The sequence below is a fragment of the Morus notabilis genome, unplaced genomic scaffold, assembly GCF_000414095.1.
Source record: "Morus notabilis unplaced genomic scaffold, ASM41409v2 Scaffold825, whole genome shotgun sequence".
Lineage (NCBI taxonomy): Eukaryota > Viridiplantae > Streptophyta > Magnoliopsida > Rosales > Moraceae > Morus > Morus notabilis.
The window spans coordinates 612,362-675,659 of NW_010358062.1; the positions used below are offsets into that span (position 1 = coordinate 612,362).

The window sequence follows — 63,298 nt, forward strand, 5'->3', positions numbered from 1 at the left end:
TTGAGAAAAAAAGGTTTGTGAACTGCAAAAGTCCATTTATGGACTAAAGCAGGCATCCAGATCATGAAATATCATATTTGATAAGACTGTTAAAACTTATGGTTTTATACAGTCGTTGGATGAGCCTTGTGTATATAAGTTGACACAAGAAGGCAAAGTGATTTTCTTAGTCTTATATGTGGATGACATACTGCTCATTGGGAATGATGCAAGAAGACTGACTAAAATTAAGCTCTGGTTTGTAAAGCAGTTTGATATGAAAGATCTAAGAGAAGTTGCCTATGTTCTGGGAATTCAAATCTTTCGAGATCGGAAGAACAGACAATTGACACTGTCTCAAGCATCATATATCGATAAGGTAATGGACCGATTCGCCATGCAGAACTCCAAGAAATGCTATTTACCCTTCAGACATGGAGTATCCCTCTCAAAAGACCAGCCTCCCAAAACTCCTCAGGAAGAGGAAGACATGAGCCGAGTTCCTTACGCTTCAGCCGTAGGAAGCCTCATGTATGCGATGCTTTGCACCAGACTTGATATATGCTACGTGGTAGGTGTGGTGAGTAGATTCCAGTCTAACCCTGGACCCGAGCACTGGGCTGCTGTCAAGCATATCCTCAAGTATCTTAGGAGAACGAGGAACTACATGCTTGTATACTCAGGTACTGACCTGACTATGACGGGTTACACCAACTCTGATTTCCAATCGGATAAGGATTCCAGGAAATCCATTTCAGGATCTGTGTTTGTCCTGAATAGAGGTTCAATGGTATGGAGGAGTATTAAGCAAACCTGCACAGCTGACTCCACCATGGAGGCTGAATATGTGGCGGCTTGTGAAGCTGCATAAGACGCCGTATGGCTTAAGAAGTTCCTTGTATCACTAGAAGTTGTTCCGGATGCTAATAGGCACATGCTACTGTATTGCGATAACAGTGGGGCTGTAGCAAACTCTAAGGAGCCTAGAAGCCACAAGAGGTCCAAGCACATAGAGCGAAAGTACCACCTCATTCGGGAGATTATGCAAAGAGGCGATGTTGAAGTGACAAAGATATTAACACATGACAACTTGGCTGATCCATTCACAAAGGCTTTATCTGGTAAAGTCTTCGACAGTCATCTGGAGGGCTTAGGGATGCGAGATTGTACACACCTACTTTAAGTTCAAGTGGGAGTTTGTTGGAAATGTGTCTATAAAGTAGGGTGTAATTTGTTATTTATGAAATGGTAAATATCAGACATCATTATTTTGCTGATGTTTATAAATAAAATAAAGTTATGTTTTGATTCATATTCAAGAGTGTTAGTAATATTGCTTAGTCCATAAACTGTTATCAACGAAAGAAGAGTCAGGGGATCCCTGCCGAACAAGCTCTTCTGATAAAGTTTAAAAATTGATATTCGCAGTCTTAGGATCGATTGGGCAATCGAATCCGATTATGACTGTTAGATCGAACCATGTGATGTTGGTCTCGGGGCATGGGATTTGGACTCTGTGGTTGATCTAGACATGTTCACAACTGTTGAATAGACCGCGTAACTAATTAGATTAGAGCAAAAACCGTTTACAGAGCTCTGAATCTAATTATTACAACTTAAGTGTATTTGCGTAATTATCTTAATCCTGAAGTGAATACATAACTCGACTTAATTTCTCATGGTCTTTGATTCACCAATGAGATTAGTTCATAATTTTTTGAACAACATCTTGGCTATTGGGATCATGACATAATTGTTTTGGAGTTATGTGATTCACAGATATGAAATTCGTAAGCGATAATATCACCTTATGCTTTATTGATGGGTGTGTGAATAAACAAACCAGGCCTGGTATTCAATGATGGAATTCATTGTTTAAGACGTCGTGACATGTGCGAGACATCTTACGAACATATGTCTTTCTTATTCACAATCATATAAAGGAGTTGAGGAAATAATGACTAGAATGGTAAAACGGTAATTTTCTATACCATTCTAGTCACTGATATTCACGAAGGATAATATCGTACTTATTCTGTGGACCATGTGATAAATTGTATTAACACCATCAGAAAAATAGCGCATATGAATCGAGAGATTAGTCGGCATCAAACCTTTAGTGGAGTCGTACGATGTCAGAATTAAATACGTCGATAACTTATCGGGATAAATTAGTCGAGTATTGTAATTCCATAGCTTTGTTCATATGGGTCCATTCGGTCTCAAGGCTAGCTCTAATAAGTGAGAAAATTAAAACTGATGTTTTGTTACACAATTATGTTTAAATAAATTCATTATGTTATTTTTCATTTATTTGATAATTGAAAAATAAAAGGAATGAATTTGGAATTTTAAAATTAATGATGATTAATTTAAAATTCATAAATAAAGTTTGAACATAATATTATTTGGCAACTAAAGGAGGGAGAGATTTGATTTTATTTTTTAGAAAAATTCAGAAATCCTTTTGGAAGGGAGAGTTCGGATTTTGTTCCAAAAATTGAGGGAAAAATTCAGAAAAACCCATCTAGGGTTAGGTTTCGAATTTAGAGAAATTATTGAAAACCCGAGGAGGGTGGCTAGAAAAAGAAATATCTCACTCATTTCTCTCCTCTAGGGTGACCGGATTTTGGTATTGAAAAATATAAAGAAAATTTGTTTCCTTAGGTTTTTTAAAAAAAGAGCCCACTCTCTTCTCCTAAAAATTAAGAGTCATAGCCTTGAATCAACGAGTGGTTGTTGGTGTGTTCGTGTTCATAAATCAACGGTCTTGTTTCATGGCAATTCTCCATCTCGGAACATGAGATAGTGAGACAAGATCCTTGCGGCCATATTTGATCTAATCGTCTTAAAGGTATGATTGTCATCCTATTCTTTTCTCCATAAACACATCATGCATGAATCTATCGTTGTGATTTGTGTTTAATTCGGAATTAAAATGATATGTGAAAATTTTTGAAATTTTTGCCTACAAGTTTGTTGTTGTTTAAATGATTTTTCACTTAAAAATCACAACGTGATCCTTCAAGGGGTTTGTCTCCGATTGATCTAGGCTGAGTATCCGCCCGTTTTTTCCCAAATCAACCAAGGTATGGCCATTAATCTTCTGAATCTGCTCACGATTTTGCTGATTTACGTGCTTAACTCTCAATTTTTTTTCATGTGATTTCTTCTTCATTTAGTGTTATTGGTATACCAAAAAAAATTATTTGTTATAAAAATGTAAAAAAAAAAAATTGTTTATTAGGTGTACAAGTATTGCTTCTCAACGGCAACGTGCTTTGGAACTCCGCTCCAAATCTGGTCCCAAGAAAAGCAGAAGCATAAGATCAAGAACACGAAGAAGGAGGTTGGTACTGATTCAAAAACAGATCATATCTCACTCATTTCTTTAGGATTCAGATTTCAAATCCATTTTTCTCATTATCGCATTTTCTTTCTTTTCGTTAACGTAAGCATATCGCTTTTCTTAGCCGGGTATTCTGATTTGAATTTCTGTATTTTCCTTTTCCAATGCCATATGATTTCAATGCCTGTAACTCTTTCTGAATCTTAAGCAAATCTTTTTCCTTTCAAAAAAAAAGAATATGCAGAACTTATTGATATATAAAAATATTCGATGAGAATCTGTGTGATCCAATGCTGCAGGGTAATTTATTTTCATTTCTTGAATATGAATGAAATATATTGTAGATTTAGACATCAAATCAGAGATATTTCCATCTTGCTTCTCACGTTTTCCATTTCTCCTTGTTATTTCCTTTGCAAAGTTTGGTGGCTATTTTCCATCATATTCGGGATTTTGGGTTTAACTCTGATTGATCTACGCCGAGTGTCTGATTTTGGCCGGTTCGTCTCCGATTGATCTTGGCCAAGTATCCGTCTGTCTTTCCCCAAACCAACCAAGGTATGGCCATTAATCACTCTTATTTAAGTGTTTTACTTGTTCTGTTCGTGATTTTGTGATCATTTGGTGGATTTTCTGTGGGTCTCAAATATGTTAACCTTGTTTGTCTGAGATGGCCGTGTTCGATTTGTCTTTCATGATTGTGTTTATTTAAGCAAGAAAGGACATTTGTTTTCTGTATTCGTCCATGATTCTGAATCATGATTCATGATTCTTTACAATGTTTTTTCTCTCACAAAAAATACACGTAAAATGAGAATGGTTCTAAATTATGATTCTGAATCCATGAACCAAACGTCCACGTGATTTAGACATTCATCTGATTTAATGCTTTTGCATATGATGCTCTGTATTTAGTGGTTTTGCTTCGGTTTTATGACTAGACAATTTCATCAATTTGATCATTTAGACATTCAGTTGATGTGTTTGGTTGCTGAGAAATCATTCAAGCACTTGAGATATTTCATAATAATAGTTCATAATAATAATAATTCATACAGAAGCTTGAGCTACTACTATAACTTCATTCTTATCTTATTATCACTTATTTTCATCTATGCTTTATTTGTCATGCCCTTTTTTCTGAAGCATTTCTATGTATATAACATATATTCTAGATCAGTGTGTAGTTGTATATGGTAGACAAGTAAAGTTGTTGTTTTCTTCTAATATCTCCTTTCTCTTAAACATATGCCAACAAAGTTTAACCTAGCATACGCATTTCTATGGAAAAAAGAGAAAAAAAGGGGGTTTGGGTTTAGTTGGCATGTTTGCTCAAGAACTTTTCACGGTTTGGGTTTAGTTGGCATGTTTGCTCTAGAACTTTTCATGATTAGTAGGTTATCCCTTAAACCATTACTTTTCGTAAATTACCCATAAATTTAATAAAGTGTTGCAGAGTGCCACCAAATCAATACAACAACAACAACAACAAGCCTTAATCCCAACTAATTAGGGCCGGCTATATGGATTTCACTTTTCCACACAACTTTGTTCGAAATTAAACTTTCTTGAAGGTCTAGATCTAGAATGTCTTTCCTAACGACTTCGGTCCATGTAATTCTCGGTCTACCCGTCCCTCTCCTAGTATTAGGTATAAGAATGTCCTCCTAAGCATGAACTGGTGCTTCTAGCGATCTACGTTGGACATGCCCATACCACCTCAAGTGGTCTTCGCGCACCTTATTTTCTATTGGTGCTACACCTACTTTATTACGAATAACTTCATTCCTTATGCGATCCATTCTTGTATGGCCACTCATCCATCTTAACATACGCATTTCTGTCACACTCATATTAGATATATGTTCTTTTAATGGCCCAACATTCACTACCATATAACATAGTTGGGCGGATTACAACCCTATAAAACTTTTCTTTCAACTTAATAGGCATCTTGCTATCACATAAAACTCATGTAGCATTCTTCCACTTAACCCACCCTGCCTTAATCCTATGTTAAATATCCTCTTCTATATCTCCTTCGTACTGCACTATAGACCCAAGGTACCTAAATTTCCTGAAACCCCAATCTCCACACCATCTAAGAAAATTTCATCACTCTGATTACTTAAGTTACTAAACCTATGATGCATATATTTAGTTTTCATCCTACTTAACTTAAATCCTTTCGTCTCAAGAGTTTGTCTCCACAGTTCTAACTTACGGTTAACTCATTCCCTATGTTCGTCTACTAAAACTATATCGTCCGTAAAAAGCATACACCAAGGAACTCTATCTTGGATTTCTCTTATCAGCTCATCCATTACGACGGTGAAAAGATAAGGTCTAAGAGTAGATCCTTGATGAAGGCCGATCAGAATGGGGAACTCTGCCGTGTAGCCTCCAGCGGTTCTCACACTCGTGACCACCCCATCGTACATGTCCTTAATTACCTTAATATACCTCACATGCACTCCTCTCATTTCTAGCACCCACCATAAAACTTCTCTCGGCACCCTATCATATGCCTTTTCTAAATCCATAAAGACCATATGTAGGTCCGTCTTGGCTTCTCTGTACCTTTCTATTAGCATCCTAAGAAGAAAAATAGCTTTCGTGGTTGATTTACCTGGCATGAAGCCAAATTGGTTACCTGAGATGGTAGTTGTGGCCCTTAATCTCCTTTCGATAACTCTCTCCTAAAATTTCATAGTGTGACTTATTAACTTTATGCCCCTATAATTGTTACAATTCAGCACATTTCCTTTATTCTTAATGATGGGGACAAGAATATTTTTCCTCAATACATTAGGCATATGCTTCTTCTTTAGTATCTCATTAAAAAGCTTAGTGAGCCACACAATTCCAGCATCTCCTAACACCATCCAAACCTCTATTGGAATATCATCTGGCCCACATGCCTTCCCATTTTTCATCTTTTGTAGTGCAGTTTTAATTTCTGAGACTTTGATTGCTCTTGCATACATCACATTAGGTTCTCCTTGTGACCTAAGATTGTCAAACTCTATCGCATGATCATCATTATAAAGCTTCTCAAAGTAACTCCTCCACCTTTCCTTAATGTCTTATCTTTTGTCAGAACCTAATCTGTATCATCCTTAACACACCTCACTTGATTTAGGTCCTGACACGTCCTTTCTCTTATCTTAGCTAGTTTATGTATATCCTTCTTTCCTTCTCTAGTCCTAAATTTCCTATATACCTCATCTAAGTAAGTAGAACGAGCCTTACCAACTGCTCGCTTAGCTTCTTTCTTCGCTTCTTTGTACTTATTAAAAGTTTCAACATCTTTACGCTTTGATAAATCTCTATATAAATCCCTCTTGGTCCTAATAGCCTTTTGAACTTCCTCACTCCACCACCAGGTTTCTTTCCTAAGGGGGCCTTTACCTCTAGATTCCCCTAGTACCTCCTTTGCCACTTTTCTAATGCAGCTGGCCATGGCATCCCACATAGTATTTGCATCACCTATATATGACAAAGTAGCCTCCTCTAACAATTTCTCTTTAAAGGTCAATTGCTTTATTCCCTTCAAATGCCACCAACGAGTTCGTGGGAGGTGGTTTATCTTAGTCCTTCTATAGCAAAGCTTAATGCTCACATCTAAGATCACTAATCTATGTTGGGTGGCTAGTACTTCTCCAGGAATTACTTTACAATTCTTACATAGAGAACGTTTTCTATACCTTGTGAGAAAATAATCTATCTGGCTCAAGTTCCTCCCATTCTTAAAAGTTATCTAGTGAGAATCTCTTTTTTTGAAAAATGTGTTTGTTAGGATAAAATCATGTCCCAACGCAAATTCCAAAATAGATTTCCCTTCTTCGTTTCGAGCTCCAAAACCAAAACCACCGTGGATCCTTTCAAAGTTTTTCCTATCTTTACCAACATGCCCATTGAAATGTCCTCCAATGAAAATGTTATCCTCATTGCCTATACGACACACTAAGTCATCCATGTTTTTCCAGAACTTGACTTTAGTTTCCGCATCCAATCCTATTTGTGGAGCATAAGCACTAATTACATAGATGAACTTATTTCCTAGTACCGATTTGAGCATAATAATTCTATCACCTATTCGCTTAATCTTCACTACGTCATCCTTCATAGTTTTGTCCAGTAGAATAGCCCATGCAGGCCCAACGAGTCTACAGCACAACGGGAACAACGGAGTGCATCATTCTGATATATATAACATAGGCAATTTACCCAACCATAGAAACAACAAAAGGAGTGCATCATTCTGCATCTCCTTCCATGGCATACGAGTAACAATGTCATGATAACCATATATAGTTTATGCTTCTACCATGTATCGAAATCCAAAGTGAAAGACCAATAGAGGAAATCTGAAGTACTTACAGCACAACGGGAACAACGGTGAGAAACTTTCTGTTCCGAGTGAGTTGCTTGCTGTTGTCAATCTGTTCCCACCAAGTCAACCTATTGTAGATGCCCTGATCATCGGCAAACGGGGTTACTTTTTTCCAATGAAAGAACTGGTATGTAACCTGAAGGAAAGAACAAAAAGAAAGAAATCAACCACACTATCTGCCAATATAACACAGAACTAGATTGAATGAGAAGCCACAGAAGGAAAAAAACAAAGAAGAACTAACACGAACTTCATTTTCTAGCTTGATGATGCTGGAGAACATTAATTTTAAAAGAGTCCCTTTTTTGTTTTGACGGAAATTTTGTGGTCATTAAGATTATTGGGTAAATAGGACCAATAGTGGAATTTTACTTGCTTCAAAATGAGAGTTTAAATTGGAGTCTGTTAGAAACTGTAAAATTAAAGGAATTAAATGGTGAAATCTGTTGGAAAAGGGAAATTTTATTGAAGAACAAAGTATGAGAATCTCATTACAATGGCATAAGACACCAAGACTACAAACATAAGTTCTTGCAATTCCATCCAAAAAAATAGTTCTTGCAAGCAACACACACGGATTAATGCCTACTACGGATTAAAAACCGAAACCCTAACGAGCACATTTTCTATTTTTCTACACATTCAGTAAATGATGTAACACAAAAAACCCAAAAATTTGGGGACAAATCAGAAGCAAATTTCGAAATACTAAGATTAATGGAGTACTTACAGCAAAACGTGCTTAAGAGGGCTGAGGTTGACCGGCGAAACTCGGGAGAGGAGACCGAAAGAACAGGGAGACCGGCGAACGGAGGAGATCAGAATGGAGCGCAGACTGGGAGACCAACGAATGGTGAACGGAGAACGGAGCGTAGACTGGCGAGAGAGATGAGCGAGAAAGGAGAGAGAGAGGAGCGAGAAAGGAGAGAGAGAGAACGGGGAGTGATGGACCTTGCAAGAGGTTCAGTCACGAGAGAGGAGAGCGGGGAGTGATGGAGATGAGATGGGTAAATGGGGATTATTTCGTTTCAACGGGGATAAAATGGGAATAAAAATTTTTCATTAATGTGAAATGAGGGGATTCCCGCATAAGTTAGAATCCAAAGCACCCAGCTTGCTGTTTCGTGAAAACAACTTAAAATTATTGAAGCACTTATTTTGATTCTTACCAAACAGCTTAAGCTGGAGAAAAAAGTGCTTTTAAGGGTCCAAAATCAATACCAAACTAAGCCTATAACTACCATGGTGATTGTCATTTCATTAAAGTTGCTGATGGATGAATGAATATTAAGATTTTTCTGTTTTTTTTTTTTCCCTTAAATTACTAAATTTTCTCTTTTCTCACCGTTGTTTTATTTTCATCTCTTTAGTGATTATATATTTCTCTTCATAATTCTGTTTCGGAATATTTCCTAGTTATATTTTGTGTTGTTATAAGCACCCCATCGGGCGGAGGCTTCTCTCTATAGGAGATTTTTTATTTTTTATTTTTCTCCCTGAAACTATTAGATAGGCGATTGCTAACTATTCTATACATTATTTAATTCTCTTTCGCAAATTCTTGTTTATCATTAATATCCCATTCCTCTAAAGTAAAAAAATTTCTTGTTACTAACTTGAGCGTCAAAGGTTTCTCTTCACCTCATGTTTTTTAAGTCTATCCCCTTATCTATTGTAAGTCTGTCCTTTTATATATCAAAAAAAGGAATCGATTCTAGTGACCCTTTATTTAAAGGACGTGACATAATTTTATTCAGAGGACACAGAAAAAGACATAAATAAAGGCATATATGAACTCATTCCATCAAACAGTGATCAACGACCCTGCAAATTCAATTGCAAAATTCAGCCTTTAAAATAAAATTGTTACTCATCAAAACCAATCCTCGCCAAAAGTGGTAGCACCAGGACACAATTATTTATGTATGCATCAACACTTCATTTCTTTTTGTTTTTTTGATTCTTTTGTTATTTCGTCATCAAGATTTAAGTTCAGAAAGGAGCGACGAAAACAGAGAAAATCATCCTTAAAAAAAAAAAATCCTTCATTTTAATTAAAATATTGATTTGCTGATTTATTTATCAATAGATTGTTATTTAAATTAAATGTAGTTTCTTTATGAGACCTAAAATTCTAATGCTTATTTTGGTCTAATGAAATTACCTCTTTGTTCAGAAAAGCTTTTAGATAAATGTATAAAAATAGAATGATATTCCAACTTTGCAATTTCTTATCAGCAATCACGCAAGGAAATCTATGTCTAGAATCACTATCCTTTGTTTTTCTGGTATCGTAATCTGTGTAACTGGACTAGATTTACCACAACCATGATTGCCGGTGATAAGAAAACATCGCATTAAAACATCCAAATATCCTGTCAACTTCAGATTCTCATCCACAATTAAGCTTCAAAACAAACTCAGAAACAGTCCTTTACATGATCAGAACAATTTCAGGATAGAAAATTCATTTTAACAGCGCTATAAAGAAAAAACCACCCTTTATCAACAGAGCTATAATAAGGCCATATGATTATATGAAGTCATGGCAATTCTTTTGCGGGATGTTGACCGAGACAATCTACAACAGCTCTATTACCTTTCAAGTTACTCAATGGATGACTGGTTTTAGGGGATGAGCTCTCATTTTCGACCAGTCGAGACTGGAATCAAGATCTTCATCTAGTTCCCCAACAATGCTTCTGCAAAATAAAATGAATCAAAGGTTATACAACAGCACGAAGGAACTAAATATAGTAGATAAAATCATGCTAAAGAAATATTACATGTTGTCGCCTCTGATTATATACAACCCCAACACAAGTTGCTGAACACCTTCCTGCAAAACATGATAAGGAGACGTTATAATAGCGGGACGGCAACACTATTCCTGTGTAAATCCCGTAAAAACTCCTGCTAGTTTATTAGCTGTCTCGACTTTGAAACTCGAGCTCCAACCAAAAAGCCTGCAATATTTGAAAACCAGAAATACACTATTCTTTTATACTGAAACGTTCCTAACTGAGAGGGCAAACTTAAAAACAACTAGGAAATAATTCATCTAGCCCTGCCCCGAGTAATAGAATTCCTAAAAATCCCTTTCTTCTCCAATATGTTCAATCACTCGTACAAAAGCTTATCATTGTATGCGTCTTGTGCAAACCTTTGTGGAGAAAACACGTTCGTGAGATTCGTCAAGAATGATATTTGTGGCCTGGTCAAACCCTTTCAAGATTCCCTAAGAGAAGAAACAAAGATTAGATCAAATTTACCAAAATGTAGATTCGGTGGAGTTCAAATAGCACGCAGCTTACCACAATATTGCGCCCATCATTTGTTATGACTGATATTGTATCTGCACAAATAGGAAATGGTCAAAGTTAGATAAAGAGAGCATATGTCTGTGCGTCTGTGTTTGCAGCTGACAAAAGAAGACATGATCCAAGAGACCTTTTAGCACATGTCAAAGAATGCTAAGAAGTGCATCCTGTGTGAAAATTCCGTTTCCCCCCAAAAGTCCACACAAAAACATAAAATGGGGAAACAAAATAGTTGCAATACAATTGTGAGCGCAGAAATAAAGCATTGCACCATTTTTCCTTCTATCTACTACAAAATTCCCGTTATCTTTCTCTCTTTTCCTATTCAGGGCCAATTAGGTATTGATTTTAGAGGCCCCAAAATTCCCTTGCAGACAACACAAAGCAAGTTGTGTCTTTGCCTCTTTGATAAAAGTGTTCAAAAGTATTTTGCACGGACACAGGCCACCAACACAGTTTTACCATTATTTGTAGAATCATGTTGTTTTAACTCTTGCTTTATGTTTCTGCTTCTCCTTTTACTATAATAAAAGTAGAACATCTTTCAAAAAGCGCAAAAACCCCCCCAACTAAGCCTCAATAAATTACTTAAGCAAGTATAGCACAGCTCATAAATGGTCCAAGGACCAAGTCCAAGAAACTACAACATCATCTGTGCATATTCACAAGAATGCAACAATTGATATATGAATACAAATTTCGAAATGCTAAAACCTTAATCCCTCAAGCTCATCCCCTGCCTCGATTGAGGGTGAAATTATCAACTTTCAGGCTTCGCAAATTGTACACATCCAAAACTGAAGTCAACAGTCAATACGAAGGAGTTATTGGGAGTTTACTTACGATCTACAAGAGACTCAAGTCCCGGACCACCAGACATATCGCAAGTTTCAAAATGGTTTGAGTAGAGATTTCTTTGTCAGACCGGTGACAAAATAGCTCCTGCAAAAGACAATAGTATAACAAATTGTAGGACACAAATATCAAACTAATTTCAAAAATCTCAAAGAAATCTGACAAATATGAACTTCTAACAGTACCCAACTAATCACACAACCCCATTTACAAATTACAAAGAACATCAGACTGATCAAACGAATATCAATCTTCCAAAAATAGCAAAATAGTCAACAAAAATTCACAAATAGCAAAAACACCCAAATTAATTAAAAAAAAAAAAAGAAGCAATTTTCACCAATATCAAACAAAAATCATAGTAGCAAATTCCAACAACCAAACAAACTTCAAAATCAATTATCAACAAATTCCACAATAAAACGAATTCCTAAACAAATTTCTACTTCACAAAATTTGTTAAAATATCAAATACGAAACTTCGATAATCTTTAAAACCCAACTTCAACTTCAAACACGAGTGACGAACACAACTGAAGCTCTTTTCATTCTTATAGTCAACAACCTGTCATTGCAGTAGGTGATAGACAGTATATCTGGTCGAATGCTCAATGCAACCGATTACATAAATATATATATATATATATATATACATACATATATGTATATATGTATAACAGAAACGTTCGCATCTCCTACTCAAAGACCACAATATTACAAAAGTGAAAAACAGAAAACCAACCGTGGAGGAGCTTGGCTTGGGCTGACGCGACGGCGCTCGCACACTCCTGCTGCGGATGGGGACCGGGAAGGGGTCACTGATGAACTCTAGGGTTTTTTTTTTTTTTTTTTTTTTCAAAATGTAGTTAAACCAAGTGCTGATATTTTACGTATCCAAATTATTAGAATTTTAGTTTTATTTTTATTTTTTAATAATAGTTTGTTACTTTATTTTGACGGTATTATACACATTTGTTCCCTAAACTTGTATAACTTTAGTAACTTACCTCTTAAATTTTTAATTTTTATAAGTTACTCTTTTAATATATAAAATTGTTCTAATATATCTTAATTTAACAATAATTATGTTAAATAAGTGTCGAGATAACACGTTTAACAAAAATTTCTAACTTTTTAATCTAAATATAAATAATATTGTTAATTTCTCAACTTTTAATTCTTTAGTGCCAAATCATCTTTCTCGTTCTTCAAATGAAGAAAGGGTTTTTCTATCATTTTGAAGGTCGAGAATTAAATGAGAGTTGGACGTTTAGTTTATAGATTTAGAATTATGATTCATAATTATTTTCAATTTACGTGTATTTTTTATAAAAAAAAATATTATAACGAACTATGAACTATAATTTAAATCAGTACAGAAATCCACTAACCAATCACACGTCTCAAGAAAAAGTAAAAAAAAAAAAGTAACTAAGTTTAGGGGATTATAATAATTCATTGTATCACTTTCAACTTTTCCGTTCACTTAAGTAACAGAATGACAAATTTATTTACATTTTGAAGTTTGAATAAAGCAAATTAAAATTTTCAATAAAGTGTGGCTTTTCCAGCAACTACCAACTGAAGGTTGCCACGAAGGGGCGATGGGGTTAGGGATTAGGGTTTTCAAATTAGCGATTTAGACATTTAAAATATGGGGAGTCTTTTAAGGTTTCCATAAAATTATTTTCTCCACAACCTACCTAAAATAATTTTTCCTAATAAAAAATAGTAAATATATTTTATAATGAATTTTTAAAATATTTAGATACTTCGTAATGTATTTGCTAGGTAAATATTAGCTAAATAATGAATTCACCATATAAATAATCTATTTACTATGTACAAAAATTGGTAAGCATTAGATGAGTAATATAAATAAATAAATAGGCAAATATAAAAAAAAAATAATGTATGTACTAAGTAAATAAATTGGTAAAAGAAATTGATTTATTGAGTGAATATTAGATGAATAATGTATTTATTGGGTAAAAAATGGATTCATCAAAGAAATAAATTTGTAAAATATTATGTAAGTATTGAATTTACTGGGTATAAAAAAAAAATAACTTTGTTTACCTTGTTTTTTAAACTTAAGTAGTAAAACTGATATTTACAAGGTATAACGGTGACGGTATGTATAAGATTTTTGTTATTTTTGCAAACGTACTTATCAGATTTTGTATAATAAAAGTTAAAAAAAAAAAACCAAATTAGAAAGAAAACACCTTAAATTAAAATCCTAACCCTCAATCAAACTCTAAATCGGCCCCAATCCTTAAATCATCCCTAAAATTAGAAACTTTACCCAAATCTTTGTCGAGCCATCACCGTCCCATCAGAGACACGGTAAACCGCATTGTCACGAAGAAAATTGAAGGTGGTGAGGGTTGCCTCCCGACAACAAATGACGCCACAAAATCATTGAACTTTGAATGGACTACCTACTCATGTTAAGATGGACTTGTTGGGTAAGTGCCTTAAATTGGTATTGGAAAAGTTACTGTATCATGTTTTTTGGTAAGTTAATGTTTTTTTTTTTTTTTGGCAAGGGTTATTTTATAGTTTATTAGGAGTCTATAAATAAGTATTTTGTATAAAGTTTTATGTGTGCTCAAAGAAAAGTGCAGAGAAAGAGTGCATTATTTTAAGAGCGAGAGAAAGTGAGGAGAGAGAAAGACAAAGGGTGTAAGGGACTTTGGATAGAGAGAGAAAGTGAGAAAGTTTATTGAGTGTGTAATTCTTAAAACTGTCAGTGAATTTTTCTCCCTCTTCCGTGGACGTAGGAAATTTTTCCGAACCACCTAAATCTTTGTCTTCTCTATTTTTCTGTTATTTTTATTTTAATTTATTTTTTACTGCATGGGTGTAGGGGTATGTTTTTTCCAACAACTGGTATCCGAGTTGTGGTGAAGATTAAAAAAAAGTAAAGATGATGTCTGGGATAAAATTTGAGCAGATTGAGCGGTTTGATGGAAAAAGTACTTTCAACATCTAACAGAGTACGGTCAAAGATGTTCTGATTCGATAGGGATTACTGAAAGCGTTGCAAGGAAAAAAGCCAGAAAATATGAATGATGATGATTTGGAAGAATTAGAAGTGAAAGCGATAAGTACTATTCGTTTAAGTTTGGCTCCTAAACTAGTGTTATAAATGAGACATCTCCTTCTGAGTTATGAAAAAAATTAGAAAAAAATTTATATGTTGAAATCCCTAACAAATAGATTATATTTGAAGAAGCAATTGTATGAGTTGAAGATGGATGAGAAAAGTGATGTTAGGGATCATATAAATAATTTTAATAAGTGCATAACTCAATTGTTAAGTATAGAGGTCTAAATTGATGAGGAAGATAAAGCGGTAATTTTGTTCGCCTCCCAACCCAAATCATATGAAACTTTAGTGACTATAATGTTAGTTAGAAAGACGACGTTGACTGTGGATGAAGTGTTGACTACTCTGTTAGAAACTGCAAATATGAAGAAACCAAATAGTACGTCTCATACTGAACAAGTTTTAGTGGCTAAGTCAAATTCAAATAGGGATAGGAATAAGTCACGAGGGAAGTGTTATGATAAGATAGATGATCGTTCTCAATCTCGACCAAAGAAGGATATTGAGTGCTGCTATTGTCATAAGAATGAGCATATTAGGATAAATTATGAAGAACTGACAAAGCACCTTGAAGAAAAGAGAAAACAAGAAACCCAAGAGACTTCAGATTTTACAAATGTTGTTGGCGACAGGTATGATAGTGAAGATAATGTTTATTATGTTATTACTGATGAAAATATTTTTGACTCTTGGATCTTAGATTCTGGATGTTCGTTTCATATGTGTTCATATAATGAGTGGTTTGATTTTTATAAGTCCTGTGATGCTGGTACTTTGTTGATAACTAATGATTCTAGTGCTAATGTTGTTGGAATAGGTACTATTAATGTGAGGATGTTTGATGGAGTTGTGAGGACATTGACAAATGTAAGGCATGTTTCTCAACTAAGAAGAAGTTTGATTTCTTTGGGAGCTTTGGACACTTTGAGTTATGAGTACTATGCGAATAGTGGTTTTATGTAAGTCAAGAGATGTGATTTAGTAGCCATGAAGGGTGTAAAAGTAAAATACTTGTATAAGCTTATTGGGACTACAGTTGTAGGTGGAGCCTAGCCACAAAGAATCTTCTTCTGTTGTTAAAGAAGTTGCAGGAGTAAAAGAGTGCAATAAGATGATAACAGTTGAAGATGATAAAGACAAGATGGTGAAGACTTGTAGCAGTGAAGATACTTTGAAAAAGAAGAAGACAATTTCTCGTGTCAAGTTTGATGAGAGTTTGAACTTGATACATGTTTATTCTTGTTAAAGTTTGCATTGTCAGTGTGATGACAGGTTTCAAGATTGGACACTCAAACGAGTGAGTTGAGAGAATTTGAGTCAAGCTGGAGATTGTTGGGAAAGTGCCTCAAATTGAATTTAAGAAAGTTACTATTTTGTGATTTTTGGTCAGTTACTTTTTGTTAGGCATGAGTTATTTTATGGTTTATAGGAGTCTATAAATAAGTGTTTCATATAAGGTTTTATGTATGCTCAGAGAAAGAGTGTCTCCTTTTAAGAGCGAGAGAAAGTGAGGAGAGAGATAGATAAATGGTGTAAGGAGTTTTGGATAGAGAGAAAAAAGTGAGAAAGTTTTCCGAACCACCTAAATCTTTATCTTCTCTATTTTTTTGTTATTTTTGTTTTAGTTTATTTTCTTACTCGTGGGTGTATGGGTGTATTTTTCCCCAACAGGACCTACCCGCAATGACCAATAATAGAATCTATCGCAATGATTAGAGAAATCATTAGGGCATTGCTACTTGCAACGGTCCTTTTCGCGACAATGTGAAGTCAAGATCTGCTTGCCATGGAGAGAGCAAGAGTTATAGAGAAGAAATCAAGCAATTGAGAGAAGAAATTCTGAGAATGAGAAATTTGCTAGAGATAGAAGAAATTTAAAAAGGCTAAGGCCTCGTTTATTTTGTTAGTCCGAGTTATAACTTGAGTTCTTACTATTATGTTTTCTCTCAAAAATTCATATTCAACTTGTTTTACTACTCACTTTTTAACTCAAATTTTAACTCGAGCAAGCGAAACAAACGAAACCTACAAGGCAAACTCTAGTCCCTCCAAAGACCTCAAGTGGCGACAACGCAACCACAAGTAAATTCGGGAATTTCAAAATGTTTTGTAATCGACTGTACCTATTACTTTCAAATTATTATTTCTACAATGGACTGCAAAATTGTTATTTACTCCTATTACTTTCAAAATTGCTATTTGTTTGAATTATTATAAGAAAGTAAGTTTATTTCCTACGATTTCTGTTTAAGAAAAGATGGGCCCATTTAGAATGTGGGTTCAAACTAGGTGGTTTGAACGCAAAATTCAAACTTTTAAAATTTTTGTGAAAAAAAATACTGCAGTAAAACTTTTTAAATTTAAATTTTTATAAAAATAAATACTGTTTGAACCAAAACTGCAGTGATTTGAACCCATTCTTCAAACACACTTTTGTGTTATAATCAAAACTGGTAGAAACTTTTACCATCGCACGAAACAAGCCAACAATTTTTGACAAGGAATGTCCTCCCTTTTTGCTAAGAGAAGGTGAGGAGGTAATGCTAATAACAAAGATTTACGCTCATCCATGGAAAAGCCACCTTGGGGCCTAATGTAAATAGAGACATAATTTCCTTACGCAAATAATAGAGTCCCAGTAATAAATTTAGAGCTGTAAATTTAGATCGGACCAACAGACCAACCTACTCCAAGCCAAGGTTTTAAGCCAATTTATAATTGGATTGGGGCGCAAGAAGTGTTATATTTTAATATAATATATTTTTAAAATTTCCGTTACAAAACCGGGCCAAACCGACCCACTCAAGCTTTACCGACCTTCCTTGCTTCAGGGTCAATATGGCTCGACCTAGCCATATAAATAATAGACCAGGCCGGGCAATACAAACTTTCAGCTCTAGGTAACATTCTAAAATTTTTAATATTCTACAGTAACAGGAAAAGGAAAATATCTCAAGATTTAATACTCAAGTCTAAAACATATTAGTGGGGACTCTAGATGAGTATTTGCGTCAAATATATACATGCAAATAAATATACAAAAAACGTCGACACACATGTATTTGTATCTACTTATTATGTGAAGTACATGCACATTCTATAGAGAAGATCTAGGAGTAGAATGCAAATTTTCAGGTGGACAAACCCGTTTTTTTCACAACTCAAATCACAAGTCAAAATTTTGTTAAAGTGTTTTCTCTCACAAAAATTTAAATTTAACTTTTTTACTACAGTATTTTCTGTCACATAAATTCACTTTTCAACTCAAGTTGTGAAAAGAATTGAATTGTGAGAACAAATTAATGAAGTGATAAAGGTAAAGTTCTAGTGTGCTACTACCCAAATGCACGTTATACAATATAGAAAACTACAAAAATGATTTGAAAATGAAAAGAATTGCATAACAAACCTTGAACTCGTGGAAACTAAGGGGTTGTTCTTTTAGGGCCCGTTTAGTTCGCTAATTCGAGTTTTTAATTCGAGTTGAGATGTGATTTTATGTAAGAGCTTTTTACTGTAGCAAAAAAATTAAATGTGATTGTTTGTGAGAGCTTTTTACTGTAGCAAAACTCGAATTCTAAACTCAAATCAGCGAAATAAACGGGGCCTTAGAGTATAACTTGAGTGTAGTTTTTAAGTTGAATTTGAGTTATAACTTGAGTTGAAGTTGTAACTTGAATAAAGTTGAGTAAAGTCGAATAAAGTTGAAACTTAAAAGAACGTGAACTTGAATAAAATTGAAACTCGAGTTATCTTTTTTTGAGTTTTTTGGACAAAAAAACATGCCCTAAAAATCTGTCATCGACTCCGGGAGTTGGGAGAATTTTCTAGTTTCTTTTACGGGAAAAATACAGCGACAAAAGTAATTTCACCTGAAAGATTAGTTACTTGGAAGTACGGTGCTATCTAACACCTACAATATATGCATTCCAAGCATCTTGTTGTTCAAAGTGTTTCATCTCTTCATATTTTATGTCTCTCCCAGCACCAAAACCAACGGTACTTCTGTTTTCTCCCGTATCGGGCATCTGCCGGAGCCAAAAATGGACAGATCGAAACCCAGCCTCTTGTAAGCAGTCTTTGATCTCGGGCAACGACCACCTGTGATTTGGAACCATGAACAATGGATGTTTGAATCACTCCACAAATATCCGATATATATACAAAAACCAATGTCCGTAAAAACAGTAAGTGATAAAAGCTTAATAGACCATTTGAATAAACAACTTACAGTCTCCAGCTGTATGAAAATGCGTGCCGTAGTTTCTTCTGTTGCTTTTGGAGATGAAAGTGGAGACTGATCTTTGTCTTGCGCTCAATGATATCGAATTCGGCTTGCTCCCAAACATACTGCATATGTCCAAACAATTTATGATGTTATTATTACAAGGGAAACAATGAGCACAACCGAAAGAATCTAATGGGAATTTTTCCATAAAATTCAGTCAGTTCTGAATCTGATAGCAGAGATGACAAACTACTGGAGAAGTCATTAGAATGTTCTATTTCAAGCTTTTGTTTATTTTTCTCTCATGCAATTTTTGAACTTCTATATCGTTCTACTAGTTTTTTCAAAAAAGATCTTTCTGCACCCTACTATCCACGAGCACCGAGTAACAAGTGTCAGTGGTTGAACCCTGGACTTAAACAAGTACTTGAGAAGGAATACAATACCGTAAAATTGGCAAATTTCCTCTGAAGCCTTAACTTCTGTTCTGATGATGTCCCACCATATAAATCCATCACAAATATACCACCTTTCTTGGACAAGGCCTCAAGAGCATGCTTGAAATACGAAACCAGTTCCACACGTGTGTGAAGACAACAACAGCTATAGTTAAAAGCACAAACGATGTCTCTAGCAGGCAGCAATAAATCCCTCATGTTTTTATCACTAGCTGCGGATGTAGACCCCTCTGAAACAGAAGATTCCGGTGCAACTTTCTTGGAGCCAACTTTGTTCTCTTTCAATGAAATGTTCCTTATCACCTCATGAGGCTTAAATTCAACCAATTTGGCCTCAAGTGGATCCAGAACATTTCCATGAAAAAGGGTTATTCTGGAATACCCATCAGCCCCAACTTTATTTATGTTGTTCTCCATGCACCATTGCAGTGCCTCTAGGTCCAAATCCAATCCTACAGCGGTCCTTCTAGGGTCACTACGGAGCCATTCTGTACTGTCAAACGCAGAATCAATATTAGGTATTTCGTGTGAGATTGGCAAAGCAACTGAGAAAGCAACTTAAGAACTGTTGACAAAAGAAGTTTCAATTCGAGCGCTACCCAACAACACATTTGCACACATACAATAGCACAAAAATTGACTCAGTACCATAATTTCACGGCATTTTTACCAGCTTAAGCAATGACAGTTCAAAATAAACACAAGTTGAACCCGGAAGTAATGTCCACAGGAAATCAGGTTGCAAAGCATCTTTTTGTGTGAGGTTGATGACTTATTAGAAATGGGCAGTTCTTCTCAAGACCTGGAGGATAATTTCCTCATAAATAAGGCAAGACTACTTGATGTAGGACCAATATAGAGAGATGGAATCTGGATAGAAAAAAATAACCAAGAAGAGAAATATAACCAAAAAAGAGAAAACAAAGGATTCAAAGGAAGAGCTCATGAGGAGGAAAACCAAAAATCTCAATATTCATTCATCAACATTAACTCTCTGACTAATGTAGATTTAAACTGACAAAAAGATTTAGCTTAACTAAATTTTAAATAGTCATAAAAAAAATTAATAAGGAAAAGCTCATTATCATTGATAAAATGATAAGATAAAAAGAAGATACAGAAAAACAACAGAGGAGAGGCATCCTCAGGGCAGAACAAATAACGAAGACAAAACAAAACTAAAAAATGTAGGAAACTAGAACAACAGCCACTTAAACAAACAGAATAAATCAGAAATTCCCCAAACTATTCCTAGTGCTCAATTACGTCCTTCCAGCTGAGGACTGTCAAAGAAAACAGAAATGATTTAAAGACTATCTGTCGAAGCCCACAAAAAAGCCAAGAATTTAAGCCTTATTCAAAAGTGTCTAAAAGCTGTAACTTCTTATCCTCAAGAATCCTTGCGTTCCTCTCCATTCAAATTGTCCACATCTTAAATTCAAAATCAAATGCTAAAAATAAACATCATCCTAATAGGTAAATTTGAAATTTAAATTCCAAATATCCTAATCTTGTTCTTCATCTCTACACTCTCCAACTACCAACTAGGCCACCACACTACAAGCACAAGTGCTTCTTTAACATGACAACTGGTGAAAAAAAACAATTTCTATGCTGTAACTAGTTTGAAGACTATTCATGTCCTCAAGCAGCAAAAAGAATAAATAAATAAATAATAAAATAAAATGGATAATAAATAAATAAACACACACCCAAATGGCCATTAGTGAAGTTAAGACTTATAGTTGTATGATATGCTAGTTGTCTACTTAATAAATTATGCATTTTCATGTGCCAATGAAAAAAAAAAAGAATAAATAAATAAGAGCATTGATATGTAATGTACCTAAGAAGTGCGGTACCGCAAAAATCTTCTTGGAAGTGGAGGGGCAATCTCCCACCCACATACACCAGAAAGAACTTCTGCAAATAGCTGATATCTCCTTTTGGCGACTGTTCTCCATAAAGAAAGAGAAAATCACACATGCGTTTCAGTTAAAGCACAAAGCCCATTTTGATTCTGACAAAACTATGGAAAAAAAAAAAAAGATTCAGATTCTTGGTTTTTTTTTTCCTTCCCCAATTAGCAGACAGAAATAGAAAGTGAAAGGGTGAAACCTGCACGGATTGTTGGTAAAGAAGAAATTTTGAGGGCGTTTCCGTTAATGGGTATCCTTCAGTTTCGTCTTTTCCCTCAACTTCATCATCATTTTCTGTTTCTTGCTCATCGTTGTCTTCGTCATCGGAGTTAGTCATCTTGGAAGAGAAGGCTGAGGAAGGGAGGCTATAGTCACCTTCGTCTTCTTCAGGGTCGTGAAAGACTGATCGACGATGGTGTTTTTGTTGGTGTCTCTGCTTCTTCTCTCGTTTCCCCATTTCCCTTTCCTTTACTCTCTCCGCGATCGCCGCTATCTATAGTCTATACTGCCAAAACAAACCTCTTCGCCTCTTCCGTGTGCGGTATAAAGAAAGTAAAATGACACCAACAAAGTAAAACGACATCAATGAATTAATGAACTTCGACTTCCTTTCCAAAAATAGACAAAAGTAAAACGACATAGGGATGACATTTTTTGGCTTTTTTTTTATGGACAACTCCTCGACTTTTTAAATTTCATAATTTGATGCTTATTCTTTTTTCCTGACAATCCCTTTTAACTTTTAAAGTTTTACAATTAAGTTCCAATCGTCTATTTTTTTTTCTTTTGACGATTTTGATCACTTAACACACACGTGAACATTTTTTAGGGCAATGAAGATTATTTCTCAACTTATTTACTCGATTATATTGATTTCAGAATCATTTATATGACGTTTAGTTTATGGATTCAAACTATGTGATTAGAATCATTTTTGATTTACGTGTATTTTTATGAGAGAAAATACTGTAGCGAATTACGAATCATGATTCAAATCAGGGAACGAATTTAAGTACCAAACGGACTTTTAATGTATCCGAATATAATTAACTGTAATAAATAATTCTTGATTTCCAAGAGTTATTGTCCTCAACTTACGTTCCAAGGATGAGACATGACTTTTATTGCTCTCAATAGACACTCACATGTGCGTCACGTGTTTAAAATTGTCAAAAAACTAAACGTCAATTTTAATTTGGGCCTTAATTATAAAGATTTTTAAGTCGAAGGGGTCAATTGCTAAGGAAAAAGAATAATAATTAAATTGTCAAATTTAAAAGGGTGGGAAAATGTTCGTAAAAAAATGCCCTTCCCTATAGGGCATGTATAGAGTTATTATATAAGAGTGGGAGATGGATTCCTATTAATGTACTTTTATATATGTTTGAGTTTGAATTTAGTGCTTAAACCTTGATTTATTCTTGTTAGAGTTTCACTTTGACATTAAGATTTTTAATTTATTTTTATGAGCTATTTATTAGTAGTTATGTTGTTGAATTTTGTAATTACTTGAATGGAATTTTTTTTTAGGTTTGCTAATATTGTAAGCATTTTTTAAATTCTTAATGAAAAATGAATAATGTATGGAGGTAGTTTTTCTAATAGGAATTTCTCGAACCAACCTTGTATTTAATAAGGTAGGTATAAAGATCGGTATGAGAAATAAAATGAGATTAAGATATGGAGTGAGGGAAACATGCGCGTTCTAATTCCATCTCGTCATATTGACATCTGTAAGTAATAAGGACATAAGTAGTATTTTTTAATTAAACAGATAATATTTAGGGTATTTTCTTAAAGTAATAATAACAAGCTAAATTATTTGTTTTTTAATTTTTTTCTAAAAAGACCATCATGGTCAAGGCTATGAGGGAAAAATTGGTTATTTATTGGAGGGAAGGAAAAGCATATTTTACTTCTGTTTTTTTTTTTTTTTTTTTTAACAAGGAAATAAAGCAAAAATATCCTAAAGGAATAATACAGCAGAAACAAATTTCAAGAAGTTTTTCATTATTAACTTCTTTGCACCTTCTGTAATTATCATTGTTAATCTATCTTTTTCTTTTATATTAAGGTTTTTAGTTTCTCTCACTGATGTCATTCAAAAAAATCAAAAAAGGGAGGAAGAAAAAAAAAGGAAAAACGCATTATTTACACAAAATGTTTCATGTTAAGATTTTATTTCACTTTACCATAAAATTCCAAACTTCTTAACTTTCTAATTATAAGGATGGAATAAAAGAAAAAGAAAAAAAGAAACAACCCATTATTAAGCGAATTGTTTCCCAAACGCGTCTCTAGACCAAAACACAATACTCGCTTTCTTTCTTTTCTTCTTCTTTTAACTCTCTCTCTGTTCAATTTACGACCAAATCAATTTTCCCTAGGAAAAAAATCCGAATTTTCTCGGCCAGGATTTAACTGAACGAAACTTGAATCAGAGGTCGTCTTACCTGAAATCAACTTCCGATCCAATCGAACATGAGGCGATTCAAATCCTAGGGTTTATCTTTACCGTTCTTCGCGGTCTTCGATTTTTTGATTTCCATTTCGATTTCGATTTCAGATTTCTAGGGTTTGGATTTGGTTTCTGTATGTGAGATTTGTTCTCTAAGATGTATAGCAATTTCAAGGAGCAAGCGATAGAGTACGTGAAGCAGGCTGTACAGGAAGATAATGCCGGGAATTACGCTAAAGCCTTTCCGTTGTACATGAACGCGTTGGAGTACTTTCGAACTCATTTGAAGTACGAGAAGAACCCTAAGATCAAGGAGGCGATTACGCAGAAATTCACAGAGTATCTGCGCCGAGCCGAGGAGATCCGCGCGGTTTTGGACGACGGCGGACCCGGGCCTGCGTCGAACGGGGATGCGGCTGTGGCGACGAGGTCTAAGACGAAGCCCAAGGACGGTGGGGAAGGCGGCGACGGGGACGATCCCGAGAAGGAGAAGCTGAGAGCTGGGCTTAACTCGGCGATTATCAGGGAAAAGCCGAATGTGAAGTGGAACGACGTTGCGGGGTTGGAGAGCGCGAAACAGGCTTTGCAGGAGGCTGTAATTTTGCCGGTGAAGTTCCCGCAGTTCTTTACTGGTTCGTTTTCAGCTTTGTTTCCTTATTTGGTCGTGATTATTAGATTTCTCCTTTTTTTTTGCGCTTAATATATTTTGATTTGTGTTATGCATGGTAGAAATTTACGCATTTGTTAAGTGTTGTAAGTATAGATGTCAAATTTGACAAAAGGCTTAAATTTTACAGGGGTTTAACTTCGTTTTTGGATGTGTCATGCTTTGATTCTGTGGTATGCATGTTTGCTTCCAGTATTGTTAGAGATTTCATCAAATTTGATGAAAAACATTAGAAAGAGATTTTAATTATATCCTATAATACGTTCTAATGGAACAAAACTAAAAGGGGAATCTATAATCCCCACTTTTATTGCTTTATTTTCTTTTCCAAACCGATTAGTTTTCCTAGTGCATTCCATTACGGTTTGGTAAACATGCCCCTTATTGTTGTCGATAAGATGTGCTTGGTTCGTTGTCAAGGAATAATTGTTGGATTAACCTTTTCCATTATGTTCCATTATGGCTTTGTAAACGTGCCCTGTAGACTAGAGTGAAATCTATCATTTTCAATAAGATGCGCTTGGTTTGTTGCTGAGAAATTATTGTTGGATTAATCCTCGTTTTTGGAGTTGATATGCTTTAGTCTTGCGGTGTGCATGTTTGCTTTCTGGTAGAAATGTATGCATCTGTTGATTCTATGAGACTTTGAGTTGTTAAATTTGAGGAAGACATAAGTTTGCAGGATTTTGGCGTCTACTGCAATTTATTGCATTGTTTTCAATAGAGCAAGATATGGTTGCCTTAATGCTGATTAGTAGAAAACACAAGCAATTTGTTCGTGGCTATATTATTTTGTTGACTAGATGCAACGTACTTTAGGCAACTACGATTCTCAAAAAAGGGGGAAAAAAGTGTAGGACTCGTATCAACTTGGAAAATGGTGTCTAAATGTCTAGCCTTTCCGAATCTTTATGATTTATGGTGCAACCTTTACCAATCCTTCCAATAGTTGTAGTGGCAAGATAGGGGAAAATGCTTTTCTGAGTACTATCACCTCTTCCATCACTCAGTATCTTGCGAAGTAATCAATGATAAGTTTCTACACAAGTGTTTAGTATACAAAAAGCGTGCTGCATCTATTTGTACTTAATACATTTATTGTGTTTTTTTTCGTGCCCTGCGTGATTCTTGTCAGTAGGTCTGAAAATTGAAAATATGAGCTGTTGGATATGCTAATCTAGGCACTCTAATCAGAAGTTTAAGTTTTCTCCTTGTTTTTTCTATTATTATTTACTAAGAAATTGCAAGAAGCGATACTTCATTTTTCCTGCTTTAGTAAGTATAAGAAGGTATATTGGTTTAGTATTGTCTGTTGGGAAAGTGTTGCCATTGCCAGGCTGTTTAACAGCATTATTTTGATTTGGTATTGCATTGGGGTTAGATGCTTAGAGCAGAAGAACAAATAAGCTCCGAAGTTTATTATTGATATAAATCACACTTTTAGAACAAGGTTTTTGACTTAACAGGAGATTTCAGTCATTTGACGAGAGGAAGTATTTTCATATATCATTTTGTTTTTCTAGTTGAACAGGAAACTAAGCAGAACCTCCTGGTTCTCAACTAATAGTTGCTAAATTTTGAGAAGTGTTGTCTTGAAATTTAAGGAATAATTTCCTCTAATCTTCTAGTTGTGATTTTGAATGGATGCTCATTTTATGAGGAGAAATTTCACTGTGTTATATGCTGGTTGTTGGGCAAAAGAAGTTTAGCACTTTCCATTTTGTTATATCATTTGTATATATGTTACTTCATCTATCAGGTTGTAGGTATGCATATTACTAAGATGGATCATAGTTCAACCGCCTATTTTATTGCTGTTTTTAGGAAAGAGACGTCCGTGGAGAGCTTTCCTATTGTATGGGCCACCTGGAACTGGGAAGTCATACTTGGCGAAGGCTGTTGCAACTGAAGCAGATTCTACATTTTACAGGTAGTATATATTATTCTTTTCATGTCTTTATATGTTATGCTTTGGAGTTCTCTTCTTATCAGTCATTTATAGAATTTCAATTAGTTTCTTTTTTATAGGAGGCAACACCCCTGTTGATGGTGCCATATTAATTATGTTGTTGAGTTATTCTTCTGCGAATGTGCTCTGCGCGCTGTGCATTGAATGTATGAAGAAATTACACGTCTAGTTCTCCTGCTTTAATGCAAATATCAATGTGTTTCTAGTTTCTTGCGTATAGAATCTGTAGTCTACTATTATAGAAACATCTTTTTTATTTTTCATGAGTTTTGTTAGATCAGATTGTAATATACACTGTTAATCCTGTATATTTTCACTGAGGATATTTTGATATGGCTTGTTAGGCAATCCATGTCTGAAGTATCGAGGAGTTCTGTTTTAATTGCCATATAAGTGGCTTTCTAGTTCCTTGCATACTGAATCTATAGTTTACTATTATACATTACAGATATATCTTCCCTTTTCCCCCCAAGTTTTGGTGAGATCTTATACAATTTATACGTCAATCTTTTATGCTTGTGCTAAGTACGTTTGGATGGCTTGTCACACAATCGGTGCATGCATTTCCATTTTGTTGTTTTATGCATACCTTTAGTTTTCCTTTTCCTTTTTGCTTTTTCTTTTTTTTTTCTTTTTGTTTTTTTTGTTTTGTTTTATACAATACTATACCTCCTTTAAATATTTTTTATGTTTATTAGTTAGGCAATAAAGTTGCATGGATTTATATTTTTCTGGTGCTTAATTTTTAAGAATTTCATTTTTTTTCCGGTAGTATTTCGTCATCAGACCTGGTGTCAAAGTGGATGGGTGAAAGTGAAAAGTTAGTTTCCAGTCTCTTCCATATGGCACGTGAAAGTGCTCCATCGATCATATTCATTGATGAAATAGATTCATTATGTGGTCAACGTGGAGAAGGCAATGAGAGTGAAGCATCTAGACGCATAAAGACAGAGCTTCTTGTGCAGATGCAGGTATATCTTCATGTGATGGGATGTTGTGAATAGATTCTTGAGGTTACCTGGCCTATGTTTTTTATTTTGATTAGTTTACCTGTCTTGTCTAAACTTATTTATAACTTCATTCAGTTTATAGGCTACTTTTTTGTTTTTAGAAGATATAACTCTGTAAATTTGTTTAAGAAGATATGAGAAATTTTGCTTACTAGTGTTTATTTTGGTGCAGTATGAAGTTAACAGTTTATCTTTTCCTTGTACCATGACTATGTGGATAAAGGTTGACACGTAATTAGTTGATAACTTGAATTGTAACGAAGGCTAGTGTTGGATCTTCTTCTGGGCTTTGGCCCATCACCACTGGGACTTTTCCAGCTTATGCGGACACGAGGAAATAGAATAAAAATTGATAGCCATGAATTTTAAATTATGGAACATTCCATGGAAGCGGGCAATAGAAGAATGTTGATTATAGCAGGATAGGCAATAGAAAAAAATTTCATGGATTTTTTATAGCAGGCTAAAAGGAGAATCGTGTGAGTTGAATCCACGAGTAAAAGAAGCAAATTTGTCTATGTCTAAACTACTATGATTATTACTAATCTTTCTCAATTCAGAACTTTTTTTAATGCTTTGTCCAATGAGGAAAGATATAGAGGAAGATACGCTTTACTATTGCTCATAATTTATGTCCTTCAGTAATTCTAGATCTTAATCTGTACTATACTTTTGACAACACTCATTTCTAAAATAACCAAATTTGTAGTTTCTCCAAAATCATGCTAGTTCATACAACTTTACTATTTCACATATCACTTGTGGTCGTCCAATAAATCATAAACTCTCGCTTATTCTTTTATCAATTTTGTTACTTCATGCCTATATTTATATTTTGATGAATTATGGAGGAGAAAATCAGTGATTTTATTTCGTTAGAGCATTTTATTTGTCATTTTTACTTTATTCTCCTAGCTTTATTTCGATTAGTGCAAGTTGCATTGCTTATTCCACATGATGCTCTCTTATTATGAAGTTGGAATGAATAAATCTGTTTTTTCCCCCCCTTTAATTTTGCGTTCAAAAAAGTTTGTAAACTTTACAGTCTAATTGTTGACTTGGATAATCTTGCAAATATTTAGGGTATGGGAAACGATGATCAGAAAGTACTTGTTCTGGCAGCAACAAATACTCCTTATGCCTTAGACCAGGTAAACTGAAGTGAGTGAAGTTCTTGTGTTTTCAGTTTAAAACACTGGGACCATTTTGTAGCTGTGGCTAATCGGTAGAAATGCAGGCGATCAGGCGGCGTTTTGACAAGCGCATTTACATTCCTCTACCAGATTTGAAGGCTCGACAGCATATGTTCAAAGTACTTTATTTATCCTTGACTCCTCCTTCTCCTAGTAAATTTTATAGTTTTTTTTTTTTTTTTTTTTTTTTTTTTTTAAAAAAAATAAAATTTTTTTTTTTTTTTTTTTTTTTTTTTTTTTTTTTTTTTTAAAAGTAATCAAGTTTATTCTGGTTTTGCCATAAACCTCTTTTCTGTAAATAGAAACATTATGCTCTGCTGTTGTGGTTTCAATAAACCTTCTCAGGTGCATCTAGGAGATACTCCTCACAACTTGACAGAGAGTGACTTTGAAAGTTTAGCTCGCAGAACAGAAGGTTTTTCAGGATCAGATGTAGCTGTTTGTGTAAGCACAGAGCCTTCATGAGATGTTATCTTATCTGAAAGCATAATAGTACCTGAATTTATGATATGAAAATATTTCACATTGTTACTGTTGTTGGTTTGCTTTAAATTGTACAGGTTAAGGATGTTTTGTTTGAACCTGTTCGTAAAACCCAAGATGCTATGTTCTTTGTTAAGACCTCTAATGGTATGTGGATGCCATGTGGACCTAAGCAATCAGGTGCCGTCCAAATATCCATGCAGGAGCTGGCAGCAGAAGGCCAAGCTTCAAAGGTATGGCAGACGTAGCCCTTAGTTTAAAATTAGTTTAAAATTCTAGCTTCTGCTTTGTGGGCTGTGCTTTTGGAAACCTAATGGCTTTGCAAGTGATTGGAAGTTCTATTTTTATTTTTTGTTTTTTGGTATTTCTGGGTGATCTGAAGCTTAATCTGTTTTCTTTTGAGGACACCTCCTTTTATAATTGAATTTCTCCAGGAAAAGAACTGAGGTTCCAGACATTTCTTTTATTGAAGTTCCAGACATTTCTTTTATCGATGATTTGATATGTGTAACTACAAATTTATCAATCCGTATAATACATGATGTTAATATTTTTTTTTCTCTCTTTTTTTTTTTCCTGAAAAGATGTTAATATGCTGTGTAGGAATCAAATTTTATAGAATTTGAGTGAGAATCTCAACATTTTCATTTCATGTGTGTTTTTAAAGTCCAAGAATCTCAATATTGAACTGTATTATTGATTAATGCCCATGCAGATCCTTCCACCTCCTATCTCAAAAACAGATTTTGATAAGGTGCTTATTAGACAGAGGCCTACAGTGAGCAAAGGTGACCTCGACGTCCACGAGAGATTCACGAAGGAGTTTGGAGAGGAAGGGTGATGAATTTTTCTGTAATTACATCATTGGTCCACACTAGCCATAAGTGCAATCGTGTTACTATGATTGTGGTTCCCATATTGGTGCTGGATCTGATGAATTGTTTACTTATTAGTCCTTTTAAATGGGAAGGCGATACGACCTCCCTTTCCTGTATTGAGATGGAAATACCGGTGTTTGATACTTGTTGGTTTCTTATTTAAATTCTGTAAAGTACATACAGTTGGAAAAAAAAATGCTTCAAAATGTTGATGCTTCATAAATGTAGGTTGCCTACGATGGCCTGTCTTTCTTCTTTCCCCTATCCCAGCTAATTTTAGTTCATTTTAAGTAATAAGTTTCGAGCAACTTGCCTGAGGTTTGGATCTCCTAGTTCATAATTAACCAGTTCTTTTAATCTCATTTCTATGTTAACTTGGCGATACAGTTTTGGTGTGATTTCGTAAAGAGGCTTTGTTGGCAGCAAAAGGATCTATTTTTTCAATCTTCTGTGGCTGTTACAGTTTGATCTGTTGTTGGAAGAGAGCTTGGGGCTCCCCGGGATCGAACTACGGTCATTCTGCTGTGCATTTCTCGGCACCAAACTACATAGGATTCCTCCTTGCACTGCATAATTTGCAAAGCTCATTCTCTGTGTAGTTTGGCCAATTTTCTTCTAGATCAAGCATGCATGTATTTATCAGTAGAATCGTCGTTCAAGAATGTCTATTTGAGTGGCAAATCTGCAAGTTTCTTTTCAAGGTCTGGGCAGTTTTTAACATGACAAATTGAAAGCAATCAAATTATTGCTGAATTGCCAAAAAAAAAAAATAGTTTGTTAACAACAGCTATTAATAGTCCTGATTTTTTTTTCCTCGATTTTTAAGCAGACAGAGACGCAACAAAACAAAGTATAATCGCATAGAAAGGTGGGTTTTGCAGCACTGCCAGAGAAGGGGAAACATGGGATTCACTTTCTTAGGCTTGTAAAAAGCCCAATCTGTCAAACGCAGGAATAAATTTCCTCATTATGTTGTTGAATCACATGAACAATCTCTTATGGCAATCTCCTTATATAATTATAGTCAACTATAAACTCTCAAATAAAAAAAATGGATTTAAAAAGTAACTAGAGGAAATTATTATCAAGAAATCAACAATAAGTTAATGTAACAACGCTAAAAGCAATAATAGAAGTCATATTATGATGGGTAGAATTTCAGTTAAAAAAAATCTACAAATACCCTCTTCAAAACCATTAAACACCCCCATATACGAAAGATTGAGAAGTATTTTGGCGACCAAAAATCTCAATCTAATCTTAGAAGAGCTTATTATCTTTTTCCAACGTTTTGACTAAGCTAAACAACTTGAACGTTGTAAGAGCATTTTCTTATCGCAAAGCAGTCTGTCTAAAGTTTTCGAGCACTTCTATACATCCGAACAAAATGCATTGATAAGACCATACATTGGGCCAACAGGATAAAGTAATTACATGTTATGATTTAAAAAATTCTGAGAGAAGTTCCATTTGGTAGCTTCTACATATGCCTTCCATCTAAAAAACAAAGCTAAAAAGGAATCTGAATAAGTCGAGATATTTTTTTTTTTATTCTTTTTTTTCCAACAAGGAATTAGTCAAGTGCTTAGTACAATATATGGAGGACAAAAAGTCTATTTGGGATTATTGCCATTATCTATTGGTATGTATTTGTTCAACATATGATTGTTTTCTAACTTGTGGACTTTACCATGTACCTTTGCTCTTGTCTAAGGATAAACTAAAGTGCAATTTAATTGCATATGGAGATAAAAAAACATGGATATACACACACACACACACACACACACATATATATATATATATATATGTATATACTATCAACTGATGCGAAAAACAGGGACATGATTGAACTTTTCTCATGAGAAAAACAAGAGCCGGCTTTAACAAGACTTTAATAAAGACTAACACGCTTAGCAGTTAGCATAAAGAATATATTCGTCTCTGAGTATGTCATCTGATTAACATACTTCAACTGAATCAAGTCGGCAATGGAGTTTTTGATGGTACCAAAGCTTTGGATTTCTGATTTGTGCTATAAAAGGAACTTGTAGATGCAAGCACTGGCCATCAGTTCTATTCCCTTGATTGATTTCTTCCATTTTTCTTTTGATGGGTTCTCACAAAACCATGAATCTTGATAGAGTTTTTACTCTTCTAATATTGTTTTTCATATTTTCTTTGCTACATGGAGCCAGTGCAAACACCAAGGTACTATAATAGATGGCCAAGCATAGGATTATAAGAGAAAAATAACTCGAGCCCAAGTTATTCCTAGGATGTCATAACTTGTTATACGTTCTCATTGTCTGTTGAAAGTAGTTATCTTGGGATCTTCAGTCTATTTTGCATTCCCCATTCTCCACATATTAGTGTCATGTCGTATACTTTCCATATTAGTTTTATAACTTTATCTTACTCCTTTTAAATTTTTAGGGTTTGTCTTTAGTCCTTCACGAAAGGCCGGTCCTACATTGTAATATGTAGAAATAGGTTCTATGTAACAACTTTAAAAAAATGCAACATTATTTGCGATAGGTAATGTCCTTGTTGAAAAGGTATAACAGTTTACATCCTCTATTTTATACATATTACATATAGGGCCAATCCTTTATAAAGGACTGAAGTCTTTGCCTGAATTTTTAAGGTGGTATGATATTTGTATTTCTACTTAGGGATGGATGGTATCTATCCCTTCAACTGATTGGAGACTGGACAGAGCCATTACATTAAAATCCATAACTTCGGTTGCAAAAAGCTATCATATTGCAATATGTGTTGCAAAATTCAATGGTCCTGAAAAGTGAAGAGCAGGATTTAGATCTTCTCTGCTATAATCCCAAGCCAACAACTCATGATATATCCTTTTCTTGTTCTCATCTAATTTGCAGCATTACATTGTTTACGTGGGGCGTCATTCGCACCCCAATTCCGAAGCTGTCATTAGCGCAAACCATAAGATTCTTGCTTCGGTTGTTGGAAGGTAATAAACTGTTCTCCTACGCAATTTTATTGAGATATATTCTACTAATTGCAGTCATATTGTTTCCTGACTAAATAAATCTATCGACATTAAAACTCGCCCTTAAATCATTTTTAGTGTTGACGAAGCACAAGCAGCAGCACTTCACCATTACAGTAAAAGCTTCCAAGGCTTCTCAGCCAAGCTCACATCAGAGCAAGCTAAAAAACTTGCAGGTACTGTGAAAACTACTGATGAAAATTAAACAAGGAATAGTATTTCTAAAAGGGGTAAAAGAAAGATGAAAATTCAACTATTCAATCTAATGCATATGGCATGCCACAGATTCAGGTGATCATACAATCATGTGTTTTGACTCCTTTTTATATGTTGCAGAATTTGATTCTGTGGTTTCTGTTTTCGAAAGCAAGATGCAACGGTTGCATACAACTCATTCCTGGGATTTTCTAGCCATAGACTCTGTCCACCAGTATAACCAACTGCCGATTGACGCAAAATCTAATGTCATCGTCGGTGTTATTGATGGCGGTATGGCTCCATCATCCTTTTATGATTTACACAAACATGCAAGTACATGCATTTAGATTCTCATTCTAGTTCCTATTCTTATTTTGCAGGAGTATGGCCAGATTCGGAGAGCTTCTGTGACGAAGGGTTGGGCCCCGTGCCTGAGAAATTCAAGGGAGAATGTATTACTGGTGAGAATTTTACACTGGCCAACTGCAACAGGTAACCAACCTTTCTAAGCACCAGCAAAAGAATAAATACTATTTCCATACATCATTTCTGATCACCCTAACCCTGCAAATACACAATGTGTGAATTAATGTAAGGTCATCTAAATTTTCAGAAAAATAATAGGTGCCAGGTTCTACTCTAAAGGATTTGAAGCAGAGAATGGTCCTCTCGAATCTTCTGGCAGGATTTTCTTTCGATCACCTCGAGATAGTGATGGTCATGGAACCCACACTGCCTCAACAATAGCAGGATCTGTGGTACCTAACGTAAGCTTGTTTGGAATAGCTGCAGGCACCGCGAGAGGGGGTGCTTCGAGTGCGAGGCTTTCTATTTACAAGGCATGCTGGTTTAACCTGTGCAGCGACGCGGACATTCTCGCTGCTCTGGATGATGCCATTCATGATGGTGTGGATATAGTCTCCCTTTCACTGGGCCCTGACCCTCCCCAGCCAAATTACTTTGAAGATGCAATGTCCATTGGAACGTTCCACGCGTTCGATAATGGAGTTTTTGTCTCTGCTTCTGCTGGAAACTCCTTTTTCCCGAGCACTGCCAGCAATGTTGCTCCTTGGATCCTCACAGTTGCTGCAAGCACTGTGGATAGGGAATTCCCTACTAATGTGTATCTTGGGAATTCCAGAGTTTTAAAGGTAAGTTTAGTAGTATTCCCAAGTGCCATAATATCTCATTTTCAGAAACAAATGAAAACATGTATACAATTAGACACAAATCAGTTGAATTTGTACCTGTTATTAGAAAGATGTTTTGTGCTTTCAGGGTTCATCTTTAAACCCGCTGAGGATGGAAGGCTATTTCGGTTTGATAGCTGGAAGTGCTGCAGCTGCCAAAGGAGTCCCAAGTGAGAATGCCAGGTATACATACATACATACATAAATATATATATGTATATTTTCAATTTTTCTCCCCATCATTGCAAATTTCATCCCACTACACAATTAAGAAATCTTTTCTTTTTTCTTTCTGGTGTTCCAAATTCAATTTGAAAAGGGCAAAATACTTATTTAAAGCCCTCTAATATCTTCCAAAACCCAATTATAGTGAATTTGAGCCGATGATACTCTTCTGAACTTAAAACCTCTGACCTAAATCATTCATTAACTAAAAGAAAAGAATTGTTTGTTATCTCCCTCCATCAGCGTTTGCAAGAACAATACTCTAGATAGCAGCTTAATCAAGGGGAAAATCGTCGTGTGCACACTTGAGGCCATTTCTGATAACCGAACAGAGAAAAGCGTAATCGTAAGACAAGGTGGCGGAGTTGGAATGATTCTTGTGGACCCTTTGTTAAAAGATGTTGGCTTTCAGTTTGTCATACCCAGCACTATAATTGGTCAAGAAGAAGCAGAAGAGCTGCAAAAATATATCAAGAAAGCAAAGTGAGTTTTTTGACATTGCTCAAATACCTGTCAAGATACAAGAATGAAATTCTCAGTTAAATACAAGTAAATAGACTTTTGAATACTTTTTGATTCTCTGTTTGATGATTAGTTGTACGTCTGTTCGTACAGGAATCCAACAGCTAGAATCTCCCTGACGAAAACAATTCTCTACACTAAACCAGCACCAGAAGTGGCAGTCTTTTCTTCTGCAGGACCAAATATCATAACCCCAGACATTATCAAAGTATGTCATATCAATCAATTAATTTCTTTTCACATGAAATTCTACTTAAAAGGACATCCATAAAATACATCAAAAAATAAAGTTAAAATGAAGAGTGTTTCAACATGTCATGCTCAACTATGCATACGCCTCTGCAGCCTGATATTACAGGACCGGGAGTGAATATTTTGGCAGCATGGTCTCCGGTTGCAACTATAGGTACCGGTGGGAGGTCTGTCGATTACAACATAATCTCCGGCACCTCCATGTCTTGCCCACATGCGTCGGCAATTGCAGCAATTCTAAAATCCTACCATCCTTCATGGAGTCCTGCAGCCATAAAGTCTGCAATAATGACAACAGGTTACTACAATTTTATACTTCTCAGCATAATATTAACAAGTACAAAACATTTTTTTACATCATTTTTCAAAATTTAGAGTAGTCATGACTTAGCACTTTTTGTTGCAGCAACTGTCCTAGATAACACCAAGCGGCCCATCAGGCGAGATCCAAATGGCACAGTGGCCACACCTTTCGATTTTGGATCCGGACATGTAAACCCGGTTGCAGCAGTAGATCCAGGACTCATATATGACTTTGATACTCATGACATTATCAACTTTCTCTGTAGCACTGGTGCAAGCCCTTTGCAATTTAAAAACCTCACGGGCAAACCAATCAATTGCAAGACCCCTCCTATACCTTCCTGCAACTTTAACTATCCCTCCATTGGTGTGTCTAGTCTCAATGGAAGCTTATCTGTTTACAGAACTGTTACTTATTACGGCAACGGTCCAACAGTATACGTCCCTTACGTCGATTTCCCAACTGGTGTTAACATTGCAGTTTACCCCAGTAAACTTAAGTTTTCAAAAACTTGGGAAAAGAAGACTTTCAGGGTTGATCTCAGTCCCATAAAAAGCAGCAATGGAAGCTTTGTGTTTGGAGCTTTGACATGGAGTAATGGCATTCATAGAGTTAGGAGTCCTATTGCTCTCAATGTAGTTTGATCATGAGAATCAAGTATTTTCACGGCAAGTTTCAGATATTAAATAATAGAAGATCAGATATATCTTTTGTTTTGTCTACCAAAAACAGTATACCATGAAATGACTGGAAATTTATCTTTGATCAGAATGTAATGTTGTGACGCATTTAGCAGAAAATATGACTGCAGATGGATTCTTTTGTCCATCATAATTGAGATTAAATACTTCTTGAAGCTTTCAGATTTGAATACATCCAAAATTAAAAAAATAAATAAATAAATAAAGACCTAAATGAATCGACCAATTCTGGAGCAAATATTGCAATGTACCATGGTACAACTAAACCTCCGTTCTATTCATATGTTTGAATTACAATTCAACTCTTTATTAAGAATCAGAAAGAGGGCATTTATATAATACCCTCGTCCTAAGAGATAATCGCTTATCTGAGATTATTAAGAATTTATAAGATTAGAGGCGGATAGCTTGGCACCTGGAGATATAGGCGTAGCGCAGGGCAGGATGAACGAGATAAGAATTCAAGAGTACACTTTGTTTGGGTTAGGCGAAGTCCAGAGGTGGAGCGAGATACCTCCATGCCGAGAAAGTAATGCAGCGGAAGACAGAGACAAATTGGTTGCCAAGCTCCTCGATGAAATCAAATAAAAGAGAAGAATCGTTCCCGGTGAGAATGTTGTCGTCAACGACGTATAAAAGAAGGATGAGGCAACGACCATGACGTCGACGAACAAAGATGGAAGAATCCGCACGGCTACAATGGAACCCTTTATCAGGCACCCTTTTTAGCTCTTGGTGCATGCTTTAGTTTGTCGGAGGCCGTAACGTAAATCGCTTTCTTGAGCTTGCATACCAAGTTAGATTCGAGAAGAGAAGCCTGGAGTTGGAGGAGGATAAATAGAAACTTATACTTGCGGATCCCCCCTTCCCTTATGTTTTTGAAAGGCATTCTTCACGTCAAGTTAAAATAAGGGATTCTTTTTTATGGCCGCCAAAGCAAAAATACCACAAATGGCGGTCATTTTAGCAACCTGGGGTAAATGTTTCCCCTATCTTTAAAGGGGTTCGACTCAATATTCTTGAAGTAATTCTTTAGCTACTAATATAGTTTTGTATCTCTCTACCGAGCTATCTGTTTTATGCTTGATCTTGTAAATCCACTTGCAGCCAATGACTTGTTTCCCTGCAGGCAATGAGACTTAAAGTCTCTTTTCTTTTTTTCCTGGGCATTGATTTCTTCCTGCATAGCATCTCTCCGGCAAAAATGATTGAAGGCTTCAGCAAATGATTCAGGTTCATGAGAAGATTGAACTGACATGAGGTAAGCTCGATGTCTTGGGGAAAACGATTTATAAGATTAGACAAAAATCTTCCAACAGGATAAGAAACTTGAGAGGATCGACGGACCTGAGAGAGGGATCTAGAATATGAGGAAGCGACTGGGCTAGACTGCGGATGTTTTGGAGTAGCCTAAGTCTGGGAAACATAATGTAATCGCCGCCGAGAATAAACATGTTGTGCCGGGTGACTGGAATCCTCTGAGGTCAAGCGAACAGACTGAAAATCGGCAGAAGATGCTGGGCAGCTGGCCTGAAGAGTGAGGCTGATTCGTAACATCAACTGCAGAAGAATGAGGTCCGAGTTGATGAATAGGAGAAGGCCGCAATACATCTCCATCACCATTCTTCCCTGGGGCTGATTAATTAGGTTAAGGAAAATTTAAGGCGACCTCGTTAAAGAGAACATTCAAGGATACAGCGAGTCTCTTAGATTTCACATCATAGCATCTATACCCGGACTGAGCATATCCAAGAAAGACAAAGTGGTTGCCTTGGGGACACTTTTTCTCTTTATTGCGCAGGAATATGAATAAAACACGTGCATCCAAACCCGTGCTGCCCCAGTAAGAAGTTCGTGAGGTGCCACTGCACATCCATATACATAGCCAGACACAAAGGCGTACAATCTAGTCAAAATCTGTGGTTCTTTAAGTTCATTCACGGTAGGTTCTCTTACTTGCTTTAGTGGTTGGCAAACGCCTACCGAATGGCTCAGGAATCGACTGGTTCCAAGCGGACTCTTGGAGTTGCTGTGGATTATCGCAGAATAAGAGGAGCCGTCTTAGAAAATGACTTAAAAAAAAGACAGATGATGCCGCTGCAAGGCGATGGAGTAACTTGTCTAGTCTTACGGTGCTCTCACTCCCGTTACAAGAATGAAATGATGCCCTAGCTCAACTCAAGACCAAGACTCCTTACAACTCGCACCAATAGAGGCACTGAGCGACCGAAGATTGATTGAAAGGGCAACCCAGCATGCCCGCCCCTTTAGTGATTATGATCAAGAGCACACACTGGACCCGACCCACCAATAATCATCTCATCTGGTGTAAAGAAAAAAGAGGGGTCCCCCCTTCTTTCCCAGCTAGCCGGCCCTCCCCCTAGACGCCTACCTACTCGTGCTCGTAGTTCGATCAGAGGTCAAGAGTGTGGTCCGGCAGACAAACAGAAGTCGGCTGTATCAAGTGATACGTGAATTGGTCAGTAGTGCTTCACCACTACCATAGCCGGCAGAAATAGCTTAATGGTAGAGCATAGCCTTGCCAAGGCTGAGGTTGAGGGTTCAAGTCTCTCCTTCCACTCCTGGCTTCATTGTTTAGTGGTAACGAGTGGAGTGCATAAGCCCCTTTAGAGATAGGGGCGAGCAGTAAGCAGCGAATGAAACCATTCCTCACGTGCTTTCTCAAAGCGTTGCTAGCTGAATAGCTGAACAACTAGCTTGAGGCTTACTCAGAGCATTGCTAGCTCGATGGCTTGCTTTCTTAAAACAACTAGCTAGTGCTAGGTTTCCTTCTCGCTTGACCGCCGCATAGAATTGACTGCCAAGGCAACGCAACGATCGTAGTCCACTATTAAGCCAATCCGATGAGGGAAAGGAGTGAAAGCAGTCAACTGATGAAAAGAGGGCGGGGTAAGAATGAACAAAAAGCGACTAACCAATCTCTTTTTTAAATAAACTAGATACCAGGAGATGTTTGGTTCGTAGGGCGGGGAAGAGGGCCAGACAAGCAATAAGTTCTTCCATTATGGCTATTCTAAAATATTTAACTACCACCTTATCCATTCATTACCAGAGGCAGAAGCTGCTATCCCTAATGTCTTGTCCCTCTTCCCCCAGCCGGGAGCTAAACCTTGGGAGTGAGAGAGAGTGAATGACCTGACAGGCAGCAGGCAATAGTAGATTCCACTTTATCGGCGATGGTCTGTCTCAAAATGGGATATGCAAGGGATTCCCTACTTCCTAATAGAGAGGAAACGCTAAGGTCCATCCCCAACATTGATTTCTATTTTGCCGACTGAGATCTCTTCCAAGTAAGAGCGCAAGCCGACCACACCATCTTTGCTGTGGAGGAACCTACATGTGAAAAAAGAACCGGTCATGCGAAAAAAGCCTTCCCAAGGCTTGCTGCCTATGCCATATGCTCCTTTCTTTGGAACTACTAGTCAGTCTTGCCTATGAAAATAGAATAGATAAACAAGGTTTCTGTAGACTATGAAAAACTTTCATCTAATGGGCATATCTCTGTATAGAAACCGGGACTTTAGCCTTTTGGGTGGGGAACACAAGAAATCGGATGAAAGAGACCAATTGAATGACCTACATAGTTTCATGCAGGGAAGGGCGGCAGTTTGGAAATTTTCAAATATTTTAGAAAATCTTCTTTCAGTTTCTAGATTTTGATTTTCTCAAAGATTTGTCAATGTGATTTGTACATGCAAATATTTTATGAAATTTTATTTTACTTCCTAGATTATAATTAACATAGGGTTAATACTCTCTAGGTTTGATAAATGAGCCTCTTAACTTATTTAAAAAAAAAAAAAAATTTGATAAATGAGCCTCTAATTTTTAATGTAATTCGAAATCTAAATCGGAGAGTATAGGATAGAGATATGTCATCGCCAACCAAACTCTAAATCTTTCTAAATTAGAGAAAAAGAAAGGACCCATTTACCTCTTGCTTTGCGTATGATTAACAACTTTTTAGCGTTTAGCATTTCACTAATCTCATCTATTCAGAATTGGAGTAACAATATTTTATCATGTGGACCCTCCAACTTCCCTTTCTTTATCTAAAACAAATAATTAATTCCATTCCTTGAAGTGTTGCCTTCCTTCCAACTCAACACGGTGCAAGTTACACATGATGATTCAACCACTAGTCTTGGATCGGTATGTTCAGTTGTAAAGCCTAATTATTTACCTATGTAGATGCAACACGCGGATCAACATTCACGATAAGGTCGCTTCGTCTAATTCTTAGCACAACCCATTTCAACAGTGTCACCGATAGTCCCCACGCGAGTACACAACGCCCTCGAAGCGGTGAAATCAATTTGCATCCCTACAACGAAATCTCTCCCTTCAATCAACGATATTAACTGTATAACATTATGACAGTCTCAACGTACTCTAAGGTTATTAACAATCTGGATAATCTGAAGGTAATGGCATTGGCTATCCTTTCACTATGACGAGAAGGAATAGCTGCTTTATATCCCTCTGAAACGTCATGCAACTACATAATTTTTGTGGAGAAAAGTACGTGGTTGGATTCTTATTATTTATGCCACTTTATTCTAAATAATTAATGTGCTAATGTGCCTTTTATTTTTCTTCTTATTAATGGCATAAATAATACATTTTACCATCTTGATTGGTATTTCTGATTTTTTTCCTAATCTGTGTCGTACATATTTCTATGTAGAGGTGAATTTCTGGAAGAATTTCGAGGCCATAATGAGAACTTTGGTGAAATAACAGTAAATATTGATTTGGTGAGTTGTAGTGCAATTTTTAGGAGGATTTTACTACAGAGTATATTTAGTATTGCATAGTTGTAAAGAACAGGATTTTCATCAAGAATCGTTTTTAAGTACTTCTTCGTTATGATATGCTTGTAATATAGTAATTTGAAAACTAAAATCAAATGGACCAGAGCATCATCACGCAGTTTTCTGAATGGGAAGAATATAAAGGATCTAAAACTCATGAGAATGACTGGTGCCCAAGAAAGAAAGGAGAAAAAATCAAAACACCAGTTACATTTTGTTTCTTCCAGAATTGTGTATACTAACTACTAGTTGATTCTAAATCTAAAAAAGTTTTCAATAAGTTGGTCCTGCCATCGCACTATAAATCGGACCGGCCATCTTGGTTCTAAGACTGCACTCGTCTCTTTCTTTATCTAAAATCTTCCCGGAGTTGAAAGAACAAGCTACCGCTAGGATAACAAGAAGCTACTGTTGTATTGGACTATTCAGAACTGGTATCAGATTTGATTTTCTCATACAAACGATATATCAGAGTAGACCTGGACATCTGAGGTTCCCTTTCCAGGACAGCAATTACATCCTTGACGGTTACGCTACGAGCCACCCTAGTTTGAGGCACAATAACTTGGTTTCTTCCGAATTTTCTGACAGCACCTGCCAAAACAATATCAAGTCAATACTTCAGCAAAAGAAATAAAAATTTATGACAGAATATAAAAAGGCAAGAGGGTTTCTTCAACTAATTTCCTACTTAAGCAAAAATAAGAACAAACACTAAACTCTGAACCAATATCGTCTAATATTGCCACACTATCTACATCTCATATTGGCCTTGGCGACTGAATAAAGTAAATTGCCGTGTGCAATAGATACACGAAGTACTGATTGGAGAATAATCAAGTTGCAAGCATTAAAAGTTATATAGCTTCAGTTCTGAAATAAGAAAATAATGTCTATAGCTAGAATCTTCCTTCGGTACACCCTTTACAATGTCAACAGTTTACAACAATCAACATATTGACGCTACAAGCTACACAATCAAGATCTCATTAGTAAATAAGCCTAGTAACACTTGCCTGGAGCAGCAAAAGAAGCTGCACCGCTTTTTTTCTCGGCTTCTAGCTGGTCCTTCATCATTTTTCCAGGTGTCGAAGAAGGCTTGTGGTTCGCATCTTTACCCACCTGAGAGCCAGATGCTGCATCCGTCCCGCCTTCACGTTTTTGTCGTGCTTGCTCGGCCATCATTTGCCATTTTGACAGCATGTCATCTCCTCCAACAGCAGCACGGGCAGCAACATTTGCAGCCGTTGTCCTCATTTTGTCATCTTCCTCTTTGTTTGCCGGCATCTTCGGAAAGAAAAAGTAGAGAAGACAATAATCTCTTCAGCTGTCCAAGAAGCAAATAAAACAATGCATAACAGAGAAGTATCTTGAATACCTTAAGTGATTTGGCACGACCCTCATCTTTCTCCTTTTCTCCATCACCTCCATTATTAGTTTCAGGCTGCATAGAAAGATAGTCTTCAAAACTTTAAATACATACATAGGTATATATATATATAGACACACTAAATGTTCAGAAAAGGCAGGTTGTATACCAAGTGTGTTCATTATATAAGGAAATTCTAATCATAAAAATTCACAGGACTTACTTCATTTTGTTTACGAAGCTTTTCTGCTTCAGCCTGTTTCTTTTCCCATTCTTCCTTTACTTTTCGGTTCATTGTCATTATTTGAAGCCGAATATCGGAGGTGGTAATAGTTTGGTGTCTTGATTTCTCAGCATCAACACGCTAAAGGAATTCTCTCAGGATAAGGGAATAGATAAAAAATAGGTAACTAAAAACTTAAGTAAGAATTAAAGGGGAACGGAGGAAAAAATAAATGAAAACTAACCTGTTTCGACAATCTGATTAGATTATCTATCAGCCCACGCATTCTTTCCTCCACACACTGATAATTCACTTAGTAATTAGAACAGAAGAATTAAAAGGTAACGTAATTTTACAAACAAAAAAAATGATGGACCACATAGGTAGCTAGAATCTCACCAGTGACAAGCAGCGCTCCACATCGTTGCTTATACTTTTCAAACCACATTTGACCACTGCTGTACAACATATGCCAAAACTAAACAAGATCAATGAATGATATATATATATATATATATATATATATTTCTTTTTTTTTTCTGCTGACCAATGCATGCATAAAATTGAACAATCCCTGGAAAAGAGGAAATGTAGATATCTTAACTGATTTCTGCCAATTTTTTCTGAAGGGGAGTCTTCTGCAAAATCAACCTTTCTTCTTCTTCTTGCACAACTTTTCGAGATGCTTCAGATACTCTACTATCCTCCTTGGGTCCGGAAAATAGTTGTTCTTCCTCTTCCTATTCGGAGCCAAAAAAGAAAAAAGTTTGCGGTTATATACTCCCAATTTAGTAGTAAACTATGACAGCCAGAGTTGAAAATGGCAAGATACTGTACCCTAAGGTTAACTCCACTAACAGCAGTGACATCATTGAGTTGCTCAATGCTTTGATCCAAAAAATTTCCAGAGACTTTTTGCTTCTTGCTGCAAGTTATCCAGAAACAATGAGAGGACAGAAAAAAAGGATTTAACAGAATGTTGTCACTAAGGAAGACTGTAACACAAGTACACAGGAGCATGGTTTAATTCACCCTGCTGGTGGTGGTGAAGAACCAAGAGCTTCAAGTGGTTTCTTCTGTCCAACAGAAGGCTTTTTTGGAGGTGTCTTATTATTAGTTCCAACAGGTGGCGTTCCAATTGGTGCCCGAGGTCCTAACTGATAGCATAGATAAGCAGCAAATAAAATTGTACGAAACTAAGCATATATATGAAAAGCACATCATGTCAAGAAAAAAAAAAAAAATTATCATAGAAATACGCCATGCCAAAAAATACACAGATTTTACAAAGGAAAACAATAAATTTAGACCTAAAATAGCATATGCAGCATAAAAAGATAATGGAGATGGAATTACTGGGATATTGGGGCCCAGCTGCATAGACATGTTAGAAGAAATGGTATTGTGGGGAGCCATGCTTGTGGATGATGAAGGAACTATGCTTGTGGATGATGAAGGAACTATGCTTGCGGAAGTTGGAAAACCCATTCTTGAATGGTGCTTCTCTGTTGACTCATCTTTTGAAGTTCCAGATGACATGTTACCGTGTTCAATCTGTACAGCGGATACAGAAGGCAATCCCTGTGAATTGGGTGGTGAGGGCTTGTGTTGCAGCTCAATAGCTTGATCAACTGGTTCAGGTTTTATGTAAGACGTTGATGATAATGGGCCAGCAGTTTGGTCTTTATTTGTCGATGGCTGCCAAGGAGCTGGCTTCTGTTGATTAGCTGAATTGCTTGCAAAATGAGAAAGTGATCCAATGTGCATTCTACTAGGATCATTAATTGAATTTTGCTTCTCCAACTTGGGTAAACCCAACATGTTTGAACCCTGTGTTTCCCCACCTAACTGAGCTGATCCCACACTCTGATGTTGTGGAATTGGCCGGATTTGTGTATCATGCGGTTGCAGTTTAAGAGGTAATGTTGAAGTATTGACATTTGTCCCAGAATACAAGTGAATGTTACCACTATTACCTCCATACATGCCGAAAGAGGTCTGCGGAAAGTGCAACTGTTGCTGCTGTTGTTGCTTGTTAAGCCCTTGCATGGAATCTCTCTCTTGATTGGTAGCTCCTGCACCGGAAGAGGGCATTTGACTTGCTTGCAGTCCGTGGGAAGCTGACTGACTTGGGTTGGTCTGTACTTGGCCCACAGAAGAGGGAACATGTGAGACATCTGCAGAAGTGCTTGTACCCTTTTGATGAACTTGTGCAAAGGACCGAGGATCAGTGAATTGTGACGGTCCTGAACTGACAGATTGCATCCCTGGAGGCTGTTTTCGCATTGCTGCTTGAGACTGCAGCTGATATTGTTTGGAACTCGGTTGAAGGTTCCGTATGTGTTAGTTTTTAGTTTATTCATGATATATCAAAGATAATGAATAAGTCCATTTTCTACTCACCTGTCCTTGAACTGTCATTACTGCCAATCTGAGCACCTGCTCCCCAACCACACTTCTAATGAGCCGGACAAATGACTCTTTGGAGATTTCCTCTTTCTAAAAGAACAAAACCAACAAGAAATCAGCATTAATCATAGAGACAACATTTGATGACAAAAATTGTGTACAATATCTACCTTCAGTTTACCAAATAGCTCTTGGAGTTGCATTCCTTTGTCTTTATCAAGTTGGTTCATTAAAACAGGTAGTAACAAGCCAAAGGGTACTTGTTTACTGCGAGTTGGGGGGTTGCTTGCTTGCTCCGCAACTGTAGCCTGTTGATTACTCATCTTTTGGAGTTTCAAGTATTGTGTTTCATTGTCTGGATTGTGCGGCCTATCTGGTTCGTGCATGATTGGGCTTTTTCCAGGAATCTGCATCCCAGTTCCTTGAGAAACCTGGAGAGGATTTTGTTCTCCCTGCCTCTGTTGATGATCATCTTGGGATTGTGTCGGAGGCAAGCTAACATCATTGACTTCCTGTGATGCATTATTATTATTACGCTGTTGTTGCTGCTGCTGCTGAAGATTCTCAGCAACATGTTCATGCTTCACCACCTCCTTCTCAGAAGAAATTATTTCCTGTGGCTGTGCAGGTTTTTGGTCTTGTTGAACTTGATAGTTAGTACTCTCATCCCGATTACCAGTTTGGAGCTGTGGTAACGACTGACTGGAAGTATTACTGCTTCCTTGAGAAATAACACCTGGCATTATTTGATCAGATAAGTCACTTACTATTCTCAAAGTTTCCTCAAATAAGCATAAACAGAAACTAGAGATTCTCCAGACTCAGTACTACCATTTTCTTTCCTACATTCACGAAATTAATCTAACTATATTCTCCTTGTTTCCTAGTTCCAAGCCCTTGCATAAATTGCTTCCTTAAACATATTTCCTTCAAAATTTCTCTCTGTCTTTCCAAAATCCAAAGAGACTTTCTGCTATATAAATTCAGAAAGAGGAAAAGAAATGATAGAAATTTCATAGAAACAAAAACAAAAAACAAAAAACAAAAAAGAATTCTGGTTTAATGAGATACCAGAATCGGAATCATAGGGCTGCGAAGTGGGTGGCACATCCCCTCTGATGTCTCTATTTAGGGCAGCCTGGAAGGCATCCACATCGGCTCCTGAATGCATGCTTTCATCCTTCATATACAACCCCAAAAGATAATCAAAATTCACATTCGAATTATTGCGAGGTTTCTCTTCTCATCACTTTGAGAGAGAGACAGAGGAAAAGGAAAACTTTAAATCTAAAGACATTGCGAGGGGGGAAGGGAAAGAAAGGAACCTCATCATCTTCAAGGAGCTTCTTCATAATTGAAGGGTCCATACTGATATTTCTGGATCCTTATAAAAAGCCACGCCTTGTTATAGCTATTTCTGACGGTCAGTGATCAGAAAATTTTCTCTCTTCACTGCGGTGACCGCTTGGAAAGACCCTTGTACTGACTGGCAGTAAATTTTGGAAGCCTGTGTAGATAGGAAGTTCAACTTCGATATATTTGGAACCTGCATCTAAGAGAGGAAAATAGCATCAAAGAAAATGGAAGACAGGAGAGAAATTTATAATAATTTCCCGCATGTTTGAGACTCCAGGACCAGATTCAGAGAACAATATTGAACTTTTCAATAAAATTTTCTTTTCCCAGTACACACACACACACACACACAAAACAAATAATAATAATAATAATCTTTCCTTTCCTAGAAAAGATCATGGAAATTCAATATCTCATAAATCTCAAGCTTTATCCATTTTTTCCTACAAAAACAATCTTTTCGCCAAAAGGAAGGAAAAACACCCAAGCTCATCAAAGCTAGAGTACTCTATTCCAAGGCAAAAATCCCACAAAATCAGCTCATTTACGCCCAAGTACTATTTAAGAACTATTTTAAATTATGAGTTTTTGAAGCTTGAGCTGTTTCGGGTAATTAGCAGGCAAAATGGACTAAAACCTTGATTGCCCATTTCAATTGTTATGCCTCTCTATAGCTGGTTGTCTACAAGGTAACACACTACAATAGAAACTATTTTACTGTACACGTAGCTGATATAGCATAGCAAGTAAACTTGATTTTTCTTCAACAAATTGACAATATTTGGTATTTAAATACCGTTTAAAGTCACATAGAACATCATAACAACCCAGATTTTGGCTGCACCCTTTCGTCGAACATCTCGAATGCAAGATGATTAACCTTGATTACGAACAAAAGAAATAAAATTAGGGAATGATTCCTACAATCACTCCCTAATTCCCTAATAATCGGGTGTGTTACAAGGAGAAGAACCTCGCAGACTCGAATTGCAATCGAAACACTCCGATTCCGAAAGGGCAAAACAGAAATGAAGAAGAAAAATAGAGAAAATACCTAATTCAGTTCATCCGAAAGAGATTTTTCGGCATCAGTGATGGTTCCGGTGGCCGTTGGTCGCAAATTGAAGCAAAAGACTGACGCTCCAAATTGACTTTCCCGGTGAATTCTACGGCGGTGCCGGAGCTTGAAGAGAGAGAGAAAGAGAGAGATTAATGCTCAATGAATCGTTGAAGATGAAATTAATGATCGGAGATTCGTCGTCGAGGGCGAACAGATTGCTGAGAAATTCTTTACATGGCCTAAGGAGAAGTGGATCAAGGAGAGAACAGGAGAAACTATTTTTTTAGTTTTATTTGAGTTTTTAATTTAAGGTAAAATGTGTAATAAAAAAATTAAATATGAATATTTTTTTTAAAAATTTATTATAATAAAATTAAAATTTTAAATTTAAATCAATAAAATTGATGAGATAAATGAGTTTAAATTATTTTTTTCACTTTTATTTTGAATCCCCATAAAGTTATAAACTTTCCTTTAATAATTTTTTTAGTATCATCACCGGGTCATATATCATCATTTTGGTAAAACCTAAAATAAACTCGACACAATACACTTCTATCATCTATGACATCAAAAATTAAAGAGAGGAAAGTTTTCACAAAAACCATCAAAGAGATACCACCGGTAACAGATTAATCTTAAAAGGTGCTAAATACAACTTTTTTTACACTCTTTTTCAGATGTTAATATTTTCTTTTGACATATGATATCCTCACTTTCACAAATAAATCCATTTAATAACAAGTCATTTTTTAAAAATTTATTTACAAAACTGTTATTGATTTGTTTTTTTTTTCTCTAAATTTAAGGTGACATTTAGTTCATAAATTTAGAATCATAATTTATAATTCTAATTTTTTAAATTTAAATTTTTTATAAGAGAAAACACTGTAGCAGAACCACGAACCATAATCTTAAACTAGACAGGACCCTTAAAACAAACGTCACATAAGTTAAAAAAAGATATGATAGAATAGAGAAATCTTTTACTCAGTGCCCGTTTAGTTCACTGATTCAAATTTTTAATTTGAGTTGGGATGTGATTTTATGTGAGAATTTTTTACCGTAATAAAAAAAAGACGTGAATGTTTCTAAATGTTTTTTACTATAATAAACTACTGAGGTATATATATTTGCTCGAGTTTTTCTTATTATTCTGTGTTTAATTTTTTTTTTTTTAATTTTTGTTTCTTTTTGCAGTCGCTGATCATATATATTATTAGGCTCCGTTCACTTCACCAATTCGAGTTTAGAATTCGAGTTTTGCTACAGTAAAAAGCTTTCACAAACAATCACATCTAACTTTTTTGCTACAGTAAAAAGCTCTCACATAAAATCACATCTCAACTCGAATTACAAACTCGAATCAGCGAAGTAAACGGACCCTTAGATGACTTTTATGGTTTTGTTAGATGGTTTTTTTTTTTTTTTTCCGTTTCGTATGTAATTTTTTTTTTTTTAGGGAAGTTTCGTATGTATATTTTGTCCATCTTTTGTATATGACTTTTTTGATAATTCAGGTATATGTTATTGTATTTTTTTTTGGGTTGCTGGTTGATTATCTCTGTTGTGCTCTATTATTGTATGGTTCTGTTTATTTTATCGATTTGAGTTTAAAATTTGAGTTTTTGTACAGTAAAAAGCTCTTAAAAATAATCACATTTAATTTTTTTATTATAGTAAAAAACTCTCACGTAAAATCACATCTTAATTCGAATTAAAAACTCAAATCAGTGAATTAAACAGACTTTATATATTTTGTGTAGAGATTTATTTCATTAATATATACAATAAATATATAATATACTAGTATTTATAGAATTCTTAATTAGTCTCTGAATGCGTGTCGAATCTTTTTTTTTTTTTCCTGTTGGAATATGTGAAGTGTTAGATTTGGAGGCAAACAGGGGAAAAAGATGGCAACCTTATAAATAAATTAAAGAAATGCCACATGTTAAAAGAAATGGCTAGGATTTGTAAAAGAGTATGAAATAGATGTTGCATTTAGTACTCCTCCGATTGTTTTTTATAATCTGCATGTTATTTTTTATAATAATATTAATATTTTGTATAATGACATAAATAATAGAATTGAAAAAAAAATAATGATAAAACTTAAAATTTTCTCTTAATAAAATATTAAAATTGAATAGAGATAGTCATCTTCTTTCAAGAAAAAAATAGATATAATCACCTTCAAAATCATATATTAACTCACATTTTTAGTTATCATGTGATAGGACGTAAATTATTTTTGTTAGATTCAAAATATTCTCTTTATTGTTATTAAAAGTTCTTAAATATTAAAATATTTTACCTTTGATGTAATTATTTTTAAACTATTTCCAATTATGTACGATAGGGATATAATTATAATTTTTTTGTTAAATTTTAAAAAATTATTTTGTATCTTTACTATTAAAGATTTAAGCTGTCAAAGGAGCTATGTTTAGTGAGCAACGTGCTAAGAAAAAGAATGGGAGACAAAAACAAAAAAAATACTCGTAATTTATTAACTAACAGTGTTACTAACCCTTTTCTTTTTATTTTCATTCAATTATTCTTTTGATTCCAAACGTAGTAAAATTCCTTGTTTGTTTTTTTTGGAATTCAAAATTTCGAACTAGCATCCTTTTTAGGCTAATTTGACATTATTGTGCTGTTAAAAATTTTTATTGTTACTGTGTTGTTAGTAATAAGTTGCTGTAACCAGAAACATATAAGTGTTTAATAAATATTTTTATAAAATTGATGTGAATATCATAAACAGAAATTTAAGTGTTTGGTAAATTGTATATAAAATTGTTGTGGAGATGTGTAATGATGAAAATAGATATACTTTAGCACATATTTATAGTTAGTTTTATTTCTATTTTTATGGTAAATATTCAAAATATAAAAAATATAAATATAATTTATTAATTAAAATATTTCTTAAAAATAAATTATTTTTATTGATTGGGAAAAATTATTCATCTACTAAATTTCTTATTAGTTGTTATTATTTTAAACATTTTGATAATTACTAAAAATATTTGAATGAAATTTAGCATAGTATACTTGTTAAAGATTTTCAATTGTAAATAATTATTTTTAAAATATCTTTTTTAATTTGACATGGAAAAAGTGAAATATGTCGAGAATTAAGTTTGTTTTATTATTAAATTATTTTCGTATATTTGGACAATAACAGCAGAAGTTACTGCATAAAAGCAACCCCTAACATGCTTCTTAAATTTTACTATTTAATAACACTTTTTAAAAATTACTGGGCAAAATCAAATTTTACTAAACAACTAACTTGTCATAGCTACTTTAAAAAAAAGCTAAAAATAACTTCTAAAAGTAATGCTAAACGGACGCTTAGTCCAATCTCTTCTCATTTTATGCATTTTTGACATATTGATCATTAGCTATTTTTTATGTTCTTTTTTATTAATTTTTATTATCAATTTTATGTTCTTCTTTTATGAGGCATGTGAATGTCCCTAAAAAACGAGATTTGTACCAAAAAAAAAAAAAACATTTTTATATTCTATTCTCTTTTCTTTATTTTAATTTATTACTATTGATTTTGGTAAACTAATGATCTACCAATATAAATCATGATTTTTTTTTTTTTGCTTGAAATAGAAATCATTGATTGATTTGCTTTAACCAAATAACAAACCAACTGTAAAATTAAACCCAAATTAACTCTAATCCTAAAAACCCCTTCCGGCGATGCCACTACTCTGCAGTCTGCCCCAAGCTTTCCCTCCTAAAGTGCGTCGCACAACTATTGATTGTTCGATGTTAAATTAAAAATAAAAAATAAAAAATGCCTCTTTCACCGATGGAAATAAAGGAAGATAAAGACGGAGGAGGAATAAAAAAAAAACAGTGTTGAAGCAAAGATTAAGATCTATTGGCCCCGTTCATTTCGCCGATTCGAGTTTAGAATTCGAGTTTTGCTACAGTAAAAAGCTCTCAGAAACAGTCACATCTAACTTTTTTGCTACAGTAAAAAGCTCTCACACAAAATCACATCTCAACTCGAATTACAAACTCGAATCAGCGAAGTGAACGGACCCTAGTTCGTTAATTTGAATTTTTAATTTGAGTTGAGATATGACTTTACGTGAGAATTTTTTATTGTAATAAAAAAATTAAATGTGACTATTTTTAAAATTTTTTTATTGTAACAAAACTCGAATCGATAAAATGAACGGAATTTAAACCGTACAAAGTTAGTTTTAGAGTTTAGTAGAATTATTTTCAATGTTAGTTTTACCGTACAGCAAGTAGTTAGTTATGTTATGTCTTCATGCACGTGGCATTATATAATTAGCTGAGGAGAGTTTTTTTTTTCTTTGGAGCAGATGAGAGATTTATTTTACATGAAAATAAATCATTTCTTTAGAAATTCTGTTTTTCTCTCAAATTTAATAAGGAGGAAGAATAATGCTATTCAAGGTGTTGAAGCACGTGGATGAGAAGATCGTAGCCACGGCAGCATGTGTGAGCAAGCACTTCGCACCAGACGGCGTAAGTTGGGCCCGCTTTCGGAGCCACCTCACGATGTGTCGATTCAACAATGAAGGGCGAAATCAGAATTACAAAAGTTATATGGTCTCGTTTATTTCACCGATTTAAATTTTTAATTTTAGTTTTATTACAGTTAAAAATTATCATAAAGAAGTCACATTTAATTTTTTTACTACAGTTAAAAACTCTCACATAAAATCACATCTCAGTTCGAATTGAAAACTCAAATCGATGAACTGAACGAAACCATAAAATTTAAAGTAGAGAACTGTTCGTGCTATAACTTTTAAGTTGTAAACCTAAGTGCAGGTTGTCTTCAAGTAATAAAAACTTGAGAGTCTGAAGTCGTCCGAAAAGAAGTTAATTAAAAATTACAAGATCATAGATATTTAATAAAAACAAAAAAGATATTTACAACTGATTTAAAAAAAAGTAAAAATACTTACTACAATACTATACAACGCTATTCACAAATCCGGTACTATTTATTAAGAATTTTCTTAGGTTAGAATTATCTATATGTTCTTAACAAATGCAAAAATACAAAAAATAAAATTGATTGAAGGTTATACAAGAAATAAAAGACGCCGAGATTAGGAGATCCACTCTCGATATTATACTTACATTAATCTTAACTCATTTTTATATCTCAATTGGAATCCACACATAACGGAAGTTCCAATAGGAGGATTTAGCAATTTGAAGACCATTAATATAGCATATGATATTATATTTACTTTATGACTTCCAAACTTATAAATAGGTTTAAGTATTCATTATGTCAATTTATGTATACAACAAATCAAGGTTAACACAGACCAAGCAAACGTCTAAATAAAACCAAGCATTTTTTGTGCCAATCATTGTCTATAACGAACAAGACTCCTACTTTATATGTATGTTATCAAAACATATGAATATAACACATATACTAACGGCAACAAATGATAATTCACATTAATTTTAAGTTAAGAGTATTAAATTAACCTTAATATCTACCAAGAGTTTCACTCTATCACCTCAGAAAATGAAAGTAAAAAGACATATTGACATGTAGAACACAAAATATAAGTAGGAAATCATCAAAAACATTAATTTGAAACTACTTTACAAAAATGATGAACCGCACAAAAGAAACACAAGAAAGAGAGAAAACAAGCAAGTGATCTTAATCTCTAAACTAAGATAGTTGTACAAGCTTCTTCTCAGGTTTATTTATAGAAGGTGAGAAGGGCTAAATGCCAAAAATGAGGCCTTGGTCAAATTCAAATGACAACCATGCATTTTTAACATTTTTGCCACCAATTTTAACATTTTAAGTAGTCATGTTGGACACGCAACTTGAGGGCTGATATTTTCAGTAATAACATTTGAATCTGAAAAATTAATCTTTAGGAAAGTTGTAACGCTATTTCTTATCTTTCAATAGCCACCGAAATTACCTTATTTGGACACGTATTGAGAGATATGTGCTCAGATTACCACAGGTTAGGATTGGAAGTCAATGTTGCATACAACATAAAGGATGATTATCTCATTGATGACATCCGAATTTGAAAAAGTGGTCTTCAAGAAGGTTGTAAACCTGCCTATTATCTTTTAGTAGCCACTAGAATCACACATATTTGGATATGTATTGAAGGAGATACGGCCCAAAGACAAATGAAGGTCAGGTTGGGCCTTTGTTGGAATTCTTGTTTTGTTGCGGCCCGTTTTGGGAAATAAAAGAAGCCGATTCACTCTTTTCCGCTGATTCAAATCCACATATCATTTGCCTAATTGGACCTATGATAGCCTAAGTTATGCTCAAAGTACCGAACCTACATCAAAAACGACATTTATTACTTATCAACGACAACTTTATTCTTTTTGACCTAAGAATGCAAAAGTGCTAAGCATGGAATTCAATGACACTCTAAATGTAAAATGATGATATAAAGTTTTATTAAATGTACACTTTTTAAAGGCCCGTTTATTTCACTGATTCGAGTTTAGAATTTGAGTTTTATTACAGTAAAAAGTTATCAGAAACAGTCACATCTAACTTTTTTGCTATAATAAAAAACTCTCACATAAAGTTACATCTCAACTCAAATTAAAAACTTGAATCAGCGAACTAAACGGACCCTTAGTATTCATCAGTTCTCTGCAATATTTTGGCGAGCCTTTCTTTCGATCACGTCGAGATAGTGATGGTCAAGAAACCTACACTACCTCTACAACAGCGGGATCTGTAGTACCTAACGTCAGCTTGTTTTGGAACTGCGAGTGGTGGTGAGCTTGCTATCTGCAAGGCATGCTGGTTTAACCGGGTCAGTAAGAGATGCAAGACATTTGCGTAGCTCCGGATGATGCCATTCATGATGATCTGCATGTACTCTTTCCTTCACTAGGCCATGACCTTAGAAACATTCGGAACATGCTGGTTTACCTAATGTCAGCAAATTTACTTTGAAGATCTTAATCTCTTTCGGAACATTCAGCATGTTCCAGAGACTAATTTGTGTCTCTGCTTCTGCTGGAAACTCCATTTTCTAAAGTACTGCAGGCAATGTTTGCTCCCTGGATCCTCACAATTTCTGCAAGCACTGTGGATAGAGAATTCCCAGCTAACATGTATCTTGGGAAACCAAGAATTTTAAAGGTAAGTTTAGCATTCTAAAATGTCACGCTTCATTGTCAGAAACAGATAAAAGCATGCATACAATTAGACCACAAGTCAGTTAAATTAGTACCTGTATTAGAAAATGAGTTTTGTGCTTTTAGAGTTCCACTTAAAACCTGCGGAAGAGAGAGAAAATAATCATTTAGGGTCCGTTTAGTTCGCTGATTCGAGTTTTTAATTCGAGTTGAGATGTGAGAGCTTTTTATTGTAGCAAAAAAGTAAGATGTGATTGTTTCTGAGAGCTTTTTACTGTAACAAAACTCGAATCGGTAAAATGAACGGGATCTAAATTCTTGCTTCAACATCTTTACACTAATTTCATCCATTCAAAAGAAGAGTAAAACGATATAACCATATTTAATGCGTGCCTACCTATTTTCCTTCCTTTTCAACTTAAGTAAATTCGATTCCATGAAATGTTGCCTTATAACTGAATGTGGTCTAAGAGTAAACTCAAAGATTCAAATTTCAAGCAATCCTCAAAAACTTGGATCAGCCCATTTCAGGAGTGTCACCAATAGTCCCCACACGAGCAAACACCGCCCTTAAAGTGGTGAAATCGATTTGTGTCCCTTACAACAATATCTCTTTCTTCAATTAACGATATTAACTTAATAACGTTATGGCAGTCTCCACAGACTCTGAGGTTTTTAACAATATGGAGAGGAGCTTCCGCAGGTGTGGAAATTAATCCGAAAGCAATGGCCATCCTCTCACTATGTTGAGAAAGAATAGCTGCTTTGTGTTCCTCTTCAACATCGTGAAGTACATAATTTGTGTCAGGCTGGTAACCCATATCCTTTAACCGGATCCTTAGTTCTTCAAGCTTTGAATAGATATTTTCCGCCATGGGATGTGAAAGGTCACCAGCCAAGAATGAATGAGTCTTGTGTTTCACCTCAATCCAACTATACCCAGCTTCCTTCTTTACTTTTCTCTCATCCATCAATTTCCTCACCGTGTTTCTCTCTTGCCAGTTTCCCGTTGCGGCATAAATATTGGAGAGCAGTACATATGCGGCAGAATCCTCTGGCTGAAGTGAAATAAGCTTTTCTGCAGCAAATTTTCCAAGCTCTAAATCGCGGCGAACATGGCAAGCTGCCAAGAGAGTTCGCCATACGGTTGCACCTGCAGGGAATGGCATTCCGTTTATAACATCCATGGCATTTCCAAGCTTTCCTGCTCGACTATATAGATCAACCATGCATGAATAATGCTCCATTATTGGAGAGATGTGATGATCCTTGACCATCATATCAAAATATCTTTGACCTTCATCTACTAAGCCTGCATGAGTACAAGCGGAAATAACACCAATGAAAGTTATGCCATCCATTTTTAATTGTTTTGTTCGCATATCCTCGAATATTTCAAGAGCCTTCTTCCCTTGACCATGTTGTGCAAAGCCAGATATCATTGAGTTCCAGGAAATCAAGTCCCTCTCCCCTTGCCTCTTGTAAACTTCATTTGCACTCTCAATATTTCCTCTCTTTGCATACATTGTAACAAGAGCACTACTTACACATAAAGCATTGTTCAACCTCATTTTGATTGACAAAGCGTGAAATTGCTTTCCCTGCTCTGCTGCTGCTGTAGGTCCAGCACAGGCATGAATCACACTAGAAAAGGTGAATTCATTCGGTCTGATTCCTTCCTTTGCTAACTTGAGAAAAATCTTAACAGCTCCATTGGTTTCCCCCATTTGAGCATACCCAGCGAGCATTGCCGACCATGTGACAATGTCCTTCTCATCAATTAATTCAAAAACTTTAGCAGCTTCTTCAATGTTTCCCATTTTAACATATGCATCTAATAGCGCAGTTCCTACAGTAGGTGATTTCTCATAATTTGCTTTCACGACCTGCGCATGTACTTGGACCACAAACATAGATGGTTGAGCAGTAAGTATGATAGAATAAGTGAAGTCATTTGGTCTAACACCCTCACTACTCATTTGGCAGAACAAATTTACTGCTTGCTCCGTTGCACCATTCTGCAAGTACCCACTGATCATGGCAGTCCATGATACCACATTTCGAACATCTTTCACCATAGAGAACATTTTGAAGGCATCATCCATTTCAGTGCATTTACTGTAAGCCACCATAAGGGCTGTTCTGATATTGTGATTAAATTGCAATCCACACTTGAGAACCTGGCAGTGAACTTGTCTTGCAAAACACAAGTTCTTAAGGTTAGCACATGACTTAATTAAAGTAACAAATAATGGTTGTGTGAGCTTTTCACCAGTAAGATTCATCGAATAAAACATTCTAAAAGCTTCAAGATCAAGCCCATTTGTGACATATCCCGCAATAATACTGTTCCAGGTAACTACATCCCTACTCTCCATGATATCAAAAACAGCTCTAGCATCCTTTATCATGCTCGACTTTGAGTACATATTAATCAAAGAATTGCACACGAATGTACTCGACTCGTAACCACTCTTTATCACCATGGTATGGATTTGACTTCCCTCAACCATATCACGATTTGCCGAAGCACCAATGACAGTTGCAAACGTCAATGGGTTAGGCTTAACTCCATTAAAATGCATTTGGAAGAACAAATCTAATGCGAAGTCATTCAATCCATTGTGCGCATAGCCCGTGAGTAATGCAGTCCAAGAGGCCACATTTTTCTCCCGCATTTCATCGAAAACTTTCCTTCCATCTCTAATACCCTCAGTTTTCATATACATATCAACAAGAGAAGTGCCAACACTAACATCCTCCACAAACCCGGATTTTACGCATTGACAATGCACTTGCCTACCCGCAACTTGATCAAACAAGCATCTACAAACCTTCGATGTACAAGACAGAGCTAACCCATCAACCGGAAAACCGGAGCGGCAAAGCCCGGCAAAGAGATTCAGAGATTCATGGTTAAAGCCATTACGAGAGTACTCGAAAAGCAAGTTAGTGGATTCCAAAAAGTCTCTCTTAGGACTTTTCTCGAACAAGTGGTGTGCATTGCAAGAGCTGCAAAATTCTGCAGATATGGACAAGTCTTTAGAACCGTAGGAGATTGAACAAGGACGCGACGGAGATTGAAGCCGAAATGTGAGAAAAAAGCGCTTCATACTTAGCTTTGAGAGAGTTCTTGATTGAAGAATCATAGTAATGTTGTTGTCTTCTTTGGATTTACGTTAGACGAGTATTGGTATGTGTTAGAGAGAAGATTGCATCTGTTTTGCAATTACCGAACTCAGAAAGAGAAGATTTGCTGAAGCTTTTGAACGTCTACAAACGACGGACTATAATCTGCCGACATACAAGAGCAAGAAAGAGACTTTTTTGTTTCAGAAAGAGTCCCCAAGAGCAAGAAGAAAGTGCCAAAGAACGACAAGTAGTGGCGTGTGGGTTGCTTTTGAACGACAAGATCTGGATTTTTTTTTTTTTTTTGGAAGATAGTTTTTATTTGGTTGATGGTTGAATTGATCGAAAATATAGGGATTAGTTTTTTTAAGGGTTATTTACTTTTACCTTATGATTTAGGTTTATTTAATGAAAAAGTATAAATATATATATCTCATTAATTTTTAATTGTTATAAATGTACACCATGAAATTAAATTGCTCTTAAGTTTAACAAGCAGGTATGTACATCTTTAGGATTGACACTTAGTTCGCTTATTTAAGTTTTTAATTCGAGTTGACACATGATTTTATGTAAGAATTTTTTATTATAATGAAAAAATTAGATTTAATTATTTATAAGAATTTTTTATTATAACAAAACTCAAATTTTAAACGCGAATCAATAAAATGAACAGGACCTTTAATTTTAACATTTAAAATTACCAAATTATGCTTAGTTGAAATGATTGAAAAATAAAATGGGGAGGTTCGTTCAAGAAAAAAAGCAAAAAAGAAAGGATAAAAATAAAAAGAATAAAAATTTAAGGGGAAAAAAAGCCAAAAAATAAAAATGGGTGTCGACCAAAACAAACCGTTTTGGTTTGAATCCCAACGTATCCAAGAAAATTTATTTCAAGGAAATTTTTTTTTTTTTGAAAAAAAGAAACAAGAGGAGGGGGTCCAAAGTCCAAAATGAATAGAATGAAATTATAGGGGCGAAAAGAAAAAAGGTGAAAGAAGGACCCAAAATAAATAAATAGAAAAACAGTGCAAATTTTTACACAGTTATATATGGTTAATAGATGTACAATATGGCTTTTGGTAAAGTCTATTATTTTGGTAGGATTTTCAATTTTGTTATTAATTTGTGATCTTGCGACATTATGTTGGTTGTCATAACTTTGCATTCTTATTTGCCCAAGTTTGATGGATATTCTTATTTTAGGTTGTGAATTAAAAAATGTTAAATGCACTTGTAGCGTTTAACAACACACAAATAGAGAGGCAATTTTTAAGAATCTCATCGTTGGAAAAAGAAAGATGAACTGCCCAAACATTAGTGACCAGTGTTTGTCGAGTTCATAAGCCCAAGCGGAGTGATAGATCAAGCAGCGTCAGAGTAGACGTCTCTGGTGGAAGTGGGAACAAGAAGATAGGATTGAGATCCGAAGAGTAAGGGGAAGAAGAGGGTAAGAGGCAAGAAGTTATCAAAAGTGGGCCCCAAACATTAGTGACCAGTGTTTGTCGAGTTCATAAGCCCAAGCGGAGTGATAGATCAAGCAGCGTCAGAGTAGACGTCTCTGGTGGAAGTGGGAACAAGAAGATAGGATTGAGATCCGAAGAGTAAGGGGAAGAAGAGGGTAAGAGGCAAGAAGTTATCAAAAGTGGGCCTAGCAATATTCGACTCATGCGGAGACTCAGCAGACGTTTGATTCATGAATTATAATCATAATATTAGAGTCATTTTCAATTTACGTGTATTTTTGTGAGAAAAAATACTGTAACGAACCATCAATTATGATTTGAATTGGGGTACGAATCCCCCAACTAAACAACCCCTCACTCTTTATTAGTTGTGAAGTATTTTTATTATTAAACTTTAGTACTTTGTAATGTGTAAACAAACTTGTCCATAATTTTTGCGTCAACATTGCGATCATGAGTCAAAGTTGTGCCGTGACAAGTCAATCTCGTATCAAGTTAATATTGAGTGTGTCGCATCAACTCACTAAGTGGCTGAATCATGTCCATGCCTCCATTTTTAAACATTTTTATGTCAATAATTATGTCGAAAACTAATATAAAAAATACCAAAATACAACATAAGCACCATTTGTCATGCCGATTTGGTGAATAGGTTCAAGACGTGATAGTTTTGGATTCTTATAGTTTAAAACATATGATTTGAAGTTTAGGTTCATTACATTGAAAATAACTGAAAATAATAGGGAATAAACTCAAAATTCTTTTATTATTTTTCTAGTTCAAAAATCAAAGAATTTTATCAAGCGCCGGTTAAAAGGACTATTGTGAAGTACAACATTTAATGTACTATTTCAAAGAGAAGAGCTGATTTTTCCATCTGTGAATCCAAACCTCCCGAGCAGCTTGCATTAGTAGTCAATGACGTGTTTGGTAGGATGTTAAAGAGAGAAGAAAGTAAACAGAGAAAGGATTTTATAGAAAAAAATAGAGTTTTAGGTCGTTTGGCAGAGAGAAAATGAAGAATGAAGGAAAATAAAAATTCATGGGGCGCATTAATTTTTAATCATTCCAACTTGGGAAGAAAAGATAGGGGAAAAAGTTTGACAAAAAAATGAGATGTAAAATAACAATTTTAACATTCACCATTCATTATATTATATTTTTATTTGTATTGGAGTATTTATTGTAAAATGCCTTAAATTTGACATTTTCTTTTCACTTTTCTTTCTTTTCTACCAAACAACATGAGAGAAAACCATTTTACTTCCTTCACCTAAGTATTTACTTCTTTCCTTCCTCTTTTCTATCCATCACACCAAACATAGCATCAATACTATTAACATATTGAAAGCAAATGAATGTGCATATTGATCGCTATATTGAATTTTTTGAGAAATAAACTTTTAAAGATAAAAGTGTTTACTACTTCAACAAAGGTAAATTAGAGAAAAGTTGTTTACAAGCAAATAGTAATTGAGAGGGTTACTTGAAAAAAATGCTTAATAAGGGACACATTTGATAAATATAATTTTAAGGGATTATTTAGGAGACGTTTGGTTCATGGATTAGAATTATGAGATTAGAACTATTTTTGATTTACGTGTATTTTTTGTGAGAGAAAATACTGTAGTGAACTACGAATCATGATTCGAATCGGGGTATGAATTTTCCAACCAAACAACTCCTTAATTTTTTGGTGAGAGTCAGTTTTGATACAATAAAAATTATATGAAAATAATATTTTAAAAGTAACAAATTTAAAAAATAAAAATAAAAATTTTAACTATAGTAAAGTGAAAATTTTCAATTAGGTGCATTTAAAAGTATAAGATTTAATAGAAAAAATAAACAACATTCAAAAAAAAAGAAAAAAGTAAAAAAAAAAAATTGGATTTTGGTTGAGATATTTTGAAATTTTTGTGAATGAAGGAGGACACATATGAAAAAAATTTAAAACAAGAAGGTAAAATCTAAAAACTAAGAATATATGCCCCTAGGCCTTACCTCCCTCTGCGTTTGGATCATAAAAGACCCGTTTAAAAAGTACACTCAAATCATGATTCTTGATTTTAATGTTTAAAAATTAAATTTTTCATGAGAAAAAAAAATACTGTAATAAAATCATTAATTTAAATTTTGAGTGAGAAATAAACGGCCTTAAAAAAATTTTCACATGTGATTGTCCCAAAATTCCCTCTCGTCCCTTATGGCTTAGTTTGGTATTGCTTTTCCCTCTCAAAATCAGATTCTGCTTGTAGTAAAAATTGATTTTAGTGTTTAGTAAATCTCCTCAAAAGTGTTTTTTGAAGAATTTTTTAAGAATCTACAGTCAAAATCAGAATCAACTTAAAGACAACTTTAACTTTTAGATTGGGCGAGAATCAGAGTAGTATAATTAATGAAACTTTCATAATACCTACAATACCCTTAATTAGGGGTGGCAATTTGTGTCACGTGTCGTGTTTTGATCGTTTCTTTCTAAATTTGCAGTCAAACCCGAACACGACCCGCGTCACAAAATTTTTTAAAAACTACAACACGAACATGACACGACCACTTTACAGGTTGACACGATACGACACGACACGAAAATGACCCGTGACACGAAATTGACCTGTAAACCCGAAATTAACATGAAAATTATATACTTTTATTTAGTTTTTTAATTATTAGAAATAACTTAAAAATCATAACACACTGAAATACAATAACATCCATTGAAATTAAGCAAATAATAGTATAAAATTTTGAGTATAACTATCATGATATCACAAGTTCATAATATAATAAAAAATATGAAATGAAAAATATAAGTATTTTTTAGTTTTTTACGAGTTTTGTGTCGTGTTCATGTTAGGCGGGTCCAACCCGAAATTGACCAGTGTTTTTCATGTTAATTTCTGGTCGACCCAATTATGACCCGAACATCTTTTTTCTCAACCCTAACCCGCAAAATTCGTATCATTTTTGAGTCGTGTTATCGTGTCGTGACCCATATTACCGGTCCTAACCTTAATAAAATTTTAAATTTACAATATTTTCAATTTAAAATTCAAAGTCATAATATAATATAATAGTAATATTGTAACACATAATATCATAATTATATTAATAACTATAATATTATTATTTTATCATATAATATAATATTATAATTATTTTAATAATATTACATTATAATTATAATATAATTATAATATGATATTATAATTATTATTTTATCATATATTATATATTATATAATATATTGTATTGATATAATTATATTTATTATATTAGTAATATTACAATAATATTATTACATTATATTATATTGATATAATTATATTTATTATATTAATAATAATATAATAATTAATATAATTAAATATGAATATAATCTTATAATTATAATATTGTTATATATTATAGTGTATTACAGTGTATTACACATGTTATAGTTATATAATATACTAATTATAATATATTTGTCTAATATAATATAATAATTATATAATATAATATAGTTATAATTTTTAATTATATTATAACTGAAATATTAATATTTCTTATGTAATATTATAATATGTTATTTAATAATAGTTTTATTGTAT

General features: G+C 34.9%; 7 protein-coding genes across 7 annotated transcripts; 2 read left to right on the plus strand and 5 right to left on the minus strand.

Moving 5' to 3' along the window:
• Positions 1-3,222: 3,222 nt before the first annotated feature.
• On the minus strand, positions 3,223-8,007 carry LOC112090299. Its single transcript, XM_024161263.1, has 7 exons — positions 7,969-8,007; positions 7,712-7,860; positions 7,147-7,497; positions 6,457-6,927; positions 6,136-6,337; positions 5,620-6,027; positions 3,223-3,279 (listed from the first exon to the last, which is right to left on the minus strand). The coding sequence occupies exons 1-7, from the start codon at positions 8,005-8,007 to the stop codon at positions 3,223-3,225; spliced, it is 1,677 nt and encodes a 558-aa protein (XP_024017031.1).
• Positions 8,008-10,056: 2,049 nt separating this feature from the next.
• LOC21405183 (sm-like protein LSM8) lies at positions 10,057-12,773 on the minus strand. The gene is made up of 6 exons (XM_010091547.2): positions 12,642-12,773; positions 11,888-11,986; positions 11,039-11,079; positions 10,888-10,962; positions 10,511-10,563; positions 10,057-10,426 (listed from the first exon to the last, which is right to left on the minus strand). The coding sequence occupies exons 2-6, from the start codon at positions 11,922-11,924 to the stop codon at positions 10,336-10,338; spliced, it is 297 nt and encodes a 98-aa protein (XP_010089849.1). The 5' UTR covers positions 11,925-11,986; positions 12,642-12,773; the 3' UTR covers positions 10,057-10,335.
• A 5,968-nt stretch (positions 12,774-18,741) lies between these two features.
• Positions 18,742-22,117, minus strand: LOC21405184. Its single transcript, XM_010091548.2, has 5 exons — positions 21,819-22,117; positions 21,547-21,653; positions 19,689-20,193; positions 19,246-19,364; positions 18,742-19,115 (listed from the first exon to the last, which is right to left on the minus strand). Exons 1-5 carry the CDS (start codon positions 22,074-22,076, stop codon positions 18,917-18,919), a joined length of 1,188 nt encoding a protein of 395 aa, XP_010089850.1. The 5' UTR covers positions 22,077-22,117; the 3' UTR covers positions 18,742-18,916.
• Positions 22,118-23,904: 1,787 nt separating this feature from the next.
• Positions 23,905-30,500, plus strand: LOC21405185 (protein SUPPRESSOR OF K(+) TRANSPORT GROWTH DEFECT 1). Its single transcript, XM_010091549.2, has 8 exons — positions 23,905-24,709; positions 26,569-26,674; positions 27,486-27,684; positions 28,806-28,874; positions 28,961-29,035; positions 29,262-29,360; positions 29,477-29,632; positions 30,115-30,500. The coding sequence occupies exons 1-8, from the start codon at positions 24,235-24,237 to the stop codon at positions 30,238-30,240; spliced, it is 1,305 nt and encodes a 434-aa protein (XP_010089851.1). The 5' UTR covers positions 23,905-24,234; the 3' UTR covers positions 30,241-30,500.
• Positions 30,501-32,389: 1,889 nt separating this feature from the next.
• Positions 32,390-36,851, plus strand: LOC21405186 (subtilisin-like protease SBT5.3). The gene is made up of 11 exons (XM_010091550.2): positions 32,390-32,488; positions 33,169-33,260; positions 33,378-33,475; positions 33,636-33,788; positions 33,878-33,989; positions 34,111-34,648; positions 34,776-34,870; positions 35,156-35,395; positions 35,528-35,642; positions 35,780-35,984; positions 36,093-36,851. The coding sequence occupies exons 1-11, from the start codon at positions 32,390-32,392 to the stop codon at positions 36,632-36,634; spliced, it is 2,289 nt and encodes a 762-aa protein (XP_010089852.2). The 3' UTR covers positions 36,635-36,851.
• Positions 36,852-41,622: 4,771 nt separating this feature from the next.
• LOC21405187 (transcription initiation factor TFIID subunit 4b) lies at positions 41,623-48,197 on the minus strand. The gene is made up of 15 exons (XM_024161274.1): positions 47,938-48,197; positions 46,853-47,079; positions 46,599-46,707; positions 45,698-46,263; positions 45,522-45,617; positions 44,475-45,422; positions 44,151-44,275; positions 43,956-44,043; positions 43,723-43,858; positions 43,518-43,576; positions 43,363-43,419; positions 43,119-43,259; positions 42,905-42,970; positions 42,543-42,813; positions 41,623-42,120 (listed from the first exon to the last, which is right to left on the minus strand). The coding sequence occupies exons 2-15, from the start codon at positions 46,892-46,894 to the stop codon at positions 41,948-41,950; spliced, it is 2,877 nt and encodes a 958-aa protein (XP_024017042.1). The 5' UTR covers positions 46,895-47,079; positions 47,938-48,197; the 3' UTR covers positions 41,623-41,947.
• A 6,786-nt stretch (positions 48,198-54,983) lies between these two features.
• On the minus strand, positions 54,984-58,223 carry LOC21405188 (pentatricopeptide repeat-containing protein At2g27610). The gene is made up of 3 exons (XM_010091552.2): positions 55,508-58,223; positions 55,206-55,251; positions 54,984-55,090 (listed from the first exon to the last, which is right to left on the minus strand). The coding sequence occupies exon 1, from the start codon at positions 58,221-58,223 to the stop codon at positions 55,647-55,649; it is 2,577 nt and encodes an 858-aa protein (XP_010089854.1). The 3' UTR covers positions 54,984-55,090; positions 55,206-55,251; positions 55,508-55,646.
• Positions 58,224-63,298: the final 5,075 nt, after the last annotated feature.

Excerpts from the sequence above, each read along its gene's own strand:
- LOC112090299 (XM_024161263.1), bottom strand. The coding sequence starts at position 8,007 with ATGTTCTCCAGCATCATCAAGCTAGAAAATGAAGTTCGT. Across the intron at positions 7,498-7,711 it reads ACCGTTGTTCCCGTTGTGCT|ACTCGTTGGGCCTGCATGGG; the intron begins GTAAGTACTTCA and ends GTTGTGCTGTAG. Across the intron at positions 3,280-5,619 it reads TAAGAGAAATCCAAGATAGA|ATTTGGAGCGGAGTTCCAAA; the intron begins GTTCCTTGGTGT and ends TCTTGGGACCAG.
- LOC21405183 (XM_010091547.2), bottom strand. The coding sequence starts at position 11,924 with ATGTCTGGTGGTCCGGGACTTGAGTCTCTTGTAGATC. Across the intron at positions 10,963-11,038 it reads ATGATGGGCGCAATATTGTG|GGAATCTTGAAAGGGTTTGA; the intron begins GTAAGCTGCGTG and ends TTCTTCTCTTAG. Across the intron at positions 10,564-10,887 it reads AACGTGTTTTCTCCACAAAG|GAAGGTGTTCAGCAACTTGT; the intron begins GTTTGCACAAGA and ends CATGTTTTGCAG.
- LOC21405184 (XM_010091548.2), bottom strand. The coding sequence starts at position 22,076 with ATGGGGAAACGAGAGAAGAAGCAGAGACACCAACAAAAACACCATCGT. Across the intron at positions 21,654-21,818 it reads TTTACCAACAATCCGTGCAG|TCGCCAAAAGGAGATATCAG; the intron begins GTTTCACCCTTT and ends TATGGAGAACAG. Across the intron at positions 19,116-19,245 it reads TTTTCATACAGCTGGAGACT|GTGGTCGTTGCCCGAGATCA; the intron begins GTAAGTTGTTTA and ends TCCAAATCACAG.
- LOC21405185 (XM_010091549.2), top strand. The coding sequence starts at position 24,235 with ATGTATAGCAATTTCAAGGAGCAAGCGATAGAGTACGTGAAGCAGGCT. Across the intron at positions 24,710-26,568 it reads GTTCCCGCAGTTCTTTACTG|GAAAGAGACGTCCGTGGAGA; the intron begins GTTCGTTTTCAG and ends TGCTGTTTTTAG. Across the intron at positions 27,685-28,805 it reads AGCTTCTTGTGCAGATGCAG|GGTATGGGAAACGATGATCA; the intron begins GTATATCTTCAT and ends GCAAATATTTAG.
- LOC21405186 (XM_010091550.2), top strand. The coding sequence starts at position 32,390 with ATGGGTTCTCACAAAACCATGAATCTTGATAGAGTTTTTACTCTTCTA. Across the intron at positions 33,990-34,110 it reads ACACTGGCCAACTGCAACAG|AAAAATAATAGGTGCCAGGT; the intron begins GTAACCAACCTT and ends CTAAATTTTCAG. Across the intron at positions 34,871-35,155 it reads GTCCCAAGTGAGAATGCCAG|CGTTTGCAAGAACAATACTC; the intron begins GTATACATACAT and ends TCCCTCCATCAG.
- LOC21405187 (XM_024161274.1), bottom strand. The coding sequence starts at position 46,894 with ATGGACCCTTCAATTATGAAGAAGCTCCTTGAAGATGATGAG. Across the intron at positions 46,264-46,598 it reads GCCCTATGATTCCGATTCTG|GTGTTATTTCTCAAGGAAGC; the intron begins GTATCTCATTAA and ends AAATAATGCCAG. Across the intron at positions 43,260-43,362 it reads TAATCAGATTGTCGAAACAG|CGTGTTGATGCTGAGAAATC; the intron begins GTTAGTTTTCAT and ends GAATTCCTTTAG.
- LOC21405188 (XM_010091552.2), bottom strand. The coding sequence starts at position 58,223 with ATGAAGCGCTTTTTTCTCACATTTCGGCTTCAATCTCCGTCGCGTCCT.